At 40.6% G+C, this 60,095-nt stretch overlaps 4 protein-coding genes and 2 long non-coding RNA genes across 9 annotated transcripts; 3 read left to right on the top strand and 3 right to left on the bottom strand.

Moving 5' to 3' along the window:
• Positions 1-4,706: 4,706 nt before the first annotated feature.
• On the bottom strand, positions 4,707-5,851 carry LOC6032753 (transcription initiation factor TFIID subunit 9). The gene is made up of 3 exons (XM_001843244.2): positions 5,698-5,851; positions 5,469-5,634; positions 4,707-5,406 (listed from the first exon to the last, which is right to left on the bottom strand). Exons 1-3 carry the CDS (start codon positions 5,710-5,712, stop codon positions 4,775-4,777), a joined length of 813 nt encoding a protein of 270 aa, XP_001843296.2. The 5' UTR covers positions 5,713-5,851; the 3' UTR covers positions 4,707-4,774.
• A 1,317-nt stretch (positions 5,852-7,168) lies between these two features.
• On the top strand, positions 7,169-7,852 carry LOC119770594. The gene is made up of 5 exons (XR_005278904.1): positions 7,169-7,317; positions 7,385-7,450; positions 7,506-7,570; positions 7,631-7,715; positions 7,773-7,852. It is a non-coding gene; the product is annotated as an uncharacterized LOC119770594 (long non-coding RNA).
• A 23-nt stretch (positions 7,853-7,875) lies between these two features.
• On the top strand, positions 7,876-13,074 carry LOC119768999. The gene has a single exon (XM_038260870.1). The coding sequence runs from the start codon at positions 7,876-7,878 to the stop codon at positions 13,072-13,074; it is 5,199 nt and encodes a 1,732-aa protein (XP_038116798.1).
• Positions 13,075-13,757: 683 nt separating this feature from the next.
• On the top strand, positions 13,758-14,377 carry LOC119770543. 2 transcript variants are annotated; one of them, XR_005278884.1, is made up of 5 exons: positions 13,758-13,887; positions 13,955-14,020; positions 14,076-14,140; positions 14,201-14,285; positions 14,343-14,361. It is a non-coding gene; the product is annotated as an uncharacterized LOC119770543 (long non-coding RNA). The 2 variants fall into 2 exon arrangements; XR_005278883.1 differs by having other exon boundaries at positions 14,201-14,377.
• A 1,507-nt stretch (positions 14,378-15,884) lies between these two features.
• LOC6032755 (replication factor C subunit 4) lies at positions 15,885-17,280 on the bottom strand. The gene is made up of 3 exons (XM_001843245.2): positions 17,041-17,280; positions 16,109-16,976; positions 15,885-16,043 (listed from the first exon to the last, which is right to left on the bottom strand). The coding sequence occupies exons 1-3, from the start codon at positions 17,145-17,147 to the stop codon at positions 15,951-15,953; spliced, it is 1,068 nt and encodes a 355-aa protein (XP_001843297.2). The 5' UTR covers positions 17,148-17,280; the 3' UTR covers positions 15,885-15,950.
• A 6,374-nt stretch (positions 17,281-23,654) lies between these two features.
• LOC6032756 (ras-like GTP-binding protein RhoL) lies at positions 23,655-55,767 on the bottom strand. 3 transcript variants are annotated; one of them, XM_038262762.1, is made up of 4 exons: positions 55,609-55,767; positions 24,739-24,989; positions 24,481-24,598; positions 23,655-24,395 (listed from the first exon to the last, which is right to left on the bottom strand). In XM_038262762.1, the coding sequence occupies exons 2-4, from the start codon at positions 24,973-24,975 to the stop codon at positions 24,190-24,192; spliced, it is 561 nt and encodes a 186-aa protein (XP_038118690.1). In that variant the 5' UTR covers positions 24,976-24,989; positions 55,609-55,767; the 3' UTR covers positions 23,655-24,189. The 3 variants fall into 3 exon arrangements, with proteins under 3 accessions (XP_038118690.1, XP_038118689.1, XP_001843298.1); XM_038262761.1 differs by having other exon boundaries at positions 54,886-55,766; XM_001843246.2 differs by lacking the exon at positions 55,609-55,767 and adding an exon at positions 49,367-50,026.
• Positions 55,768-60,095: the final 4,328 nt, after the last annotated feature.

The following is a 60,095-nucleotide window of genomic DNA, read 5'->3' on the forward strand; positions in this document are numbered from 1 at the left end:
TGCTAAATAAAAAAATATTCAAAACTAATGTTATGTGCCCTTTCAGACAACTAGAAACGCTTTGATTTTTTCAGTTTTTAAATTTATCTTCATTGGATTCTTCTGTGAGCAAAAATTTCTTTTTAAATATCTATTGCATTAAAAACTAATTCTAATTATTTTTTTTGAATCATTTTTGTGCTGCCATTTTTTAAGGAAATTTGTAATAGTCGTTCTGAAATTTAGAGTTATAATTATTTTAATGAATCCAATTAAATAAAAAAATAGGCGTGGAAAAGAAGTATGCAACTAAGCAGTGTTGCAAATGAGTGATAAAAAAGCTATCAATAGATTATCTCTGCACCAAAAATATCCGAGAGTATAGCGGCCGTCACTGTAGCTTGTGAGATCTCTTCTTGTGTCTCGTGTTTCCCAGCGATGTCATTCTCTCTCTATCACTCCTCCCCTTTTCCTCGACTATGCGCTCTCACCGCTGAGTCTCTCAATCTCTCCGAAAACTGCAATGAGAGAACGCGAGATGGCGATTAGGAGCCGACCACGCATGACGTCCTGTTAAACTGCGTTTGCGAAATTGGTATTGTGGCGGCTTTTGTGGTTAAACGTTGTTGCGGTATCATGATCGTGGAAGCGGGAATGAGAGAGAAAAGGAAAATGTCAATCGCGAGTGGGTAAACACGAAAACGTGTTCGGCTATGTTCGGCGCTGAGAGTTTCAATGAAGAGAGAAGAGCTGTTGTATCTGAGGCATGAATATTCAGGCGAGATAATTGTAGTTGCTGAGAGCTGATATTTTGATATTTTAACAACCCTGCAACTAAGGTTTTTTTTTTAATTTACAAAAAATATTTGAAATATTTTGAAATGATTCGAAACACAAACCCAAAATTAAAAACAAGGCAAACAATATGTGTTGAAATAATTTTATTTTGATCACTTAAAAAAAACTAAACTTTTCATTTTTTATATGTGAACGTCTTAAGTTATCTATACATTAGACAAAATCATACATGATTTTTTTCTTTTACATCTAGTGTTTTTCTTTAAAAAGGTTCTATAAGCTATTGTCTTTCATATGTTTATAGGGCCTTTTCGAAAAAAAAATCTAGGTATGTATTGTAATACAAACAGTAATGAAGAAAGTGCTACAAATTCATTAGTAAAAGTGACCTTTTTATCTGTGTATACATAATCGCTATAGTTTAGCCTGTCTGACTTTTTCGCATTTGATGAATTGGTTAAAATTTGAGTTTTTGGGTGACTGAAGAAAAAAAAAACTCGTGAAGTGTTTTAGTCAATATTTTAAGCGACTTAAATAAAAAACTTATGAAAATCATATTTCAATCATTGAATTTAATTAAAATTAAATGTCTTATTTAGGAATTTCCATGGAAATTTTTTATTTTATAATAACAATATACCAGGAGAACAACTCCTACGGAATGACTCAACGGCCTAACAACAACTAAGACCGAGACCAAAGTTTTACTACTGAGAACCACATTAAAAATCTTATATAACTTCGCACATATTTTTTGTTTTTATTTTTTTTTAATATAAACAGAGGTAGACTTAATACTTAATTAATACATAATTATTTCAAAACATGAAGAAAATAATATGAAAAATGGCAGAACTCAAATAAAATTTATTTATGTTTCCTAGGGTAATTCAAATTCGAGCTTCTTCGGAACTACTCCCTGAAATCAAAGATTGACACATGGATATATTCCAAATTTGAGCTCAGGAAGTAAAATTAATGAAAGTTCTACATCTGAGAAATGGTTAGAATCGGATAACTATTGCGCCCTTCACGGGTAAAAAGTGAAACAGTTGCCATTCTCTATACATTTTGACGATTTCTCCCATACAAACTTCATACGATTAGATGGAGGGGTTCCGGTGGTCAGAATGAGCTTATATTTGGAATAAGGGACAGCGTTTTTAACAATAGCCAAAATCTTGGTAAACAAGCACCTTCAACCTTTTGAACACCTATTTGTAATTTTTTTGCGACAATTCTTAAGTGATTAAAAAGAATAGTTGGTAAAATACTTGCATATTTTGACAGTAATCAAACTTGATGTAGGTCTAAGAAGATTAATTCTGAATTTGTAAAATGCTATGTACAGTTGGGTTACTCATATTATTCACAGAAGGATTAATTATTTTTTTTTTTTGCAAACCTCACCGGTAAAATATCTGCAAAAATCTGCAACAAAAAAGTTGTCTGCAAAAAATTTCGGAAATCTTCAAATTTGCAGAGAAATCTGCAAATCTGGCATCCCTGCTCTCTTCCGCCGGCCGCGCGCATCTCGTTGTTTTCTCGCTCGTTGTTCTCTCTGCTGCGGCTAGCGCGCTCTCGCACTCAATCCACAATCAGCTAACAAGGCAATATTCATGAAGGTGCGCACTTTTTGTTGCGCTCTTAACTCTTATTTATAAATTATATTAATCTTATAATAAATACTCATTTAATAATTTATTACATATTCAATCCTGCAACCCATAATCCCTACAAGAAGGAAAGAAAAATATTGAGAAATTTTTCATTCGCCGTCATAACAATTTTACTATTATTTAATTTGAATTTTGAAAGATATAATTTAAACAGAAGTTGAATGAACTTGGTTTATTCAAGTTTAAAAAAATAGTTTTTTATCTTTAAAGTCACATTCTAAGAACATTTCACATTTTTTCTTAGCTTGTTTAATTTTCACGATATTTGATTATTTGGGTGGATGTTTTCCGTGGAAGTTATTTTATGTTTTCTGATTTTGAACTTAACGAAAAAAAAAAAATTTAAGATTTCGTTACAGATTAAATTATTTTTGCCTATTGATTATTAATTTAGTTTCTGAAAAGCGAGATGGAAACCTTAAAACTAATTTTACTGGGCAAAATGTAGCAAAAAGTTATTTTAATTGTTAGATTGTTTTGTTACATTTGGCTTTTTTCCTAAAAGAGCACTCAGCTTGCAAAATCTAAACGTAGAAATATGTACCTTCCATGCAAAGGTTTATGAATTGATCTCAGTTGAAAGGTTCTCCAAATCTCTGAAATGCAAATGTAACATCCTGGAACAGAACTGCTAAATTCTAATAAAAATTCAAAATGAATTGAATTAAATTTGGCTTTTATAGGAAATTCAGTAAAATGTAAAATGTTAAATTAGCAGCAAATCAGCAAAAACTGTTTAGCTTTATTAGACTAACATTAAAAAAGCAGCTCAATAAAAGACAATACGCATGCCCAACATGCCCAATATATTACATATTAAGCATGAAAATTACTTTCTGTAAGTCTAACATAAAATTTTCATAGTGATTTTAATATTTTTCACGTTCCGTGAAATTTCCGTGAAATTTGATGTTTTTAAATTAAGGTCCCAGTGAAAATTGCAATTTTTGAGCGTGAAAAATCACTAAGCCTACTTATAACTTTTGATAGGGTTGCCAGATCTTCAATGTTTTGGACGCGTTGGAAAGGTCTTTTGAATACATATTCAACGATAGGTCGCATGAGAGATCCGGACAAGGTTTTTATCAACATATCTGAGACCCGGCCTCCAAAAAGCGTAAAAATAACACTTAAAGGCTTATAACTTTTAACTGGGCTACAACCCAGTTATCGAGCGCCCAGTTAAAAAGCATCCTAGTTAAACAACGCCCAGTTACCGAACAACTACTGTAGTACACAAATTTTCAAATTTATTGCTTTAAAAAATCCTGTACCTTTTCAGACTGCAGTCCCGATTTCCCCCAGTTGGCGATAGTGACTTAAAAATAGTTTGTTAAATATGTTTTATATAACACATGAAATTCTAAACTTTTCTAAAATTTTACATTGGATGGATTCATTTTATTTGTCGTCGTTTCTTGTTTTTTTTACAGTTTCAATGAAATTTGTTAGCTTTTGTAGTCATTTCATATAAATAATTAAAGAAATATATTTATAAGTATTTTGTGATTATTAATATGAAATAATTTTAATCACATTGGATTAAAAATTATGATTCATTAAAAATCCAAAGCATAACAACAAAGAACAAAAAACAAACATTTTAAATACATAGAAAACTGCTGTTCTTGTTCAGATTGAAGTAAAGATTATCACCAATTAACAGTATAGAGCTAATTCTATGATTGCAAGCTTCAAAAACTTAACAAATTTAATGAAAACATAGATTTTATGACTGTTCAAAGAATTTCCCGGGATCCCGTGATTTCCCGGGATTTGAAAAATATTTTTCCCGTTTCCCGGGAAATTCAAAACCCGGGAAATTTGAACGCCCTAGTTTTTTAGCTATATTATAACTCGTATACCCAACCCCGCTGTAGTAAATAGTCCTTTTTTTATTTCATTCAGCCATCTTGACAGGCTACGAATAATCGCAAAAATACATTTTTCTACCAAATTTTGATCTTTAAAAGCATGAAAAGAAGAACTCTAAAAATTTAAAAAATTTATGGGTTGAAAATTTTACTTGTTTTATGTGATTTTGCCAATGTTTTAAAAAATGTCATCTTTTTAGGGTCAACTTTGGCTGTATTTTTTACCTCTCAGTATGAGCTAAATATCAATCAATTTCAGTTGAAAACTCCTTGCAGGAGCTGTTTTTGAAAATCAAATTGTTGATATGTCAACACTGGTTGCACGACGGAATTACATGCTGTTCCCCCTGACATCGATATGGTCAAATCAAAGTCATTTTTTACCTCGAATCAGATGTTTATTCTTGTTTTGCTTAAAAATTACCAAAGGTAGAACCAATTTATCTACTGCACTATTTCAAAATCATCCTCTTCGCGTTTCCGCTTCATGCTTCCACTCTCGTTGTCGCTTGCGCCGAAACCCAGCGGATCCTCAACCTCGGTCTTGATCTCGATCGATCCCGCACCACCGTCTCCGACCGACGAAATTGGCGCGTTTTTAATCGGCTTCACGGCCGTCGTCTTCGGCGTGGTAGTAAACTTGAACACCGGCTTGGGAATCGACACGACCTGCGTTTTGGGCGTGGACTGCACCGCCGGACGTTTGACTCCGCCTCCTCCGGAAGCTCCTCCTGCGCCACTCGACTTGCCAACGCTGGTCTTGATGCTGGACCGTCCGTCCAGGGCCGATTTGGTCATCTTCTTCGCCTGCTGGGCCGCGCGCAGCTTGTAGTTGCACGCCGACAGGCAGTAACGATCGGGCGGAAGTCGCAGGCCGCAGTGCGTTTTGATGAGCGGAAGTGGCGTGTTGTTCCGGTTACGGGCAATCTCCAGCAGCACGTCCCGCGGCGGTGGACTCGTGAACGCCTTGTCCAGGATCATCTGCGTGGCCAGCTTGACGTCGTCCAGCTCGATGACTTTTTTGCGGGCGTGGTTCGCAAACACTTTTGCATCGTCCAGAATGCACGTTACGTATCCTGGAATGGGAAAGTTCATTGAAGCGTTTTTTGTATCAAGAATCAAGAATTGTATGACTTACTGTAAGTAAACTCCAACAACTGGTTGATGACCCGCGGTTCATAGTCCGCCACGCCCAGCTCCTTCAGGATCGACATGATAACTTGGGCATCCTTCGGGATATGTTTGACCTGGCTTGAGATCTTTAACTTTTCCGATTTCTCCCGGTCGCCCTGGGATTGCGATGGCTGTGTGGAAGAGGACGTATTTTAATTTCATGAACTGCAGAACTATGTATTGTAGTTACTTACATTGTCCATCATCATCAGGGCCGTTTAATTGATCCGGTAAATGGATTTGAAACTAATTTCTGCGAAGATGCAACTTTTGCTTACTCAAGCTGAGTTTGTTGAATAAACAAATTCGTAAACACAAATGACAGCTCGTAAAAATGATTGGTAGCAAAATTAGACTTTAATTTTGCTACCACTCTAGTGTTGCCTAAGGGCATTTCCACCGCAGGGACCTAATTGCGTTGCAAAGCTAATTTGGCACCCGCGTCAAGCCCACCGCGGTACTTGTGCGAGAGCTAATTTAGGTTCGAGTTCATCCGTGTTCATCCGAATCTAAACAAAACTCAGGTTAGCTCCGGGATCTACCGGCAGCAAATCGTCTGACGGATGGTTTTTTCAAGCAAAACAATGTAATTGGGCCAATGTGAGTTTGTAAACATAGAGTTTATCCTGCTCACGTCAGTAAATGTTTACATTAGGAGTGATGATTGATTTTTCGATTTCAATTATTCGAGTTTGGAGATATTTTCCCTTCCGTGCCTGCAAGTTTACGCATGAAAAATGACTTTTGGTAATCTGGGGTGATGCAGTTTAGTTTTTTAGGTCAGATTGGGGCTGTGTTTGTTTAATTTTGGTCAACGCATTGTCGATCTACTGCCGGACATGGAAGAGACAAGTCATTTGTATTGAGTTAAAAGCAAAATTCAAGCATAATATTTTAAATAAGCCAATACGGATTTGAAAACAAGCAATCCTAGCAATCCTGATCTTAATTTCGTGAATTCTTAAATTCTTAATTTCTTAAATTCTTAAATTTTTAAATTCTCAAATTCTTAAATTCTTAAATTCTTAAATTCTTAAATTCTTAAATTTTTAAATTCTTAAATTCTTAAATTCTTAAATTCTTAAATTCTTAAATTCTTAAATTCTTAAATTCTTAAATTCTTAAATTCTTAAATTCTTAAATTCTTAAATTCTTAAATTCTTAAATTCTTAAATTCTTAAATTCTTAAATTCTTAAATTCTTAAATTCTTAAATTCTTAAATTCTTAAATTCTTAAATTCTTAAATTCTTAAATTCTTAAATTCTTAAATTCTTAAATTCTTAAATTCTTAAATTCTTAAATTCTTAAATTCTTAAATTCTTAAATTCTTAAATTCTTAAATTCTTAAATTCTTAAATTCTTAAATTCTTAAATTCTTAAATTCTTAAATTCTTAAATTCTTAAATTCTTAAATTCTTAAATTCTTAAATTATTAAATTCTTAAATTCTTAAATTCTCAAATTCTAAAATTCTTAAATTCACAAATTCTTAAAATCATAATTTTTTAAATTCCTGATTTTGAATACTGTTGCGACCGCCAAGATGGGAACACTGCCACGCGGTGCATTGGCGACGGTGTAATTGGCCGATACCGCACCGACTGTCAACGCGCGAGAAAAGGGAGACGAAAAGTGCGTGTGTGACGCCCAGTCAAAACGAACCACGCTGGGCAAGTCACCATTGCAAAAGTTCGTTCGAGTAGGAAAAGTAGTTTGAGTGCGGGAAATTAAAGTTTCGGATAGTTTTGCGAAAAAAGGAAGTGTTTTGGTGTAGGAGAAAGTTGGATTTATTGAAAGGTCAGCTCTGCACACCTGTAAGTAGGAAAAAGGAAGAATAATTAGTTATTTGGGATGAAATGTTGACGATAATTACTTACCCAGGATTCCAAGCGAACCTCCGACGAATCTACCGTGCCTAGATGCTAGTTTGTTCCTTGCTGCAAACCTGTAAGTAAAGAAGAAATCTATAAAAATGTAAAACTAAGATTAAAATACTTACCAGAAGTTGCAAGCAACCAACAATCCGCCACCGGTACCAGGAACCGTCACTGAGGGTGATTTGTACCTGTAAGTAAACCTAAAACAAAAAGGAAAAAAATGTTAATAAAAACTTATACACTAATGTAGGACGAGTGGAAAGGAGAAGATAAGGAAGAGAGGAAGGAAGGGGTGAAGGAAGGAGTTTGGAAAGCGTAGAAGGAAGACCAATTAAGTGAGTAAACTTAAACCTAGAATGTAAACAAAAAACTTAAAATATACTTACTTCTAGTTTTGAAGCTGCTACGTAAAGCTGCTGATCAAAAATTTGGTTGTTTTAATTACCACCCGAACAATCTTCAAAATTAATTGCGGGTTCGGTAATCCTCTCCACGATGGCCGACGAAAATCCGGACTACACCGAGACTCCCTGCTCAACCTGTAAAGAGGTGTCGACCGAGGATGAGCTGATGGTTGGCTGCGATTGCTGCAAACTGTGGTTCCACGCTCGGTGCGTCAACCTCAATCCGGCTGACAAGAAGTCGGGGAAGAAGTGGTATTGTCCGGACAAGGACTGCCAAAAGAAGAAGAAGACTAAGAAGTCTGTGGAGGTACCGCTTCCATTGCCGCCCGAGTTGCAAGAAAAGTTGAAAGCTTTGGAAGAAACTCGGAAGCGCATGGAAGCGGAACAAGAGATGGAGCGAATCCTGAAGGAGAAGGAGCTCGAAATGGCTGTCTACCTTCAGGAGCGCCGGATGAAGATCGACATGGAACTCCGAGAGAGGGAGTTCAAGCAGCGAGAGGCGAACCTAGAGGCGGAGATGCAGAAGAAGGAGGAACACCTGAAGCGGATCCAGAAGCTGGAGACCACATTTCGGGACAAAAGCGCCTCCATCGACAAGCTGTTGCAAAACAGCAGCACTCCGCTGCGAAACCCAGAAGTCAAACCATTGACAACGGAAAACCTGGGAAAACACGACAATGGCTCTGGGGGCACACCGAGCAAACCGGCTTCCAAGAAGACGTCCAGCCGCTCTTCGTCGGGGTCCAGCACTACCAGTTCCGTCAGTGGCAAAGGCGAGGCCGATACGAAAGGTGATGGAAACGACGAGAAGTCGGTCAAGCCGGGAAAAGCTGAGGATTCTGGAGAGAAGCCAGACGGGCTGGGGCAGCACGGTTCGGGTCCAACGAAGGCCCAGCGAGCTGCAAGACAAGGGCTGACAAGGAAGCTGCCAGACTTCCACGGCAAACCAGAAGAGTGGCCATTGTTCTTCGCGGCCTACCAAGCGTCGAACGAAGCCTGCGGGTACACGGACGTGGAAAATCTCGTGCGCCTACAGGACTGCCTGAAGGGCAGAGCGCTCGAGGAGGTGCGTGGACAGCTCATTCTGCCCAAGTCGGTTCCGCGTGTGATCGCCAAGCTTCGCCAGATCTACGGCCGCCCAGAAGTGCTGCTGCAAAGCCACCTGCAACGAGTGCGCAAGCTGGAGCCGCCGAGAGCGGACAAGTTGGGATCGTTCATCCCGTTCGGCAATGCAGTGGAACAATTGTGCGAACACATCGAGGCCGCAGAACTAACGGCGCATCTGGTCAATCCGATCTTGATCCAGGAACTCGTCGACAAGCTTCCGGACGGGGAGAAGAGGAGTTGGGTGCACTACAAGCGCAAGAAGCGCGAGGTGAATCTGCGTACACTCACCAACTTTCTCTCGAAGATCGTCGAGGACGCGTGCGAGGCGACGGTCAACCTGGACTACAAACCGGACGTCAGAGCAGCGTCGGGATCGAGCGGCCGAAGCCGAAACAAAGAGAAAGCCGCACTGTTCAACCATAGCGTTGCAGAGGAATCTACAGAGCGGCGAGAGCAGAAACAGCAAAGGCCGTGCAAGGCGTGCCAGTGCACGGACCATCGGCTGTGGAACTGCGAGGACTTCAAGAAGCTGCCCTACGAAGATCGATCGAAGATGGCGACGAAGTGGAAGCTTTGCCAACGCTGCCTGAATGACCACGGCGGCCAATGCAAGCTCAAACTTCGCTGCAACGTCGGAGAGTGTCGCGAGCCGCACAATGCTCTGCTTCATCCGGAGACGAGGGCAGTCGGCATGAACGCACACATTACGTCCACGAGTCCCGTGCTGTTCCGGATGCTCCCGGTAAAAGTCTACTGCGGTGAGAGATCAATGATCGTGCTCGCTTTCCTCGACGAGGGTTCGTCCCTCACCCTGATCGAAAGTGGTCTAGCCGACCGTTTGGGGCTGTTGGGGACGAAGGAGAAGCTCACCATCAAGTGGACGGCCAACATCACGCGAGTGGAACAACATTCGAGGCGGACAAATATTTGGGCGTCGGCGATCAACGGGACGAATGGCGAGAAGCTGCTGCTGCAATCTGTCCGCACGGTGGACAAGCTGATGTTGCCACGCCAAACACTTAATGCTGCTGAAGTATCGTCACACTACGATCACTTGCGCGGGCTTCCGATGGATTCGTACGACGGTCGGCCAGGAATGCTGATCGGGTTGAATAACATTCATTCGTTCGCACCGCTGGAAACGAAGGTCGGCACGATTGTCGATCCGGTGGCAGTCCGGTGCAAGCTCGGCTGGACGGTCTACGGACCGCGGGATGCAGAGTCGGCGGGCGCGAGCTGTTTCCTCGGATGCCACCAAGAAGTGACGAACGAGGAGCTGCACGATCTTCTCAAAAGCCACTATTCGCTGGAAGAAGCGGTGGTGACTGTGCAGCGGGAGTCGGTCGAGGATCAGCGGGCGAGGAAGATAATGGAGGAAACTACACGTCGCGTGGGTGACCGCTTCGAGACCGGACTGCTGTGGAAGACCGACGACGTCAAGTTCCCGAACAGCTACCCGATGGCTGTGAAGCGGATGAAGCAGCTGGAGAAGAAACTTGAGCGTTCGCCGGAATTATACAACAACGTCAAGAAGCAGATTCTGGACTACCAGGCCAAGGGATACGCGCACGAAGCCACCGCGGAGGAACTGAACGAAAGGGATAACAACAAAGCGTTCTACCTGCCGCTCAACGTGGTGGTGAACCCGAAGAAGCCGGGGAAAGTTCGGCTGGTCTGGGATGCGGCCGCGACGGTAGATGGAGTCTCTCTCAATTCGATGCTGATGAAGGGACCAGATCTGCTCGTGCCACTGGTGTCGGTGATCTATGGGTTCCGCGAACGACGGGTTGCTTTCGGCGGGGACATCCGTGAGATGTACCACCAGCTGAAGATTATCTCCGGGGACAAGCAAGCTCAACGCTTCCTCTTCCGGGACAACATCAAAGAAGAGCCGAAAGTGTACGTGATGGCCGTCGCTACATTCGGGTCGAAGAGTTCACCGGCGTCGGCGCAGTACGTGAAGAATCGCAATGCGGAAGAGCATGCTGGTCAGTATCCGGACGCTGTGGCAGCGATCATCAATCGGCTTTACGTCGATGACTACTTTGACAGCGTCGACACCGTTGAGGAAGCTGTCAAGCGAGCGAAGCAGGTAAGCCACGTCCACAAAAAAGGTGGCTTCGAGATTCGCAACTGGGTGTCCAACTCGCCGGAAGTGCTGACTGCTCTGGGCGAAGAGAAACCGATGAGTCCGGTGCTGCTGAACCAGGACAAGCAAACACCCAGCGAGCGCGTACTCGGCGTGCGGTGGGACCCGGAGATGGACGAATTCGCCTTCACCGTGATGCACCGCGAAGAACTGATGAAGTACCTGAAAGAGGGGAAAAGGCCAACCAAACGGATCGTTCTGAGCTGCGTGATGGGATTTTTTGATCCACTCGGCCTGCTGTCGCCGTTCACAATCCACGGGAAGATCATCATCCAACATTTGTGGCGGACCGGTTGCAGATGGGACCAAGACATTGACGATGAAGTCTGGGTTCTGTGGAAGCGGTGGACGGCACTGCTGCCGGAAGTCGAAGCGCTTCGGTTCCCACGGAGCTACTTCGGCGATGCGATGTCCACGTCGGTCGAGAGTCTCGAGCTGCACATCTTCAGCGACGCGAGCGAGCTGGCCTACGGTTGTGCGGCGTATCTACGCGCGGTCATCGACGGCCAAGTTCACTGCAGTCTCGTCATGGCGCGATCGAAGGTGGCACCGCTGAAACGACAATCAATTCCACGACTGGAGTTGATGGCGGCGTGCATGGGAGCGCGCATGAGCCAGCAGATCCTCGGAACTCACACGCTGCAGATCGACCATACCGTTTTCTGGACCGACTCGAGAACCGTCCTTGCGTGGCTGCACGCAGATCCCTACAAGTACAAGCAGTTCGTCGCCTTTCGGGTCGGAGAGATTCTGGAACTGACGAGACTGGACGATTGGAGATGGGTGCCTTCCAAGAAGAACATCGCGGACGTTCTCACGAAGTGGGGACCTGGACCGCCACTGCAGAACGATTCGGAATGGCGGGTGGGTCCGGCGATACTGTTCGAGCAGGATGACCACGACTCACGACCTGAGCAGATCGAGGAGACGAACGAAGACGCACGAGGCTTGGTACTGTTCCACGGGACAGTCAACGTAGAAGCGGTCTCGACGTGGACAAAGCTGGTGAGGGTGACTGCAACGGCGGTACGCTTCATCGAAAATTGTCGTCGCAGAAAAGACGGCCGTCCGGTACTGACTGCAAAGGCCACGAGTCGCCTAGCCAAGCTGGTTAAAGCGCAGCACGAGACGGAGGTCCAACCGCTGCAACAAGACGCGCTGCAGAAGGCCGAGAGGATTCTGTGGAAGCAAGCGCAGTTCGAGAGCTTCCCCGACGAGATGAGCGTGCTGACGAAGAACCTACAACTGAAGCAGGGTGAGTTGCCAGAGAAGATCGAGCGGTCAAGTCCACTCTACAAGCTGCTGCCGGTGCTCGACGAGGATGGGGTTCTGCGCGTTCGTGGGAGGCTGGAGAAGAACGAATCGATCCCGTTCGACAAGCGATTCCCGATCATCCTGGGTCGAAAACACGCCGTCACCAAGAAGATCATCCAGCACTACCACGAGAAGTACGGTCACGCGAATCGGGAGACCGTGTTCAACGAGCTGCGCCAGAAGTTCTGGATTCCAAACGCACGGGCTGCGATCCTGGAGGTCGTAAAGGAGTGTGTGTGGTGCAAGGTGAACCGTTGCGTGCCGTTCGTCCCAACAATGGCGCCGCTTCCGGTCGAACGCACTGCAGCAACCATGCGACCGTTCAGCGCGGTAGGCGTCGATTACTTGGGACCGGTCGAAGTCACGGTGGGGCGCCGCAGAGAGAAACGCTGGATCGCAGTCTTCACGTGCTTAGCGGTCAGGGCGGTGCATCTCGAAGTGGTCCATAGCCTCACCACGCAATCGTGCCTGATGGCCCTCCGGAGGTTCGCGTGCAAACGCGGCGTTCCCGAGAAAGTGTTCTCCGACAACGCTACGTGCTTTCGGGGAGCGGACGCGGCGATGACGAAGGAGATCAACAAGGAGTGCGCGGAGCAGATGACGTCGCCGACCATTTCATGGTCCTTTATTCCACCTGGGACGCCCCACATGGGCGGGGCCTGGGAACGGATGGTGCGATCGGTGAAGGAGACGTTGCACTTGACGACGGACGAAAGCTGACCGACGAAATTCTCTCGACATCTTTGGCCGAGGCCGAAGACATGATCAACACTCGGCCGTTGACGTACGTCCCTCAAGATTCCGCTGAAGAAGAAGCCATCACGCCAAACCACTTCCTGCGCGGGACGGTAACGAGCGCGGACCTCAAAGTGGACGAGACGGTGGACACCGCTGCTGCACTGCGAGATGTCTACAAGCGGAGTCAGCAGCTGGCGGGCAAGATGTGGGAGCGGTGGTCGAAGGAATACCTGCCATCGCTTAACCGGCGCCCGAAGTGGTTCGAGGATCGGAAGCCGCTCGAAGCTGGAGACCTGGTGTTCGTGGTTGACGGCAAGAACCGGAAGAGCTGGGTACGAGGTCGAGTGGAGGAGGTCTTCAAGGGGTCGGACGGACGAGTTCGGCAAGCGGACGTGAGGAGTGCGGACGGGAAGGTCAACAGGAGAGCCGTGGCGAACTTAGCGGTGTTGGAGATAATGGACGGTAAATCCGACGTGCTGGAATGCCCGACGGATGTTACGGGCTGGGGTGTTGCGACCGCCAAGATGGGAACACTGCCACGCGGTGCATCGGCGACGGTGTAATTGGCCGATACCGCACCGACTGTCAACGCGCGAGAAAAGGGAGACGAAAAGTGCGTGTGTGACGCCCAGTCAAAACGAACCACGCTGGGCAAGTCTCCATTGCAAAAGTTCGTTCGAGTAGGAAAAGTAGTTTGAGTGCGGGAAATTAAAGTTTCGGATAGTTTTGCGAAAAAAGGAAGTGTTTTGGTGTAGGAGAAAGTTGGATTTATTGAAAGGTCAGCTCTGCACACCTGTAAGTAGGAAAAAGGAAGAATAATTAGTTATTTGGGATGAAATGTTGACGATAATTACTTACCCAGGATTCCAAGCGAACCTCCGACGAATCTACCGTGCCTAGATGCTAGTTTGTTCCTTGCTGCAAACCTGTAAGTAAAGAAGAAATCTATAAAAATGTAAAACTAAGATTAAAATACTTACCAGAAGTTGCAAGCAACCAACAATCCGCCACCGGTACCAGGAACCGTCACTGAGGGTGATTTGTACCTGTAAGTAAACCTAAAACAAAAAGGAAAAAAATGTTAATAAAAACTTATACACTAATGTAGGACGAGTGGAAAGGAGAAGATAAGGAAGAGAGGAAGGAAGGGGTGAAGGAAGGAGTTTGGAAAGCGTAGAAGGAAGACCAATTAAGTGAGTAAACTTAAACCTAGAATGTAAACAAAAAACTTAAAATATACTTACTTCTAGTTTTGAAGCTGCTACGTAAAGCTGCTGATCAAAAATTTAGTTGTTTTAATTACCACCCGAACAAATACAATTTTTGACAAAAATAATGTTTTTGAATGTTAGAATTTTGAGTTTTTCGTAAATTTATATTTTCAAATTTCTTAATTTAAAAAAAAATTCTGGAGTTTTTTTTGAAAAGGTCCAATAAACCAAATTTACAGTTTTTGCTTTTTTAATGTTTTTTAATACCCCTGACTCAAGGCGGTTTCAAAAACACCCAAAAAGCAAAAACTGGAAATTTGGTTTATTGGACCTTTTTTTTAAAAAAAAAACTCCAGATCTGTTTTTCAAAATTCTGCAAGAGATTTGGCGGGTATTTTCAATATCATTATATCCAATACAATATTATTAAAACGTTTGTCGCATACAAAAAGGAAAATTCTTGATATATATTTGAATTTTAATACATAATTCAAAAATGTTTTATTTTTCTGTGATGATTTGCTTATATCAAAAATCGGTGGATGATTATTTTTTATTTAAAAAATACTTAATAATGATAAAATACACAATTTTTCAATTTAATTAAGTCGTTTTGAACCAAATTACTAATTTCTTCAATATTCATTCAAATTTGATAATCAAAATTAATGCAACTTCAACCAAACAAAGACAAATGATTCTAAAAATCGCTGAAAACATTAGCCACCGGCAGCTCGGGGACTTCTCGAGCACCTATCTTGGCTACTCGACGGATCCCCGATGAACTTTTTCTTCGCTGAATGAACTCGAAGGCTAATTTAGCTTTAGCTTTGCTACCCGCGGTGCGAAAGTTGGGGTGCAAACATGTCGGGAGCAAATCGGATGAACTTTTTTAAAAATTTGAAAATGATATTTTATTGATGTAAGTAAACATTTAGGACATATGATGCAATTGGAAGCATGTTCTATCATGCTAGAATGTAGTTTTATTGATTTCGATCAACAAAACGGCTAGAATTTGAAAATAAATAAATTAGATCCTTGAAAATAAATAAATTAGATCCCCGCGGTGGGCTTGATTCGGTAGCCAAATTAGCTCCCAGCGGTGCGGAAACGTGCATTAGGTACGGAGCAAAGCTAAAACTGGGGATCCAACCGATAGGTTTGCCACGCAATTAGATCTCTGCGGTGGAGATGCCCTAATGGCTACCAATTGAGAGCGTTACGTTACATTACGTTGTGTTACGTTACTTACGTTATTACCCACTGAGAAATTTAACGCCCCGTTCGGCTCTAATCAGCCCGATTTTATTTTACCATCAGACTGATCAGGGCGTTACATTTCTCGGTGGGTATTTGTCTCATTATAATGACGAGGAATTCAAAAGGGCGCATCCACAGGCGAATCTTAATCGCTCCCATTTTTAAATTAAATAATTTTTTACTTATTTGTCAACGCATTGATTGAGCAACTTTAGTAAGCAGTCTTCTTGCGTTGATACGTGGTAGCTATGTTCAAGAAATGTTTTGACTTTACAAACACGGTGAATTGTACAGGCGATTTCGAATGTAAAAATTAGCTAATTTTACGAATGTATGAGTATATTTTAGAAAGAAAAATGAAACATAAATAAACCCAGACTCAAATCACTTTGCTTGCAATGCCTGAATCGTGACGCAACCTAGATCCATAATTTGAATGTATTCCGAGCCTCCACCCTGAAGACGGAAGCAGCAGTCCTACAAAGACAAAAAATAATAAAAGTTAAACGGTTATTTAAACTAAGCAAATCTTTAAACCTTACCCCAATCTTGTCGCAAATTGTACTCTTCTGCTTATCAGTGAGTCCATCGTGCATAATAATAAAATCCGTGAGCTGCTCAAACAGCTGGCCCACGCTGTACGCGTCATGGGTCAAACCTTTCACGTAGTCCTCAAGCTTGCTGTAATTGGACGTCTTGCACACCGACACAAAGTCTTCCAGGTACTTCCGCGGGACCACACCCGACATCTCCAGGATATCCGAGTGTTCAATTTTAGCCTCCTTTCCCTTCAACCGGTGGCACGATTGCAGCGTGGTAATCGCCCTTCGCAAATCTCCGCCGGATATATCCACAATGTCCTGGTACGCCTGATCCTCCACCTCGACCGTCTCCTGGTCACAGATGAACCGCAACCGTTCGATGATTTTTTCCTGCCTCAACGGCTTAAACCGGAACTTGGTGCAACGCGACGTGATCGGTTCGATAATCCGAGACACGTAATTACAAACTAAGCAGAACCGTGTCGTCTTGGTTTCTTTCTCCATTGTCCGGCGGAGCGCGGCCTGAGCCGCGTGGGTCATGGCATCGGCCTCGTCCAGGATAACGATCTTGAACGGTGGACACGGCTTTCCATCCGGCCGGGTTCCACTTGCAGCCAACTGGGCAAACGTTTTCACCTTGTTCCGGATGACGGCAATACCGCGATCGTCCGAGGCGTTTAGCTCCAGAATGCGCTCCTTGAACATGTCCCCAAACAGCTGTCGGGCCGCCGCCAAAATCGTACTGGTTTTACCCGTTCCAGGCGGTCCGTACAGCAGCAGATTCGGCAGATCGGCCGTCGACAGAGATTCGCGCAAAACGGCCACTACCTCGCCCTGCTCCACCACGTCGTCCACATTCTTTGGTCGACTAAAATAAGAAACACAAAATGTTAGAAGCATCTTCTGGACCGGATTCCCAAACCACAACTTACTATTTTTCAACCCAAGGGACGGAATGTGTCTTGCTGCGTTTTTCCACGGGTTGTCCGTCGCCAGTTGTGGTATCGCCGGCTTTGCCAGTTTTGAAAAATGCGTGCATTTTTACTAATTTCACCAATCGAGCTCTAAATTTAACAGAAAACGAACAACTGATTTGAAACGGGTTAGATTTCCAAGATTTCGCGTGATGATGATTGAAAACAACACTTTTTTGATGACAGAAGCCGGCCGTGCGGAATGCGCGCGAATTTTGAAGGGTGACGTTACGGTGCGTTATGTTGTGAATAATTTTGTGGAAGCAAGGTTGCCAGATGAACAGCCAGAATATTGAGAATATCTGTAAAATAAAGAAAATGAATACAGTGAAACCTCTTTTTACGCGGTGCGTTACGTTTTCCTAATTAAATTAGAATTAAATTTGTAGGGGTTTTCAGTTCTACAATACGCTTTTTTCAGTTTTTAAGTCAGATTATTTTCCGAGTGGGTAACAGGTACCACACTGTACCTGCTGTACTTCGACCGCGGCACCGTCAAGATTCAAGAACTGCGGCAGACTAAGACCGACGACCTAAGACGTTGGACGGTTTTTGGGTAATCTGGTGGTTTTACACCAAGAACCCGACGGACGTAGCGCAATGCCATCGTTGCCAGAAATTTGGCTCGCGGAACTGCAACCTCCGGCCCCGCTGCGTGAAGTGCGGTGAGTCACACCTCTCGGAGGCGTGCGCACTGCCACGAAAGGCGGACTTGGGGGACAAGGCAGAGCAAACCAAGCCGCGCGTAAAGTGCGCGAATTGTGACGGCAACCATACCGGCAAATATCGGGGATGCGTTGTGCGCAAGGTCTACCTCGAGGAGCAGGAAAAGAGGAAGAAGAAAGCAGTACCGTAAACTGGGGTCAATCGGGACACATGGGGCGAATTGGGACAGCAGTTTTAACCATGTTGTAGCACAATATTTTGATTTTTTTTATTAGTTTCGGTTAGAACAGACTCAGGCCAACAAAATGTGTACATCCATTTCCAAATTTAAAAGCTTTAAGTGCTCTAAAAACTGCTGTCCCTATTCAGACTGTAGTCCCGATTCACCCCAGATTACGGTAGCGTCCCACCCTCCTCAGCGAAGTACGAGCGCAGCCGTTCCTATAGCTGGACAGCTTACGGTTCCAGCGAAAAACTCAGCGTTCCCTCCTGGTTGGGGGCGTTCGTTCGCCAGCGTGGTCGCTGCCGGTAGCGGCAGTACGGTCCAGCAAGAAGTCACCGGGGAAGTTCTCTTCACCCTGCCGGAGTTCTTTGCTCTCGCGGGGGACGCGGTTTCGGAGCTGCTGGAACAAGGCGGAACAATTCCTGGCCCTTGGGGAACTGATGATCAAACACATCTACAATGGATAAATAACCTGTGATCTAGATATAAGCTTTCTCTTCCTCTATCCTCTTTCCTTTGCAATTTCTGTAAGTTTTTTTTCTTACTCTTGCTAGTGCCTTAGTTAAAGAAATAATTGTTCCAAAATGGATTATGATGCAACACACAGCTGAAAGGAACTCCAAAACTCGGTTATGCACTTCAAAATAACTCATTGAATCTTGATTATTCACCAATAAAACCGAATTGAAATTGAAAATTTAAAAACGCCTTTTGAAGCTTGTAAAAATATTCTACGGTTTAAGAGAAATCGACGAAATAAAAGCATAACGCCACCGCGTAAAAAGAGGTTTCACTGTACAAAGTGGATTCGCTAATTCGAATGGAATGTTCGGAAATTGTCGAACAATGGTGTTGAAACGTCAAAATCAGTTTGGCAACTGGTTTTGAAACTTGGGTGCTTTTTAATTCAAATACGTTCGAATTAGCGTGCATTCCAATAAGCGGACATTCGAATTAACAAATCCGCTCCAGGTTTTATTTACTCAAACCCCGACGGTTTGACACGAACTGTTGTCAAACGAATGGGGTCACTTTTTAGTTTGACACCCCTTTTACAAGGAGTTCACACACACTACCAATCGTTTGTTTCGAAAGTGTGCGTGAGCGCCGTGTAAAAAGTGACAGTTGGCAAGACAGTTAGTCACGTACAAACTAAAGAATGTCAAACGAAAAGTGACTAACCACCGGGGGTTGAGTGCAGGCCTGCAAAATGTTTCCAACCCAGCGTACACATGAAGCAAACCAAAATGTCAGTTCACTGCTAGCATGTGACTGTAAGCCTACTGTGTCCGTTCAACCACTGCCGCCTGACTCGTGCCGGTCAGCTGCTGGAGAATGAGAGACGTGAAAAAATGAGCTACACTCACTCAATTCGTGTCGTATGACTGACTCGTAAAATCCTCTCTAAACACTATTTTGACTATTTTTAAACAATTGAATGGTTCTAGACTGTGCAAAACACTTAAAACAACCATAACTTATATTCAAAATTACATGCGTGGAAATGTAATTACAAACTTTTTGTGTAAAAACTTGATTCTTTATGTGTGTGCGTGCAACGTCGAATGAGCGTTGGTCGACTACTGCCTCGCATTGCAGCTGCTCAGTGAGCTAGGACACTCACGACTGAGTCGGGTTTGTTTATGTCACGGTTTTGGGGTTCAGTGAAAGGATCTGAAAAAATCGTGTTTGCGTCGCCGATTTTCGCGTCAGGACCCCTGACATTTTCAGCTCTGGTTGAGTGTATATTAGGGTGATCCAAGTTCGGGCTTTCCCCTGAAATCAAAAATTGACCCATCACTACACAGTGGTCTGAAAAGTGAAATTAGCAGGAAAAAAATATTGCTGCTTCGGGGGAGCATTTCAGAGCTTTGGTGTCAAAGGAACATTTGATCAGTACAAAATTCTACGACGTTTGGTCATGACGATAGTAGGTTGGTCCTAAATTTTCTTAGTTTTTCAAAATCTTTCGCTGCACCCTGATGAGATAGGGACATACTTTATTCGGCAGTTTTGTAGCGCTAACCATTCTGAACAACTTTGCTGAAGACTCCAAAATTCTATCTCTTAATCTGTTCAGTCTTTTTTTTTTTGCTCGTGTTGTCATCTCGCGTGCTTGGAAGTTTTTGACGGATGGAGGTGGAGGAATCCTCCGAGGAGGAAGATTTTCGTCCCGTCCGCGGGAATCGGAATCGGAAGCGAAAGAAGTCCAGCGAGGTCACTGAAATCGGCATCGAAGAAGAAAAGTTGAGAAAACCCTGCTCAATAGCAACAAATTCAGCGCGCTTTCGGGCGACAAAAACAACAACAATGCCAGCCCAGCAGGAGGAGGAGACGCGGTTCCAGCACCCAGCCAGTCGGCAAGTAAACAAAAGCAACCACCTTTGGTGGTGAAGAACACCACGGATTTTTACAAGCTCATGGCGATAGTGGAAAGTTGGAAATTTGGTTTCAATCCGATTTACAAACTAACCCGAGGAGGAAGGCGGAGAAGCAGAGTCCAGCAGTTCCGGTGTTCACGCCGGCGGAGTTCCCTCCGTTGCCGGGTGCAGTTCCGGACGGAACATCGAAGGATCGCCCTCGCCCCGCAGGAAAAAGCCAAGGAAACAGTGGCTTTTCGAGACGGTGGAGCCACGAAGGAGGAAGCCGGGGAGGTGCTCTACAGTTCGGCTGAGCTGTGGGGCATTTTCTCCGAGTACATCGGCAGGTTCAAGACCTGTAAGACCCGCTTGGATCAAGTAACCCTGGTCAGTTACATGATCTCCAAGTATGGAGTTTAAGGAGTTGTTTTTTTTTTGTTATGTATTAGTTATTTAACGATCCTCGGTCCCAACCTGGTCACAGCACCTAAAAGGACCTAATTAAAATAAGTTATGAATAAAAAAATCTGTTCATTCTACAACATATTATAAAAAAATGCTTGGGCTACCCTACAAAAATGGTTTTTATTCTATAACTTTCTTGCATTATTTTTGGTAATTTTGGTGTCTTTGGAACATATTTGGAGGACTAAAAACGCGTCCTTTGACGAAGGAACGAAGTCGCTAGCTTGTTTTGTTTAAAAGTTAGAGCAAATTTACATTTTCAAATGAGCCTTTTTCAAATGTTTGTTTTTTTTTTTTGGTGGAAACCAAATGACATTTTGTTTGTTGCATTTGAAAGCTTAAGACTTCTTCTTTACGATGATGTAAAAATCTCAAGAGGGTATTTTCGATAACTCAAATAAAAATTGTTTAAAGATTTTTATTTTTAGATATATTTAATAAGTGAAATGGCAATTTTATATAAAAATCGAAGTTTCAAACGTTTTTGGTGCCTTTATTTAGCTTATATATGATTAGGAAAACTCCCAGACATTAAAGTATTAAGATAATAAAGCCGAAATTAAACAAAGTGACGTATACGCCCAATTGGGTACTAAAGCCCTGTGTAAATTTTTATGTACATTGGTAAAAAACTCGATTAAAAACCATTTCTGATTACTTTTTTTCATTTTAATGCAATTTTTTTCGACTAGACAACATTTTTTCAATGCATCAACTATGGTCCCCTTGGAACGAGCTGTAGGAGTAGGAGCTTTTCTTTCAAGAAGGACCGTGAGGTTAATTTTTCAAAATTGGTTTAAAAATCCATTTTAAACTCTTTGTGGTCGTACAAAGGGTCATTGTACTCAGAAAAATAAGCTTTATCGCTGTAAACAATAATATCAGCAATCTAAGCTTCATTTTAGGACCCAACTGAAAAAAAAAATTATTACACTTTTGACACCAAAGCTCTAAATTGCTTCCCCGAAGCAGCAATATTTTTTTCCTGATAAATTTCACTTCTCATACCACTGGCAGTGCAAGACACCCGAGGAACAGATTGACGTGATGGCACACTTGTTGACACAAGGCACGAGAAAATGATCATCTAAGTCGGTTTTTATTTATACTTTTATTATTTTTGTCGATTTTTGTACTTTTGATCCTCGTTCGAAGCACCTAAAAGGACCTAATAAAATAAGTTATGAAGAAAAAAAAATAAATAACTGATGGAACAAATAATCAAAATTGTTCAAAAGACTTCAGATTTCATAGTTTTGTACAACGGTTTATGAAAAAGTGCCTAAAATATTGAAAAATTGTAAAAAATACGCTTCAGCTCTACTAGGGGGTCCACTAATGTTAAAAATACCCTAAAATGGAGATTTCCCAATGGGTGACAATAAAAAAAAATCGACATCGGGGATACCCCCCTGATGTTCCTTAGCCAAAAATAAGTAACTGTGAAAATTTTGCGCGAAATCGGTTAAGGGTTAAGGGTCGCTTTTTATCGTTGAAGATAGTGAACAGAATTTTTTTCATATTAAATCGTCAGGGTAAACTCGGATCATTTTGTGGTCTTCGACAAAGTTGTTTGTCAAACTAAAATTTCACATAGGAATCTCACACTTGACAATTATCCGACACATTTAACGCCACCGCTTTGGCGAACTTTTATTTTTTTTGCTTTTCCCAATAGGGGAAAGTGGGGCAAGTGTAACAAGCTAAGGAAATGCTCGTTATAACCCATTAAAAAAATAAAAAATCTGTCAGATTTTATTCTAATCATTTTTTTCTAGGTCTTGACTAAGACTTTGTTAGAAAAAGTTTTTTAAAAATCCAGTTTTTTAATGTAAAAAATTGATTTTAAAATTTTTGATTTTCCGTACGCTCTACTCAACTAGTGGGGCAAGACGAACAACCCGTTGGGGCAAGAGGAACAATGCATGAAAAAAGCATGTTAATTTGCTAACAATTGAACTGTTATCACTTAGATACATCAGATTAGAATGTATTTGAAATGTTTCTTCCATTTTTAGATCAAATAATAATATTTTACTAAAAATTTTATTGTTTTTACAAAAAAAATATTACTTAGATGATAAATAGTAAATTTTCTTAATATCACTTTATTTTGTATGGACATTTTTTTTAACAATTGTTTATCATTTTTTAAGTACTATCATGTATTTATTTCTCAATAAAATATGTTGTTGCAACAATTAGTATTTTTTTCCATACTAAAAATCCATATGGTACACTTGCCCCACCTGAACAAGATTTTTTAAAAGCTCTCAACAAAAATAACCAAAAGTTAAATCATACTTCGTTATAGGTGCATGTCATTGGTAGGGACACTACTGATCTAGGAAAAATAGCATTTTGATAAAATGAGCCTTAAAACGAACCCTAAGCCTTATTTTGTACTTTCCAAATATTATAAGAAAACAAAGGTTTTGAAAAAAATCACTAAATCTTATACCCCGTGGCGTTTACGTCGTTTTGGCGAATATGTGGTAGTAGAATCAGCTAATTGCATTGCTAGCAACAATTCCTCATACTGGAAATAATCAAAATTGTAAAAATTACTGCCGTACGAGCAATTGTTCCTCTTGCCCCATATGGTCGTCTTGCCCCACCTTCCCATACGTTTTTTTTAGTTTTCCCATCCAAACTTTAACGATAAAGAGCGATTCGGCTCAAAATTGGCACAGTTTCCCATTTTTAGCTAAATAATCAAGCACGGGGTATCTCTTACGATTTTCCAAATTTTTCATTTTTTTTTGCTTGTTACCCTATTGCCCAGTCTCAATTCTCAAGTTCTTGCAGTGTGGATTTGCGAGTTGGATTTCTTTTGAGTGAACATTGAATAGTTTATCTTTCGTGAGTTATATTTAACATACATATATTTCTATTATATTACATTTTCTGTATTTTGAAAAAAAATCAATATGACTAGTGAACGAATATGACATATTCCATTTTGGGATGATGTTGAAAACAAAAAATGAATGCAATAATTTCTGTTGATATCGTACAAATCTGAACTCTTCCAATGGCTAATTTAGAGCTTCTTTCCTTTTTTATCAAATATAATAATTTCAATCAATATTCACAATACTAGCTCGGTAAGAAATCTTTCTAGAATACTTTCTTTCCTGTGGTGTAGGGGTAGAATGATATTTCCGGATAAGGCAACGAGGAGAAACGGTCGTTTGCGGTGATCGCACGAGTACAGATAAATAGGAGTTTGCTGTTTAAGTAGAACATCTACCATAATTGTTTTGTTTTGTTTTGATCATCACTGGCCTTGGCGCCAACTACTGCCAGTGCGTAGTGTTGTTGTAAGTGCGTTAGAAAATCTACAGTCTATAAAGCTTCCGTAAAGGTCCGGTCCCAACAACGCCACCGGAACTAGAGTATCGTGCAGACACGTGGCTTGTGGTGGGGTTTCTTCTCCACGGCCCGGACGGCTTCGTCGAACACGTCACCCAGGTTGAGTTTCTTCTTCGCGGAACACTCCACCAGTGAGTAAGCTTTGATTTTGTGCTTGAGCTTTTTGCCCTCGACCGTCGTGACAAACTTCTCGGAGCCGTGCACTCGGAGATCACTTTTGGTGCCTGGGGAGGGGGAAAAGGGAGAAGAAAAGGGTTATTTAAACTTCTTGAATTTCATGGTCATGGAGACACAAAAAAAATAACTCACCTACGAGTACAACGGGCACGTTAGGGGCAAAGTGCCTTATCTCTGGGTACCATTTTGAAATAACGTTATCGAAAGATGTCTTGCTCGATATTGAGTAGCATATGAGAAAACAATCGGTCTGCAATGATAATTGAAAAACGGCGTCAGATAAGAGGGTCAAATTGGCCAACCGAAAAAATGAAGCACGTCTTGAATAAGGACAAAATTCGATCCACAAATGAAAATTTTGATTTCGTAATTTTCTAAAGTAAGCCTCACATTTGGGTAGCTGAGGGGCCGTAGTCGCTCGTAGTCCTCCTGGCCGGCCGTGTCCCACAGCGTGAGGGCGTACTCCTTTTCGTCCACGGTGATGTTGCAGGCGTGGTTGTCAAACACCGTCGGGACGTACTCGCTGGGGAACTCGTTGCGGACGTAGGTGATTAGCAGGCACGTCTTGCCCACCATTCCGTCCCCGACGGTTGTGATCTTCAGCGGCCGCATGTTGCCCATCGTCATTGTGTGACGTCAGTCTGCGAAAATGAAAACGAGAACAAACGCAAACACAGCGAGTCAATTAAACAGTTCAAACGATCGATTATCATCGGATTTTGGAACACTTGATGTTTGTATATTGCGGGGCGTTGAAGACAATCTTGTGGCGCATACACAATAATAATAATTTGATGAACTCACGCACCGGCCAAGTGGTTACATGTGGTTTCGTTTTGATTTTGAATGATGCTGCGCCCATTAGGGGCAGGGAGCAGAATGGCCCGCCTAAGTAAAATGCGCCAAAAACCATAGAAAAACATACAAATTTATGAATTCAGTGTAGTAGGATTATGCTTTGCGATGTTCTCTTCACGCAACCTAGACTTCGGTCAAATTCGCCGAAATTCTCGGTAAATTTATCAGAAATTCTCTGATAGAGCGGCTCTATCAGAGAATTCTCCGTCAAATCTTTATCAGAGATCTCAGTCAAAATCGGTCAAATTCATTCGCCTCGGTTTTGACGTTTCTCTCTATGTATTGTGCACTCGCATTCACCGTATTTTTTTCAATTTGACATTTTGACATTTCGACATTTTGACATTTTGATATTTTGACATTTTGATATTTTGACATTTTGACATTTTGATATTTTGACAATTAAACAATAGAGGAGAAAATCGTGACGTCAGAAATGAACTCAAATCACTCAAAGTTCATTTTGTGAGTGACTTTAACATTTTGGCCTAGTTTGACAGCTACCTCGTTCCCAGGTTTTCTGTGGGAGAGAAAAGGAGGCGAATACTTTATGAAAATCATGCCTGTCAAAATTCCTAGCCTCAAAATTTTGTCGCGAGTTGCTTTTCTCCTCCATTGAACAATTGAACAAAAAATATCAAATAATTAATTGGGTAACGTAATATTTTTATGCCTCATTTCACATAATCGCTGAATGCTCCCCGTCTGAGATGACGGCTTATGCCGATAACCGCCACTTGGGGAGCAACGATCTTTGCATGAATTAGGAGTGAATTCTCGTGTACGATACAATGTTGTGCTCATGTGTGCGTCAAATTTGTTTACTTGGATGAACTTAAACCAAAAAGTTTATCAGAGAATCTCTGATAGACGATTATCAGAGATCGGTCTGATAAGCGCCAGGTTTGTGTGTTCAATGTTGTATTCTTAGTTGATGATTTTTTTTAGTTTAAAACTATTGTTTATGCAATTTAAAAAAAAGTGCTTTTCAACTACTTTTACAGGGTGCGAGGCAGAATGGGCCACCTTAGAAAACAAGCCATTTCGTCTAATAAAACGTTGAAGAGAGATAATAAATGACTTAAGGGACCTTTCTAACATAGTTTCCATGAAGCTAGGCCGCTTTTATAAAAAATAGTCACTTAACAAAACAAACAGTTTTGAAAATTCACCACCAAGTCTCTAAATGATTTGAAGGTTCCGTTGTTCAATGTGAAGTTCAATTGCCAAAGTGAATTTTATTGAAAATTTTCTGAACTATTCGGAAATTTTCCAGTTAAAATTAAACTTAAAGTTCCTATATCTAGGCTATTTTAAAAGGTCCTATAAGCTATTGTGTTTCATATGTTTATAGGATCTTTTCAAATAAAACTCTAGATATCTTGAAAACGGTGCACTTTAAAAAAAAATCTCTCGGCAGCAAATTTTTTCATTATATTTCTCTATGCCTCAAAAGTTGCGGTTTTTTGTCCTCCAAAACACATAAAATAAATAAAAAAAAAAGGCGGATTATGGTAAATTGAACGAAAAACGAAGTTGACTTTATAGCTGTCGGCCACCATTGCTAGTACCAACCACCAGGGTTGCCACAAATACAGATTTATCTGTATTTTACAGATTTTTGAGGTGATGGGGTCATACAGAATCTGTATATAAAGAAATACAGATTTTAAGAAAAACATACAGATATACAGATTTTCCCGATTTTTTATTAAAATTAAACAATTTTAATTCTTTAAATATTTTTTTTCAATTGCTGGATGAGCCCAAACATTAAATTTTAGATTGTATAGCATTTTGATGCATTAAAAACAATTAAGAATATTTTGTTTTTTTGAAAAGTTGTTTAAAAATGTCAATATAGATTCCAAATACAGATTTTCGTCCCCCTGATACAGATATACAGATTTTTGACCCTCAAAAATACAGAATCAAATGTGGCAACCCTGCCAACCACTAGTGTCTTCCTTTTTATCTACAAGGACTTCGCCGCCCTGGGCTCCTAAGTGTATGAAAGTATGGCACGGAGCGACGGCGCCGAATACCCATATTTACACAAAGAATTTTAGAGCGCCCGCCGCGGGATTCGAACCGGCGACCTCTGGATTGTGAGTCCAGTGCGCGGTCCGATTGATCCACACGGGCGGGGGCTGGACTTTTGTGAAAAAAAGATAATTTATAAATCGGCATTTTTTCCGCGCACACGTATTTCTTTCTGAATAGTCCTCATTAGGGTTAGTGAATTTTCACAATTTCGCGGACAGCGCAAAAGTCGTGAAATTTGAAGATTTCCGCGAAATCCCGTGAAATTTATCAATTATCTCAAATCCATTAACTAAAACAACAACATAATAAATGTTTCATTAAGACCTTTAACGTGAAGACTTCCATCATTGTCATGATTTTTCGTTCAAAGATATAAATTTTGCGTCGCTTTCAATATTTTGACAAAATTCCTTCAACAAGTTGTTTAGAATAGTGCCCTACACATGCTGATTCCTTTTGGTAACGATTATCCCATTCCTTGTAAAGTTATGGAAATCGTCATTAATCAATGATTGCCAACTAGGACGTCAATGGCTGTGCCACAAAATTATATAAATTTTGAAGTACATTTGATTTAGATCAAAAATTCTTTCAAGGGCTTCAAGAAGGCAACAACCGGCACATGCTGATTCCTTTTGGTGCTGAAATTCGTTCAATTGGATTTAATACAGAATATTTTATAGTGATGATCAATTTTCTTTGAAAATGATCAACGGCTTCATCTTAAATTTTTTTTTATTAGATTTCAATTCAAAAAACGTATGAACCATTCGAAGAATTGTTAGGAAAACAAACATTAACATGAAATTTATACAACTTTTACTGAGAAGTGAATGCTACTTATACTCAAATGATGTTAACAAAAATCAGTCAAAGAAGAAAAAATATACTCGGAATTTATTTTTTAATAAATTTTTTCCCATTCAACCAAAACTTGTTAAAATTGACTAAACAAGTATATTGTGATTTTTTTAAAGATTGCACAGATTTTTGAAGTTGTATTGATTTATTTTTTGAAATCAAAAGAACACATTCATTCGAAAGTAACATTCAGTGATAAAAGTCGTCTTTGATATGATATAAAAAAATAGATTGAAAAATTTAATTCCATCAGAGACGGAAAGAAAAATATTGAGAAAATAGATTACTATTTTCTTGATACTATAAACAATAGTTGTTCAGCTTTTCTTAGGAAACTAACTGAATTTAACATTATTTTCATTCGCCGTCATAACAATTTTACTATTATTTAATTTTAATTTTAACAGAAGTTGAATGATTCAAACTTAGTTTATTCAAGTTTAAAAAATAGTTTATTTTTTATTTTTAAAGTCACATTCTAAGAACATTTCAGATTTTTTCTTAGCTTGTTTAATTTTCACAATATTTGATTATTTGGGTGGATGCATTCCGTGGAAGTTATTTTTTTGTTTTTTGATTTTGAATAAAATTTTGAAGATTTCGTCACAGATTAAATTATTTTTGCTATTGATTTTTACTTTAGTTTTTGAAAAGTGAGATGAAAACCTTAAATCTAATTTTACTGGGCAACATGTCGCAAAATAGTTATTTTAATTGTTAGATTGTTTTGTTAAATTTGACGTTTTTTTCCTAAAAGAGCACTCAGCTAGCAAAATCTAAACGTAGTAATATGTACCTTCCATGCAAAGGTTTATGAATTGACCTAAGTTGAAAGGTTCTCCAAATCTTTGAAATGCAAATGTAACATCCTGGAACAGAACTGCTAAATTCTAATAAAAACACAAAATGAATTGAATTAAATCTGGCTTTTATAGGAAATTCAGTAAAATGTCAAATGTTAAATTAGTAGCAAATCAGCAAAAACTGTTTAGCTTTATTAGACGAAAATTAAAAAAGCAGCTCAATAAAAGACAATACGCATGCCCAACTTTTTTTTTCTTCAAAATATTTATAGAGCCCATCCTAAACCAAGTGGATTTTTTTAATTGATCATTTTTTCACGTTGAAATTAAGGTATGATTTTTTTAGTTTATTGAAAAATATATTACATATTAAGCATGAAAAGTACTTTCTGTAAGTCTAACATAAAATTTTCATAGTGATTTTAATATTTTTCATGTTCCGTGAAATTTTGTGTTTCTTAATTAAGGTTCCCGTGAAATTTGCAATTTTTGAGCGTGAAAAATCACTAAGCCTAGTCCTCATCACTACCTACAGCTTTGCCTTGTATAGATGAACCAATGACATAAAGTGGCTTCTTTGGTCATAGGGAAGTCCCCCACAAAGTTTGAACCAAACATAAATCTTTAAAAAAAAATCCATTTCCGGTTTTGGTGGAAATTTGCTGTAATGGAATTTTCAACGAAATCGGTATAGATTTGGCGCTTTTGTAAAACAATTTATTAATTTTACTCAAAAATAGGCTATTTTGTTCTACAAAATCGATACGATGCGATATCTCAGTTTGACATCTCCAAAGTGAGATTTAAAGTGGTACTTTCCATACAATTTTGATCACTCAATCTAAATCAACATTGTGATGTTTTTCTTTATGTATAGCCCAACAGTAGGTTTCGATTCGAAAAATCTCCAAGAAAATATTATCAATTTGCATGACGCAGGTGTGAACCAATAAAAAAATAATAATTGATTTCCAACTCAATTTTCAAACGCAATCATTGTGAAATGCATCAGATTATATTTTAAATTACCGTCAATTTCAGCATTTTTGTATAACCCAATCTCATCCCACAGATTCAATGTCACCCCTGATGACGGTACTTTTAAATCTTAAAAAGCATAACAATAAAGCAGGATTGTTTGTCACTTTTAATATTAAATGAAAATCTGTTCAAAATTATTGTTTTCTATTTACTGTATTCGAGCCTTATAAAAACAACTGTTAGGGAAAAGTTAAGGATAGTCTTAAAAATTGATGTAATTGTGGAACAATCTCAAAATTTTGTATGAATATATAATTTCATACAAAATTCTCCACGGCTCAAAATTTGTCTTGGGGTTCCTTGGCCAAAATAATTAGATCCGTATTTATTTGTTTCGCCATTAGGGTGACCTACGCCGTGTTAGGGTGACCCGAAAAATTGCCATTTTCGTCATCTTTCGCAAAAACCACAAAAATGATTTAAAAAAATAAAAAACTGGGGTTTTCGACGCGCCACGCGCAAAAATAAGAAACTGACGAAAGCGGCAAAAATCGACTTTTTACACTAATACTGAGATAACTTGAAAATTTCAGCGATACATGTTAGGGTACCAAAATTTTCGTAATTGAAATACGCAACTTTTGGCAAAACGTAGTGAGAATTCCGGATCATCCGGACCTAATAAATCTAAACATAGAATCCTCGGGAGACATAGAATATAACGTTAAACCACAAAGTAGTCAATTTAATAATCTTTCATGCTTAGGATAAAGATCAGAGGTTTGGAGGATTGTGCGAAAAGATCAATGAAATATTTTGTTGGCCAAATTTATACTTCTGACCAGTACTGTACTAGCCCAAACAAAGCTTTATCTAATCTAATCCTGTAAATGAAATAAGGTGCTCTGTTTGGCACCTTTATGACTGCTTGTGATGAATCACACAAATGCCGGTCCGGTATGTTTGGGAATCTTGCCATGGCTCACACCAAGAATGTGGTCAGTCAACCATCTTCACCAACTTGCTCGCCTGCGAGCAAATCATGCCAATGGCAGGGTGGTGGAGGTGCGGTTAATGCAACCATTCACGTACATTTGCTGGAACTGGGCACCGTCTTGGCGGGTGACTAATATGGTGAGTTGAGGTGACGACGAGCCACAATTACCAGTTTCCTGGCCGTTTATGTCACACCACGGAAAATCATCGTAAAACGATCGCCAAACTGGTTGACCAAGGGGTAGAAAGTTTTAGTTGGAGTGGCTAACATCCAAACAATAACCGTACAGTCGTCAATGCCAACGGGCCATTTGAGGAAGCTATTGGCACAACTTGAAAAGGCCATTTTCGTCGATAAGTCCTATAAATAGAATTTGTATCCATTTTATGGTCCAGTGGAAGCCCATTTCACCTCACACGCTCTTGGCTCAAATCCCCAGCAACAGTTCATAATTTGTCCAGCGACACCAGTGTGTTGGGACCGGCTCTTATTCAATTCTCGGCCATTAATCTTTGACCATACGTTACGATTAATTAAAATTAATCTACATCAATTAATTCCCGTCCACACGCTTCTTCACGCGCCCTGTACTATCTCCTGCCGACTTCAAAAACATCATTCTAGAGTGTTCATTTTCTGTACCGTCGACTGGTGCTGAATTGATACTACTACATCTCAACGCGGACAGTTTGTTTTCTTTAGTATTACGGTAAACACTTGTTGTTGAGGTAGGTGTTTTTGAGCGCATCAAAACAGCAGCTGTTGTGGAACGGCGAACTGAACTAAAAGTGATAGTGGAAGAATCCGGCAGCTTTTGTTTAGCGCTGCTGCCGCCGGGTGTGAATGAAATCTGTTTCCGGAACGAGATAGCACCGAAGAATGTGCTCAATCCAGATTGTTTGTATTGAAAGACGTGCATTAGTGAACGAAAGAAATGAACTACATTCGTGTTTTTACGTTGGTCATTTTTAGGAATTTTCAGAAAATGCACAATATCTTAAAAATTTCAAAAAGTTATTCCCCAACAAAACTCAGACTAGTAATTACCCCTAAATCGACGTCGTCGTGCTATCTTGTCGCACCCGCCATTTTGACGTTTCGAGAAAACGCGTTTTAATGTTTGACCTTGAATATTCAAAAACGAGAGCACGCAATGTAAACAATAATAATCACGTTTTGTTTGGCTCACCATTCTGTGCATTGTCCCAAAGTTTGGTTGAAGTTGATTGCTGGATTCCCGAGTTATAATTACAAATGTTTACGTTAGTCTAGCTTGTACGTGCGACAAACGCATCCTGACTTTCCTGGCCTGAAATCCCTTTGGCCTTTTGTCGCACTTACATCAATTTTCATGGAGTGACAAGATAGCACGACAAGATTGAAACTACTTTCATATGTAAAGTGACAAAAATGCACGGAGTTTTTTCGGTTTTTGTTGAATATCTCAGGATTGAAATCGAATTTTGGGGATCTGCGAAGGTCAAAAGGTGAGGCATTGTGAGCTGCACAAAATGGCGTTCTTAACTCAATTTGGCCCAAAATGCACGTACGACAAGTTAGCACGATGGCGACGAAATGAGCGGGTTTTCATCAGTAACTCTCGACAACGTTGTTCACACTTTGCCCGAGTGATACTTTAATTGCACTGAATTTGAACCGGCCAGTGTGTAGATCAATTCGGTCAATTGAGGCAAATTGAGATTTTCTTTTCACCCTGCAGTGCATCTTCTCTGTTACTCAAAGAGTTTAAGGAATGCATACTAGAAGGGGCAGAGAACGTTGCTAGTGAAAGTATATTGGTATGTTTCGTGCACACTTTGGCATTCACACTGTAAGGTATAGCAGTAGCTCGAGTTATTCCTTTCATAGTCGTGAGTAATACTCGTTGTTCTTCGTTTAGGCGTCTTCCAGTCGCGTTATCACATCATTCATACTAGTACTAACTACTGAGCTTGATGGCGATGAAACAACTCTTTTTTGTACCCTCTCTCTTAGTTAGTTGTAAATGTGCCAAACTTTGTATCACTTATTTATATTGATCTGCAGTTTACTATGGAGACCAGTAACCATGGAAATTGAACTTTTGTGACCAAGATTTACTTTGAATCTGATTCATGGCTTCGGCTGCCGATCTCTAAGTTGCTATGGGTCGCGGGTTCGATTCCCGCCTCATCCTCCTGGCCTTCTATCGGATGGGGAAGTAAAACGCCGGTTCATTTGCGTAAAAAGAGGTTTTGGGTGACACATAACCTTCGGACGCCTAGAAATGAGCAGAAATTTGCAACAGAGACCACAAAATCCCCGGGGGTCGTTAAAGTGGATTGCTTTGCATTTTTTTGCTGATTCATAAACTTTTGGAATAAACTTGAAATTAACTACACAGCAAAAATAAACAAAATAATAATAGTCAACACTTCTACTCTCCGTGAAAAAGGCATCATTCAATATACAAAATATGCCTGAAAATCATAGTTTATGTAATTTTTTTTTCGAAAATTTTCATTTTTCCCTTGTTCATTTTGAGCAACTTTAGTTCTACGAAAAACATTACTTCTCTTGTTTTATGTTTTTCTTGTTTCATTTTTAGTATTTCAATTTGCATTTATCTTGTTTAGTTAATGTTTGTTTTTGGTAGTACTTGGCCTATTTTACCACCTCCTATCATTACATTTTGCCTATCTAATTTTTTCATGTTTTTACAGTTACTTTTTCAAATTTTTGCTTGTTTTTCACATTTTCTGCTATAAAATGGCACCATTATCATTTACATTGTAAAAAAAAATGCGTAGTGGCAAAGTCTGGTACATTACTGCATACTTCTTTTTACTTAAAATATAGGAAATGTTTGTCAAAAACACTGCCAAAGTTGTCTCTTAAAAAAATTTAAAAAGTTTTTTCCAGCGGTTTTAAGGTGAAATTGGGCCAAAACCTATTTGAGCTTCTTCTTCTTATTCTTCTTCTTCTTATCTATCATCAAAATCATTGCTCATTTTCGATATGCTTGTGTTGGTGAAACTACCAGACACACACACACACACACACACACACACACACACACACACACACACACACACACACACACACACACACACACACACACACCCGTGAACCGTGGGGACAGGTGAGGGTCCCTGCGGAGCTTAGCTGCCAGCTACCGGGCGGGTTGCAGTTGGCGGATAGCTGTCGGCGATTGCATACATTCATTGCATCGCCCCCGGACCACCAGCGGGAGGATGTCTAGGACGTGGCGGAATTGAACAAGGGCTCTGTTTAATTTCTTCGAAAAAAAAAAACCACATGGGTCCGTAAACACCTCTGTCAAGCGATCGAACGCCGCTATAAGTGTTTTAGCCCAAAACCTCACCAAACCCCGAATCCAAGATGTGACGCGACCCGTGTCGAGGGATGCATGGCTGGGGGGGTTCAACAAATTCCCAGTCGATAACGGAGCCTGTGGGGCACAGGGCGCACCCCACACGTAATTTGCCCTTACTGCGTCACGGCAGGGCACTGGCGCAGCGGACCGTATTTCCCTAGCGACTCGTGGGATTCAAAATGAAGACAAGTGAAAAAACCAACAAAGGGTCCCGATGCGCCCCAAGCATCGGAAAACACGGAGGTAGAAGAGGACGCAAACGTCGAAATGGCAGGAGGCGAGTCAAACGGCGGCGACACAGCAGGCGGAGTGGCGAGCGCGTTTCGTGGAAGCGGGAAGGTGTTGAGATCCCCAGTGTTGAACCAGGCGGCTGCTTCGAGTCAGCAGATAGGAGTAATTGGAGAGGAGACACCCAAGTCATCCTTGTTGAACTTCGCCGGCAGTACCCCTCAGGACGGAGTCCTGCTCGGAAGGACCGCGTTGCAGGAGGTCAGAAGGAGGGTTAACGAACTCTTTGATTTCATCAAGGACAAAAACAACGTCCACACCAGAATCAAGCAGATGGTGAATGGAGTCAAGGCAGCCATGAATGCCGCAGAGCGCGAAAATAGCTCGCTGGTGGTGACGCGGAATTCACTGAAGCTCAGAGCTGAAAGAGCCGAAGAAACGCTGAACGCAAAACTGGAGGAGGAAGCGCTACGGGAGAAAAACCGAAAACGCCGCCCGGCCCAGGCTCTAAAAGGGACAGGGAAACGCCTGGAGAGGAGGAGGACGCAAAGAAGCAGAAGCAGGGGAATGGAGACAGTCCGGACCCAGCGAAGGAGCCAGAACCAGACCCAGGGAAGGAGGAATGGGAGAAGGTCAAGAAAAAGAAGCGGAAGAAAAAAAGGGAAGCAGAACGAGGACACCCAAAAACCCAAGTTTCGCAGGGAGCGTAACAAAGGCGAGGCTTTGGTGGTCGAGGTGAAGGAAGGTGTTTCGTACGCAGACCTCCTCCGGAAAGTACGAACCGATCCGGAACTCAAGGAGCTTGGCGAGAACGTGGTTAAAACCAGGCGCACACAGACCGGAGCGATGCTTTTTTGAGCTGAAGAATGACCCCGCGGTCAAGAGCTCAGCTTTTAAGTCCCTCGTCGAGAAAGCCGTAGGCTACGAGTCGAAGGTAAGGGCGCTATCGCCGGAGACAACGATTGAGTGCAGGAACCTGGACGAGATCACGACGGAGGAAGAGCTGGAAGATGCGCTGATCGTTCTTCTGGATGACCGCACGACACCGATGGCAATCCGGTTGAGGAAAGCCTACGGCGGCACGCAAATTGCGTCGGTCCGACTATCGACGCCTTCGGCGTCTAAGCTGCTGGAAGCCGGCAAGGTCAAAGTAGGGTGGTCGGTGTGCCCGCTGAGGCCTGTTCCTCGAGTGACCCAGCAGATGACGAGGTGTTTCCGCTGTATGGGTTTCGGCCACCAGGCGAGAAATTGCGACGGCCCCGATCGAACCAACAGTTGCAGAAGATGTGGTAGAGAAGGCCACATGGCAAGAGACTGCAAAAATAAGCCGAAGTGCATGCTCTGTAAAGAAGGAGATGGCAATAGTCACGCGACGGGTGGCTTTAATTGCCCGGTCTATCAGAAGCTGGCCTCGGGCAAAAAGTAATGGAGGTGTCCCAGGTGAACCTCAACCACTGCGACACTGCACAGCAACTGCTGTGGCAGTCGACCGCGGAGACGGGTTGCGACGTGGCAATTATTGCAGAACCGTACCGAGTTCCACACGACAACGGAAGCTGGGCCGCGGATACAGCAAGAATGGCGGCGATACACGTGATGGGGCGGTACCCCATACAGGAAGTGGTCTCGAGGGCGTTTGAAGGATTCGTGATCGCCAAAGTAAACGGAACCTTCTTCTGTAGCTGCTATGCTCCCCCAAGATGGACCTTGGAGCAGTTTCAGCAGATGCTGGATAGTCTGACCGACGAACTGATCGGACGAAGCCCGATCGTCATCGGAGGTGACTTCAACGCGTGGGCAGTCGAGTGGGGTAGCAGATGCACCAATGCTAGGGGCATAGCCTAATGGAAGCTCTGGCAAAGCTGGACGTTAGGCTGGCGAATCGCGGAACCAGCAGTACCTTCCGCAAAGACGGTCGTGAGTCCATTATCGACGTTACGTTCTGTAGCCCGCGGCTGGCGGCCGACATGAACTGGAGGGTAAGTGAAGACTATACCCATAGTGATCACCAAGCGATCCGGTACAGCATCGGGAGACGAGCCCCTGTACCAGATAGGAGCAGCCGGTCCTACGGAAGGAAATGGAAGCTGCAGTACTTCGACGAGGGTCTCTTCGTGGAAGCGCTCCATTGGTGTGATGGTCCCCAAGACTTGAGTGCCGACGTGCTAACAGCACAACTAGTGACAGCATGCGACACAACCATGCCGCGGAGACTGGAGCCAAGGAACTGTCGTCGTCCAGCCTACTGGTGGAATGAAGAACTCGGTACCCTTCGGGCAAATTGCCTCAGCGCCAGAAGACGAGTCCAGAGAGCAAGATCCGAAGCAAATAGAGAGGAGTGCAGAGAGGAGTACCGGGCAGCAAAGGCCGCACTCAAGAAAGCGATCAAATGCAGCAAGACAAACTGCTTCAAGGAGTTATGCCAAGACGCTGATGCAAACCCTTGGGGAGCGCATATCGTGTCGCGATGGCGAAGATCAGAGGCCCATCGATGGTGGCTGAAACGTGTCCCGACAAGCTGAAGGTCATTGTGGAAGGGCTCTTCCCAAGACATGATCCAACGACCTGGCCTCCTACACCGTACAACGACGAAGGGGTAGCAACGCCGAAGGTCATCTGATCACCAACGAAGAACTTGTGGCAGTAGCGAAGAGATTGAAGGTGAAGAAAGCTCCCGGCCCGGATGGAATCCCGAATTTCGCCCTGAAATCGGCGGTTCTAGCATTCCCGGACAGGTTTCGAACAGTCCTGCAGAAATGCCTGGACGAAGGACACTTCCCGACCCGTGGAAGGTTCAAAAGCTCGTGTTGCTGCCGAAGCCAGGCAAACCACCGGGGACCCATCATCGTATAGGCCTATATGTTTGCTGGACACCCTCGGAAAGCTTCTGGAACGGATCATCCTTAACCGGCTGACCAAGTACACGGAGAGCGAGCATGGCTTAGCAGCGAGGCAGTTCGGCTTCCGTAAAGGGAGATCCACGGTGGACGCCATCCGGAAAGTGGTCGAGAAAGCCGACGAAGCGCGAAGGAAAAACGCAGGGGGAACCGTTGCTGCGCAATAGTCACGATTGACGTCAAGAACGCGTTCAACAGTGCGAGCTGGGCGGCCATAGCAGCAGCGCTGCACAAAATGAAGGTGCCTGACTATTTGTGCATGATCTTGAAGAGCTACTTCGAGAACCGCGTGCTGGTCTACGACACTGCCGATGGACAAAAACCGTTGTTGTTACCGCGGGAGTTCCGCAGGGATCCATTCTGGGTTCAGCACTGTGGAACGGAATGTATGACGGAGTGTTGACACTGGGGCTACCCAACGGCGTAGAGATTGTTGGCTTTGCAGACGACATAGTGCTGACGGTAACCGGCGAAAATGTCGAGGAGGTCGAAGTGCTGGCTATGGAGGCAATCGCAATGATCGAGAACTGGATGCTCGAGGTGAAGCTGCGGATCGCTCACCACAAGACGGAGATGATACTGGTTAGTAACCACAAAAAGGTGCAGCAGGCCCAGATACACGTTGGGGAACACGTAGTGCACTCGAAGAGAGCGCTCAAGTACCTCGGGGTGATGGTGGATGACCGGTTGAACTTCAACAGTCACATCGATTACGCCTGCGAGAAGGCGGCTAAGGCGATCATGGCACTGTCAAGGATTATGCCGAACAACGCTGGACCCAGGAGCAGTAGGCGCCGCCTCTTGGCAAGTGTCGCGACGTCCATACTTAGGTACGGCGGACCGGTATGGTGGACGGCGCTGGGGACGAAGCGAAATCGAGCGCTGCTCGACAGAACGCAGAGACTGATGGCCATGCGGGTTGCAAGCGCATACAGGACCATCTCGTCGGAAGCAGTTGGCGTCATAGCCGGAATGATCCCCATCGGCATCACACTGGAGGAGGACACCGTGCGCTACACCCGAAGAGGCACGAGAGGTATCCGGGAAGCTGCGAGAGCCGAATCGCTGGCAAGATGGCAACGTGAGTGGGACACCACGGAGAAAGGCAGATGGACGCATCGGCTTATCCCGTCCGTATCCACGTGGGTGAGCAGAAGGCACGGAGAGGTCACCTTCCACCTCACACAGTTCCTGTCGGGCCATGGCTGCTTCAGGAAGTACCTGCACAGGTTCGGACATTCAGAGTCTCCTCTCTGTCCGGATTGCGACGAGTGCGAAGAAACACCGGAGCACGTGGTGTTCGCCTGCCCTCGCTTCGAGACAGCGCGAAGCGAAATGCTGGCAATTATCGGAGCAGACACCAGCCCGGATAATGTGGTGCAAAGAATGTGCGGCGACATTGCCAAGTGGAATGCGGTCGTCGGAGCAGTGACGCAGATCACTTCGGCTCTCCAGCGGAAATGGAGAGACGATCAGAGGAGGAACGACTAGAAGCCTAGTCGAAAACCCACGAGTGTGGCTGTGAAGGAGAGCACGTTATGATGGTCGGCTCTACCAAATCGGTACACGTCTCGATGGTCACAGGAGTCGAGAACCCACGAGTGTGGCTGTGAAGGAGAGCACGTTATGACGGTTGGCTCTACCAAATCGGTACACGTCTCGATCTGTTCCGGCTTGGTTTCTTATAACTTAACTTGGTCACAATGCATACCTGCTGTCTTTTTCGTAACCTTCCTGCTGAACAAAGCCACGATCGGGTCGATTTGCAGTTGAGAAAATCCGTTCGGGACACCTGGTGCCGCGTTTGGCCCTGTTCCACCCGATCCAGGAAGTTCCCGGGAAAGTCTATGAACTTCCTCATTTCGTCGAAAAGCTGCCGTAATTCCCGGAGCTGGCTTTAGGAATGAGCCAGTAGTTCTCTCGTATGGTTTTGATCATCAGAGCGCGGAACTCGGTCATGACGGGGGGAACATTTGTGAGCAGGTTTGGCCACCGATGAGACGAAGTGGGACGGAAAATCCACCGAGGGCTTGCTGCACTGTGGTTGCGGATCCCTTGCCCGTGCTGGGGTTGTTTACGGAAGCAAATCGAACTGGCGGTTGCGGATGATGTCTCCTCAGCGGACATCCTTGGAATAATGCCGCGGTTTTGAAGCAACTCAAAAATTGGTTGAAAAATCGTTTTTTGCGTGTAAGGCGGGGTTAGGTTGTAGAGGGTTAAAAATGAGCTTAAAGTGTAAACGGAAATCAATATCCCCTCATTTTTCAACATTATTATTAAATGAATTTTAAAACTGAATATATTTTTAAATCCTCTTGTCAATCTTCTTGTAACTGAAAAATTATGATTTTCAATTCAGGAGCTACTGAAAAATTACTAAGCATTATATTCAAACTTTTTAATTTTTGCAGAACATAAAATCTCATAGTAAGGCTGGTACAAATTTTATATAAATTTTTTGTCACTCTCCTCCCCCTCAAAATTGGCCCGAAAAATCAAGGGGCAAACAAAATATTTTTTCAAAAAAAAAATCAAAATTTCAATGTAATATTAAGTGCAATCAGCTGAAATTGATTTCAAATGCATTCCTCTGCGTTTAATAGTAGTTTATGCAACAAGTTGCAAAAAGAGGATTTTTTCAGCACGAGTCGTACATTTATCCAACGAGATTCACCGAGTTGGATAAATATGAAGAGTGCTGAAATAATCAAGTTTTGCAACGAGTTCCATACAACATTTTTTGCAATTCCAAATAACACACACTGAGTGAAATTTTATGTCAAATTTTCATGTATTTTGTCAATAAATCGTTTAAATCAAAAAAATGTTGAAAAGTGTTACTTTTCGAAACAAGTGCTGAAAAGTTCAACTTTTCAGCACCCATTTGAGTGCTGAAAAGTAGAACTTTTCAGCATTTATTTTGAGAAGTGTTGCTATTCGATTCTGTTATTTTTGGCACAGAAAAGTAGGCTATTTCGTCGTTAAGAATGACAGGAAAAGTAAGTAGTTTCACGACGGAATTGCAAAAAATCATTTTAAGCATGTTTGGGTTGATTTGAACATCTTTTGAATTTTCGAAAATTTTCGATGCTTAGTATTGCAAACATTTTTCGTCAAATCTTACTTTTTTGAAAACTAATGACTGCAAAACAACTAAACTAGTGTAAAATGCAATTTAAAACACTCTTTGCATTCAAATGTTGAGACTATGGCTTGTTATTTCATTTTTTATATTTTTTTATTATTTTTTTGCCCCCTTCGACCCCGGCTAGAGCCGAGGTACAACAACTTTGAAAAATATTTGCATCGGCAGGAAAAAAAAAATGGTTTCAAACGATAAGTCAACCCGTTATTATGTCTACAATTATCTATTGAAATTTTTAACCGATCTTCAAGCATTTTTTTTAACATTCCAACGCCCAAGGCTCCAAAAAAGTTGGAACGGTAACTTCAACTCAATGGTTCTCGGGCATAACTCAACCAATCAAGATGATTCTTCTTTCCAGTGATTTGTTAGGATGTCTAGATGATTCTAGACCTTTGCAGAACTTAATTTGGTCAAATCTGTAATTTTTGCGATCAAAAACATCGTTCCAACTTTTTTTTTCGCGTGTAAAAAAAAAATCGCCGAAAATTCCGCGGAGGCAGTCGTTTAAAAAAAGTTGGAACGATGTTTTCGGTTGCAGAAATTGCAGATTTGTTCAAATCAAGTTCTGCAAAATTTTAGGATCATCTAGACATTCTTACAAATCACTGGGAACAAGAATCGTCCAGATTGGTTGAGTTATGCCCGAGAACGGGCGTGTTGAAGTTACCGTTCCAACTTTTTTGGGAGGCTTGGTCGTCCGTGTAAGTTGGACATGCGTTGGGCGTTCCAGTGTTAATTTCATCAAGTAAAATTAACTTTCAACGTCTTTTTACAAATAAAGCAAATGAGACAATAAGAAAGCTTTCAATGACAACCCGAAATTGGAAACTTGTTTTTTGACGAAACTATCGACGACTTATCGCAATTTTACAAAAAAAAAGTTTTGAAAAAGTTACATTTTGCGTTTCTTTTTGTTTCGTCGTCCGTGTCTGTCGCGGGTGACCAACTTTTTCAAAACTTTTAATGGTAAAATCGCGATAACTCGTGAAGTTTATGAGCAAACCCCTTATGTCTATATATCATTTTTTTTGTAATTGTCTGCACTACAACTTTGTAGAATTATTACACTCTAAAAAATAACCCTGCAAAGTTAGAAAAAACACGAAATTTTAGAATGAAAAATTTTGTTCTAAATGAAAAATTTACTCTTCTGGGTCAATGTAGATTCGTAAAGTACATTAAATTTCCCTTAAAATGACATGTTCCAAAAAAAAATATAGTCAAGTAACGGAAAATGGCAGAGTTTTTAAAACTTTTTTTTAGTGTTTTTTGACGAAAAATAGGTTTTTTCGGAATTTTGAGTATGCCATCATATCGGGCGTCTAATTTAACATAAAAGTCCCTTTGACACCAAATTTCTATCTCATTACCGTCTTAGGCTGCAAATTATTGAAAAAACACCTCTTTTTCGCATGCTCATAAATGAAAGGGGTCGTACAGCCCCTCCGTCACGAGATATCACAAAACGGACCTCGGATTCGACAACTTTTCCCATTTTCGTGTGAGTTTGTAAAGTATTACCCAAAGAAGTATGAACTAAAGTTATTCTTTTTTTATGTGCAAAGCTAAACTATTTTGCCAGTAGAACTCATTTTGAAATCAATAGATGTTTGATCTCGTTTTGCTTTAAAAACATAGTTTGCTTTTGTTGAATTAAATCCAATTTAAATCCAGTGTATACCAGGTTTCAGCACAGAAAAGAGAAACGAAAAATAAGCTTAACGGTACACACCAACCACAGCATTTTACAGACATTTTAGTATCTTCAAAACTACGGGACCTATCGATATATTTTTTTATTCATCCCCTAAATTACTGTCCTCATAGTTATTTACAACAAAGTTTGATTATTTTGGCAATCAGATTCTTGCAGGATTGGCTCCGTAAGTTTGACAATTTTGGAATAAGAAGACAACAACTTCCTTGGTTGCTGTGCACCCTTAAAACTAGAAACATCGACAGTTTTAAAAAACAGCAAAAAGACAAAAGATCATAAAATGATTGAAATTTGTAGAATAGGCCTGAAACTATCAACAAAAAAAAAACAAAATGTAAACAAAATAAATGCATATAAAAACATTAGTAAATAATTAGGAAAACGAACAACAAGTGAAGCTCATTTTCCGACAGCAAAACAAATAGAGAATTGTAAGCATTTAGTATTTATATTTTACGTATCGTGATTTTCGAATATCAAAACAACAATTACTTTAGTTGTTATTGACATTGAATCATCCACAACTCATTCAGTTATGACACGTTCGATGTATTACACTCTATAATAAGTCAAGTCTAATGATCTCTCTTCCGTGAAACTTTCCTCTTCCTCTGATGAGTAACAGCATTATTCATACACGCAAAATGGCACGAATGGCACAACCGTATCAAAATCCTCCCAAAAACATTCTTGCTCCGATGTGTGACAACAAGGTAAATTCTCTCGGGACGCTATTATGTCACGCAGAGAAACCTGCTGCAAACAGGTACTAGACTGGGGGGTTTGGGACCCCACTCTTCCCCTTCACCTCTTTTCAATATGAACCAGGGTTGCTAAATGGGTCGTTTATTTGCGAGCTCTGACAAAGTGTACGTGAAATACGTAAATATACAGCATATGGGAGTAGAGCGACGAAATACAAGAACCCGGCACCACACCTAGTCTGAGGGCGACGATGAAGACGAGTTTAGTCACCCTTGGTTGAAGGTTGGTTAAAGTGGATTGTTGGAAAGTTAAGTTTGGCACCCAGTGCATTAATATCAGCACAGTTATTAGTATTTGATATGTAAATTTAAATGACCTAAAAAAAATTATAGCAAAAAACATAATTAACAGTACTTCCAGTGAATCTTAAATCCCCGTCTTAAGGGTAAGCAAAATGTCAAACCCAAATTAACCCCCAGCAGAGGAAGCAGGACGGTGTATTCAGCGTGGACAACATCAAAGTGGCTGGGCAATTAGATTTCCTGTGGGAGAAAGCCCTCGCAGTGGGCGGCTAGTCCGTAGCTGATTAGGCGATTCTTCCGGTGTGGCGAAAGAAATCTCAGGACATATTAAGGCGTTCTGCAGAAAGAACCTCATTACTCAGAGCGTCCAATTTCCCGGGATTTTCCGTAAGAAAATATTTCCCGTTGTAATGTAAACATTTTCTTAACCATGATCAAATGTTATGAAAATTGAATTAGTATCATTAAAAAGGCCAAATAGGTTTGTGCAAGAAGAATTATTTTTATTTCTTTAAAAAGAATAATGGAGCCCTGGTGCAACCAGGGTTAAAATGGCAAGTTTTAATGAAATTTTATTAGTGTGGAATATTGATTTATTTTACTTACTGTCCAAACACTTAGATGAAAAAATGCTTCTGAACCAAACATTTATTGTACTGTACGATTTGAGCTTATAAAATAAGAAAAATTATACATTTTCTTTTAGTTATATGAATTTTTACATGCAGTTTAGCTATTAGTTGATCTTTACTCTTATTTTCACCATTAAAGTCGCTGTCCTGTTCCTTTTTTTTACAAAATATAATCAGAACCAAGATCAGAACAACTTTCAACAAATTTAAAAATTTTCGAGAAATTGGTTGAAATTTCCCGTTTCCCGGGCCTAACTTTTTATTGTTATTATCATTCTTTGCAAGCTCCTTATTCAAATATGGCTTTTAAAAGACTGAAAATTATGAAGAACGAGTTGAAGTAGGTATCACCTGTTTAGCTCTTTATTTTCAATCGACAATAAATATCTTGAAAACTATTAATTTCGTTTCAATGCCAAAAACTTTTAAATGTCAAAATTTCAAAATTTCAATCAAAATTTTGCAAAATATCAATAAATCTATGAAAAAATATCCTCAAGTTTAACGTCTTTTTCCGATCTGCAGTCCCAAAATTCAAAATAATTTTTTTTTATTAAGAACGATTCTACGAACAGGGAAAATACATTTGCTAAAGGCGTCATTAAGACCTCATCAATCTGCCTAAAATATTCTGGGGTTATTTGGACATAGATAAATAGCATCTGCCTTAAAATGAGAACCCTACACAGTAGAAAAAATCATGGTAATATTACGTCTGGGAAGAGGTACATCTTTTATGTCAAAAAAAATTCATTTTTCCAGTCTAAATTGATAGTTAAATTACATCATAAATGTGGTAATATTCAACCTTCAAAAATAACACCTTCCAAAGTTACCGATTTTTTTACTGTGTAGTTCAATGGAAGGTTGGGTAAATCGAGACACAAAGTTTAAAGGCTTAAATACCTCAAAAATCTTAAAATGTTTGTAACTAAGTCAACAATCAATTAAATTTCATACTCGAAAAGTATTTGAAAGGACAAAAACTGGTGCAAAATGAAGGATGGAGTTATTATAATTTTAGTGAAAAAATGCAAAATTTTGAATTTAAAATAAATGAGTGTTTCATTAAGAAAGACAAAACCTTGAAATAAAATTTGCATTAGCCTTAAAAGTTTTTGGCCTTCCTCACTGAGGCAAGGCTATAATCCTGCTCTAAAAATGAACTTTGTATAAAAACGTCGTAGACCCACCTTCATGTATACATATCAACTCAGAATCGAAAACTGAACAAATGTCTGTGTGTATGTGTGTGTGTATGTGTGTGTATGTATGTATGTTACCAACAAACTAGCTCATGTTTCTCGGCATTGGCTGAACTGATTTGACCCGAACCTGTTGCATTCGACTTGGTTTAGGGTCCCATCGATCGAGTTTTATACAGATTGAAGTTTCGATAAGTAGTTCAAAAGTTATGTATAAAAATGTGTTTTCACATATATCCGGATCTCACATAAATGTATGTAAACTATGTCCGGATCCACCATCCGACCCATCGTTATTTAGGTAATCAAAAGACCTTTCCAACGAGCCTAAAATATTGAGGATCTGGCAACCCTGTCTCGAGATATGTACACTTAAGTGATATTTATGTACTTTTTTATTCCGGATCTAAAAAATAGATGAAATTTTTGTACAATTCCATCATATCAGCCATTGTTGGTAATAAGTGAGGAAGGCTCTCACCACATAGGTGGATTAAGTTAGTTTTTTTAAGTTAATTTAGAAATGAAAACAGTCGCATTTATATTTATATTGTAGAGATCGGAAGGGATTATTCAGATTATAGAATAAAATGGTAGCCGGGACCCGTGGTGCGTGGTTGCCTCTCACCCAGTCGGCCTGGGTTCGATCCCAGAAGGTACCGGTGGCATTTTTCGAGAGAAAATTTGTCTGATCACGCCTTCCGTCGGATGGGGAAGTAAATGTTGGCCCCGGTCTAACCCAGAGGTTAGGTCGTTTGCTCAGTCCTGCTGTTAGGAGTCGTCTCCCTGGGTCCTACCTCGGTGGAGTCGCTGCTAGGCAGTTGGACTAACAATCCAAAGGTCGTAAATTCGAATCCCGAGGTGGATGGAAACTTAGGTGAAAAAAAAGGTTTGCAATTGCCACAACAATCAAGCCTTCGGACACCTAGTTTCGAGTAGGAATTTCGCAATCGAGAACGCCAAGGCAATGCTGTAGAGCGAATAATTTGATTTTGATTTTTTTTTTTAATTAAAAGGTAAAAGGAAGGAAAATGGTGTACAATTGCCACCCTAAGGGATTTTTTAAAGACGAGATAAAAACATATCATACCAACTACAAGTCTATAGACTATTTCTTCAAAATGTGGGAAAAGATGGCCAGTGCAATTTCCCATGGCGCATAGGACCTTTTTTAAAAAAAAATAAAAAAAACTGTAGCATTATGTATTGTTAGAATTTAAAGGATGATTTAGTACAAAGAGGCTCAAAATGAGTTGAAACATTTCTTTCCGTTACCGTTACTTTTGCTTTTCGAAGGGACAGTAGAAATCATCGAACTATGAAGAAATATGGAGATATATATCTCAAGTAACAATACAAATGCTGTATATTCCTATATGGTTTTAAAACAGTTTTATTGAATGCAACAATGTTTTATAAAAACTTTTATCAAAGCCAACAGGTTTTCATCTAGCGTAACCTTCAACATACTTTCAAAGTCTCTTCCAGACTTGATTAAGAATTCTACTTATAAGTTTTAACTCAGGTTTTTAGTTACACTTCGAGATTTCCTGAAGAATACATGGCGAAGCTTGAATATCTTGACGAAGCCTGCAATAAACCTTTTTCGTCTTCATAAGGAATTTGCCCAATCTTTTTGGATTTGAACTGTCACTTCAATTTATTCAGTTGTAGAACGAGAAACACAATGCAAGGAGACGAATTGTTTTGATCCAGCTTTTAAGTGCAGTTACAAGTGATCTCTTAATGAAAAGTTTAAAAAAGTGTGCTGAGAATAATAAAAAGAAAACATTGGTGGTTTTGGCTGAGTTTTTTTTTACGAAATGATTACCGATTTTCCGAATTGCCGATTTATTTCCAGAATTGTTTATAGTGAAAAATTCGTTTATTGCAGAAATGGCACCTGTGCAGTTGTTGCTTATTATTATTTTTATGAAATTAATAGTTATAGTAATTTTATTTGGCATCGATATCCTGTTAGTTACATTATTATGTTTTTTTTCGCAATTTATGATATCGTAACATGGCGTTTTACACATTTTGTTTTGTAGAGTGTTTCTCGCAGACTTTTTAATGAAAACCATCAAGGCTTGATCAGAACAGTTTAAAGTGCTAATGGTTTTCAAAAAGAAATTGATAAAACTTTGAATTCTGCAAGTTTTCTTGTACAAAACCATCCAGATTTTATGCCGTGTATTGCTACGCGCTGTCATTTGCAATTTGCTGGTGCTGTTTGAGTGAGTTAAGCTGAGTTTTTTAATCTCAGTTAAGACTTTTGTTTCACAGATAATTTAAACGTTTAAAAAGTAATATTTTTGTCCAGTGTATATTGTACAGGTGGGGTTAAAGGTATAATCAAATACAAGATGAAAAGGTGAAAATATGCTTTTCTTCAGGACAATGCAGCGCTTATCAACCTGTGAATAGTGTTTACAATGAATTGTGTATAAAGTGGCTTGGTTAGTGTATATTATATAATAAAAACACCATTATAACTAACAGACGCTGTTGTTTTTTTATTGAATTCTTGTGAAATTTTGGCGATTTCTCTAGTCGGATCTTTTTGCAGTAATCAATGACAGGCAAGCGCTACGGTCTCAGCCTAGGCGATTGAATCTTGAATAAAACCATCAAAAAGCTACACTATCCTGACTGAAACCGTAATAAATCACTCTTAAAACAAGTTATTCCTAGTCAGTTTTGAGAAAGAGCATTTAAAGAAGAAATGAATTTAAAACAGTTTCAAACAAGAATAAGTACATTTAATAAATTTCGCCATATTGCCTAGAGAATAATGTTACTGAAAAGCGTAGCCATGTTGAATTCTTGAGCAATGACCTTGCTCAAATTATTTTTTTAAGTAAAATTACAAACTTTTTCTAATGATTTGAGAAGGCGCGTACCATTTTTTCGAACTATCTCAAAAAAATGTTCGATGATTTTTTTCGGCATTACCGTTACAGTGCATTACTTGAGAGATTTAATCACTGATATTAATGACTTTAATATTATTGACTTGTGAATTATTGTCGACCAAAAGTATTTTCTGATTCCATTTAGAAGAAGAATCATTGCCTTCAATAAAATAATGATGCATGCTTTTCAGTCTACGATACAGGCTTTAGGTTTCCTTGCAGAGTAATTGAAAATGCATTTTGTTCTGTTATAAGATTTTAAGAATTCTTTCAGGCTACAACAAAACTTATTCCCCAGCTCGACAGCATTATTCGTATCTTGTAGAGCTCTTTAAAGCATCAATAAAGCATACAATAAAATTATTCTGTCTTATGAAACTCTTCATTTTTGCTCTGGCTAACCTCCTAAAATGGTCCATTTTGGCTTTATTGCTTATTTAACTCGTATTTAACTCAGCATGTGGGACTTAAAAGCATCTCTCATACATTTTCCGAAGTATTCTGTACAACCTCTTCAAAACTACAACACAACTAAAATTGTTACTTGGGATCCCAGATCGACAACCGAAGAGTTCACTGTTATTTTCCTATTACAGCGTTAAAATAACTCTAACAAGCAATTGCCAAACCACTGCCAGAAATACTAACGATTCTATGTTCGTTTTACCAACATTGTCGTACGAACTCATGCCCCATATCTCAATTCCACAAAACTAACAGTTTGCCTGAATCGTTCAAACCTGGTTATTACTTCAAGATTCCGTACTATCGCTTGAACATTTTAGAAGAAAAAGAAAACTAACTCTGTTTTACAACCTGCGGTTGACTAATTGATACTTTCTCCCGAATCACTAAACCATAGCATTTGAAATGGTAAAAAAGGAGTCTAACAACTGAATGCAACAAACAAAAAAAAACAGTCTTGAAACTGGTTTGGACCATTTTTGAGCCAACATTATCAAATCGAATCCCAGTGGGGATTCCAAATTTACTCATAAATCAAACCATTTCAGTTGTTATTTAAGACCGCCTGCTGAAAACTGCACTAATCAAGAATGTTTTTCCCCAGCTCACACAGCATACTTTTAGCATCACTCGTCGATTCCGCTAAATGCTGGCTGGCTGCGCTGCTGTTTTGCGTACACACATTCGCCACTTTAGGTCTAGATTTCACACTTTTACCCCACAACAATTCCCAACTCCCGCGGGTGCGACTTCCTCCCCTGTGTTACGCTACCGTGAATCACCCCCACCTAGGTTGAGGAGGGCCTCACGAGCGTGATAAAATTCCCTGGAAAAATCATGGCTTTTTCGAGAGACCTCTTCGCCAGCACTGCTGGTGCGTACCTTTTCGAGTTGATTTTGGTTTCTTCTCGTGCGCTTTTTGAAGGTTCAACCCGGTGGCGGCTTTCGTGGCTTTTTCTGATGTAACCGCCAGGTATTTTTTTTTTGGTTTCGGCTTTTGCCTCTGCTCCCTCTTTCTTGGCTAATTATCACACAGCAAACTTTCTCCAAAACTCGGGTTTGTCCCCTCCTCGTCTGCTTTGAAGTTGCTCACTGAATCGGATTGCGCTTTGCAGGTTGTTTTTTTTTTTTTTGTTTCGAAGATCGGTGGACAGATGGTTTCGGTTTTCGCGCGGCTCACTGACTTTGGCTCTTTATGTAATCACGCGGAGCGATTTTTCGAACGATTTTTAATGTTTATGTTGCACGCATTCAGCAGCCAGAAGAATCCATTACCTCAGCAAAAATATGTGTGCTTTTTTTTGGCTTAAGATATTGAGATATTGAACTGGCTTCGCTCGTTAAATGCGAAAGTGAGTGCGGCCAGAGGGGCGGTTCCTCAGATTCAAACGAATCAACGCCGATTTGCGCGGATTCCAAATTTAGCACAAACACACACACAAACACGCGCACACACACACACACGTCGTTCAACCTATATATCGATGGCAGCGACCGACGTCGAACGTCTTCCACGCCTTGGACCGGGTTGGTAACTACTGCCTGCCCAGTTAAAACTCACTTGCTGTGGACGACGAGTTTGGTCGAGGCTGCAGCTCTGTGTGTATGTCCACAAGTTGTATTTGGTTTGTATTTTTCCACTGATAACAAACTTTGCCACTTTTTTATCACTTGATGTGTGATATTTCTTGTTTCTTTGCCGGAGCACTTGAGCGTTTGCAGTTTCGGGGACTAGTCGTGGGTCATCAGCGGAACGGGCGGGTACCGCTCCATTCTGCGGAAGATAAGGACAGTCCATCGCGTACGTACACACTGAAGAGTTGGGAGAGACCATTTGAACGATTGAGGCGATGGTCAGGCACGTGGCTAGGATGGCCCACCAAGATCATACTGTTGCTTAGTGCAGATTCTTGAAATTTCAGAAAAGCAAATTCGAATAATTATCGATCTCGTTATTATGAGTCACACTGTTCTCTTCATTTTCCATTTGCTTTTCCATAAAAAATCTATTCCATAAAAAAATATTGTACTTGTCTCATGCAAATTACCATTAAAGTTAATCTTGCAAATTCATGCAAGCGTATCTACACCCAAATAGAACACAGAGCGTACACGGAGAATAAGAGTTCCCAAAATCGTGAACAAGCGTTCATGAAAATGGGAACCACAAACAAAGTGTTCAAATCCCATGGTACGATTTTGAAAAACGTACCATGGTATTTGAACATTTTGTTCGTACACTATAGTTCGGATTTTCATGAACGCTTGTTCACGATTTTGGGAACTCTTTTTTCTCCGCGTATCAAATCAAAAAAAAAAATCAAACCATCCACATTAACGACCCCCAGGTCTTTTGTGGTCTCTATTGCAAGTTTCTGCTCGAACCTAGGAGTCCGAAGGCTTGAATGGGGAGAGCACCCAAACCTCTTTTTACTCCAAGGAACCTTCCACTCCAGTGTTTGAACTGACGACCTTTGGATTGCGAGTCCAACCGCCGCCAGCGATTCCACCGGAGTAGGCTTGGTTTGGTGTGTTGTTTGTACTTATGGCATGGAGACAACTCCTACACCTGGAATGACTTAACGGCCTAACAACCAAGGCCGGGACCGACATTTTACTTCCTCATCCGATGGAAGGTTGCAGCAGATGGGAATCGAACCCAGAATCATCCGCTTACAAAGCGGACAGCGTAACCATTCGGCTACGCACCGCGTATATTCCTACCAAATTGAAAAGAGAGGAATGTACTACAGTCCAGACTCGATTATCCGAAGCCTCGATTATCCGAAGTTTCGATTATCCGAAGTTCGATTATCCGAAGGTTTGTATTGGACATCGAATAATTGAATCACGAAGAAAAAACAACGTTTTTCGTATTTTTTTCATTTTCTCCTTTTTAACATAAAATTTGAGTTCTACGACCCCATTTTAGTCAAATTTGAGTTGTTGATTGCCTTTAAAAAATCAAATGCCTTTTTTCAATATTGCATCACCGCCATTTTGGGCGCCATCTTGGATTTAAAAATTCTAAATAATTTTAGCGTAGTTTATGCTCAACAATCAAAAATTAGACAACGAAAAAAAAAAATTTCGTGATTCGATTATCCGAAGTGAAATTTTTCCGAGGCCTTCGGATAATCGAGTCTGGACTGTATTTTGCGAGCGTAAAGTAGGGACCCTTTATAGAGAGACTGGTCAAAGTGAATTTGACGTACCCGAACAGACACGAGTTTGACGTATCCAAACGAGCATTTGCCTTTACGCCCAGCAAAACTTGGTAGTGTTGGCATACGTTGCCAGATCGATTTGGCAAAGTTCGACCAGTCTCCCTATTTAGGGTCTCTAGCGTAAAGACCTCTCGCGCTTACAACAACTACAAATTGCGTTCATTCGTTCATTAAAAACAGTTCATCGCATTGAGTGGCTTATATATCGAGGTTTTTAAGCGAAGATGGTGTTCGAATGGTGAACGCCCGAAATGTCAAAATCACGCAGTGGTACCAACATTACGGAACAAGTGTGCCATGGCATGACAGCCACATTTTTTTCTAATGTTGGTGCTACTGCGCGATTTTGACATTTCGGGCGTTCACCATTCAAACGCCATCTTTGCTTAAAAACCTGGATAGACAATTTGACCGTCACTTAGTTACAACCCGTGGGTCGTGAGTTCGATATATATATTTCTTTTTTTTTTTTTTTTGAGGCTGAACTTTTTGGGACATGAACCCATGAGTAAATAACTCTCAGTCATTTCAGGATTTATCCTCTTCGTCCGTTCACAGTAACTACCAAACCCTGCGCTTTATCACGCAGAAAAATATTTTGTAGAATCAGCCTGTACGAGGTTTGATTCAACAAAATTTTTGTTGAATGTAATCAACGCCGATTTTGCGTTGAAACAAACCTTGATTTTCTCAAATCCACAAAAATCTTTTGTTGTTTTGAAAAAGTTGCTTTGACGTTTAGCGTTGATTCAACAAAAATCTTGATTTTCAAATCAACAAAACGTTTTGTTGATTCAAATATGCCTTATTTTTCTGCGTGATCCTTTCGTAAGCCGAGGCCCAATTTTGGGTGTATGTTGCAGAATTGGTATAATTTGAGTTGGTTGGAAAACCACTTGCAATTTTCCCGATTTACAAGCAAATGTTTTCAAAATTGACATTATAGAGGAGAAAAGCAACTCGCGGCAAAATTTTGTGGCTAGGAATTTTTGTGTTTTATTGCTAATAATTTAACCACGTGGTAGCTACCTGACATATGGCATCGCGATGTGCATCAAGCTTGCATAGCATGCTAAGGAAAATGTGATGCTTTTTCAGGGAAAACCGTTGATTCCGGAGACATCGGATCGTTTGCCGATGCGCCAGCTCTAGGTACAACGAATCCGTGTGCTCTCTTCGGGAAAAGTGCTCTCCAGACCATTACCCTTAGGCCTGACCATACCAAAAGTTGGCGCGTGATTTTTCCAGACCTGTAGGAGCGTTTGAACAAAAAGTTCCAATTTCCCGTAGTAATTTCCATGTAAACTTTAACCCTGATGCGCGCAGCCAGTTAACAACCAAATGAGCTGATATTTGGCATGAAAGTCCCTATGTACATGCCCTACAAGGGGAACTATACTAAAACATAATCGGAGAACTTTTTGAAAAACGTACCCACCCTAATACTTGCACATTTTGAAAACATAGCTGAAAAAACAGATGCGGATGACATTTTAAAAATTGTGGTTTTGCGATACGCCACAAAAAAACGCACACTTAGAACACTAAAGATCTCAAAAATATTTTTTTATTATTTTCTGAGAAGGGGCCCTCCACAAACTACGTAGACATTGTGTTCAAAATGTCAGACCTCTTCCCCTCCTTTCTCTCCCTCTTTGTGCACAATGGTTGTAAATGAAAACATTTTCGATTTTGCAGAACAAAATGGCCACTTTTGCATAAAAATAGTTAGTTAGCATTCAATCTCTACCCAAAGCATACATCTGGAGTTTTTTTTTTTTTTGAAAGGGTCCAATAAACCAAACTTTCCGTTTTTTTCTTTTTGGGTGTTTTTTAATATCCCTGCTCAAGGCGATTTCAAAAACAACCAAAAAACAAAAACTGGAAATTTGGTTTATAGGACCTTTAAAAAAAAAAAAAAAACTCCAGTCATATCATCTACCAAGATGAATCCTGACCTTCCCTTTCCTTCCCCTACTAACACAATTCCCCCACTTCCCGTGATGCTTGAAGGAGATGCTGTGGATTCAACGGTCTCATGCGGTGTCAACAGGTATAGAGCGACAAACTCTGTGTCTGATGAGTCTGCAACTTCAACTATCGGACTAACATTCCTACCTTTGTTGAACTGCATCTCCTTGGGGGGGCGCCGGTATTGACTCAAAGCAGAGATCTTCAGGGGTTATACAGTGAGGATGATTAGCTCCCACTACTCATCTGTTGGTTCATTGTGTAACTTCAGCTGATCCGTCAATAACGGAGTAGCAGCTCATTGGCAGTCAACCATGCTCATGCCTTTAAAAAAAAAACTCCAGACATTTTCCTAACACCGACGTAAACTATCAATTTTCCGCCAATGATGCGCTATTCAGTACTTCAATAACCATCTTACGCCATAACTACCAGTTATATATCGTCATTTTATATCAACTGAGTAATTTTTTTACCTTGACCTTCACGATTAGGATCAAATTTGGAAAGAAATTCATCTTTTTTTGGCAACGCCCTCATTTGACGATTTTCTAAAAAAAATGTTTTTCTTTTGCTCGTAATTTTTACAACTATTTGATCAAAATACTCTCTTGTGGTAACATTTCATAGAAGATTGGCCAGGAATTTATGTTAACTATCGATAGATGAATGATCCCTTCAAGTTTGGTCTAAATCGGTGAAGGTGATATGGAATAGCCCATGTTAACTACATTGATTAATTGTACAAAATCGTCGAATTTGACTGGCCTCCGAAGATCCAGCTTACTTTGATTGATTTTTGTTTATCAATTTTCATACAAGTCCAAAAACATGAAAAATTCACTGCATGTTCATTATTATATTTGCAAGGGAATAATGCTTTTTTCAACTTTAAATGTGTTAGAATACCAGACAAATGTTATTTTTTAAATATCATCGGATAGTGGTGCTTTCTGTCGCTCGATGTCGATATTGGAGGGACCGTCGAGAGCGGGAGCTATCAAAATATCGAAAAATCAAAACAATCTATTTGAAAGGACTGAAAAAATCATTAACAGCTGGATCAATATTGATATCGAGAAGATCGACAGCCAGAGAATCCACTGTATATAAATTTGCTCGATTGTTGGACATGAATAAAACATGTTTTCAGGTATTTTTTTTCATACTTAATTAACTTGGATGCTTCTAGAAGATATTTACCTTTTATATTTCTCGTAGAAACGCTCCCCCGGACTAAAACTCCCGCGCAACGTGCCTGATTCCGACGACAACGTCCCTAAGACGGATGATTAAGTCACTTCGCACACATTGGTTGAGTGTGCCTTCGAGGAGCGAGAGTGTGAGAGGGAGTGTGTGCAGAAAAATATTGCTAATGTCAGCAATAAAGCGCACTCCCGCACACAAATGTTGGTGCGAAAACACAATACAGTGTCGCGAAGTAGTGTGTATCGGGCGGAGGAGCAGAAGAGCATCAATTATTCATAGCAGCACACTAGAACTAGCACTCGTACGTTAATCAGCACATCGAAAACGGAAACTCCGTCCGCAACAAACTACACCCAACTAACTATACTCCGCGTCTGGTTGATGAGTTTAGATAAACAATTAAACGCTTCGTCACATGCCTTCTTCCTTTCGCTGTATGGCTATTCATACAACACACCCACTAAGCACAAAACACATATCAGAGACACACAAAAACACATATACACAGGATACGGATGAATAGAAGGAGATGTTGATAACAGCGATAAAGCACACACAAGCCCCGGAACCACTTCTTCTGTCTTGACCCGAACCGGAAGCGAACTTGACTTGACTTGCACCACTTGTTTGAATGTGTCGTCAAACCACTCAAAAGTTTAACCTTTTAGGCCCTTTTAGGAAGCACAACAACAACAGCACGCGCGCGCACGAACCCACCGGGCAAGTTCAGCAGGCCGATCTTCGCGAAGACCGGACGGGCGAACAGGTCTCGATCGAAGCAACACACGACAACGGAATCAACGACGCGACCGACTTCGACAACAACAACCGCCCGCAGCACATCGCAGTTGGCGAATGAATGATACGCCGGACGAGAGTGGGTGAGCGAGCGAGCGAGTCTTGTTCGGGTCAACAACGTGGTCTTGAGGGAGGTTTGCGCGTGATTGTGAATGAACCTTTTGTGTTCTTTTCGGGTTCCATTTAGAGAGAGTGAACCTGCCTCTGTGAGTGCCGAATGTGTGTTTGTTGGTGTCGACGTTTTTGCTGAGATGCCTTCGTTTGTACCTACTGCTTTAGCAAAGATAGCAATAACGGATGTGTGTGAAAAATGAGGCGTAAAAGCAAAACGAGACTTGATGAGTGTTGGAATTTGTCGTTTGTTGTTAATTGACTGTCTGGAAGTGATGTTCAATTACTCAAATTACTTCAACGTTTTAGAATTGGTAAATTCGGCGATACTAGGTGAAACAGTCTTTTAATAAGCAATTCTTTCAATTCCGATTTTACCTGGATACGTTACAATTCTGAAATCATAAAATAAAAGTAACAAGATGTTGAGCGATGATTTGTGAACTCAGTTCGAATTATGTATGTGCTTTTTACAAGCTAAACATCATGCGTCTCCATGAAAGTTGTATCTATCCTGTATTATGGAAACACGTGGTGCTTCAGGTGCGTTTGAACCACAGGTAGTAAAGCTACAAACATCTTGAAACCATACTTTTACTATGGAAGATGTCAAAGTCTAACAGTTGAAAGACTCCAAAGACTTCTGGTAATGGATAAGACCTTTCCAATACATCACAAACATCAGACATCCACACCCAAAGTTAAAGAACGAGGGGATAGTCCTCACGAAAAGAAACGTGAGGAAAGTGCTATATTGCGAGAGTATAGTCCTCTCGCGTGTTCATTCGTTCATTGGAACAGTTCATCCTATGAGTGGCTTATATGGACAAACGACCGCCACTTAGTCACCGAACCATGGTGGCCCATACGGCAAAGGCACGGTTCAATATGCCATTGGTCTTGGGTTCGAGTCTCGGTACCGGTACTTTTTTTTTTTTTTTTGATAGATGAACTTTTTTGGAAAATGAACCATGAGTAAAGTACTCTCGGTAATTTCGGGATTTATCCTCTCCGTCCGCACACAGTACCATTTTACTACCGAATCGTGCTCGTTATCCTCTCGTATGCCGATGCCCAGTTCTGGGTGCATTAACCCTAACGAAAGTTAAGTCCACAAATATGATATTTATTTTGATTTTGGACCCTAAATTACAGTTATTGTGATGAAGAAGTTTCTTTTCTTTCAATAAGAAGAACAAATATATAATGATCCAAAACAAATAATAAACTGTAATTTCCGTCACTTATTATAAGAAATAACATTGTTGTATTTCTTATAATAAGTGACTTATAATAGCGTGAATAGAACTTTATAATGACGGAAAAACAAGTGGCCAACTTGTCTCACCCAACATGATAAATCACCACCAAGCTAGTCTGTACGTTCACTACTTTAGTAACTAACTTGCGAACACTCAAGACTCAGGCCTTCGTTTCTTTCCGGATTCATTTTCGCGTAATGAGGACGACGAAGAAAGTCTGCTCGAGAGAAAAAACAAAACAAATGTTTCGCCTCTAGTAAAAAGGTTAAAGATGCAACCCGCTGACGATGCATCATTATGCAAACGGGTTAGTAGTGCTGTCCCCCGAGTCCTTGTGAAGCCGGATGAAGACGGCAGACGCCATGTGTGCAGATTTGCACGCTATTTTTTGCTCGATTGAGAACTGGTGGCTGCTACTTTCTGTTGCTATGCTTTGTCAAACTTTTAGAGATTTAGTTTTGTTGAAATAGGATTAAATCAATTGTTTTATAATGCAATATCCTTCTGATCCATCCCTAGTTGGCCTGGGTCAATCCTTGTTGACCCTTGGTCCCCTGACCTGAGTGTAGTTGTTAGGTCGATAGGTAGTTTATTTCAGAGTAAAAGTTGTCTCGCTTGGATGTTGAAACAAATAAAAAAGTGCCAAACTGAGCCTTACCCTCGGATCCAAAAAGTCTTCAGTTTGAATCCCATGACGTATAAAAAGAGGATTGGGCGCTACCTCAATTCTAGTCTTCGGATAGCTAGGGATGGGTAGAAATCTTGCATTAGAGACCCCCAAGATCTGGAATTCCAACAAGCTAAGCCAAACAGAGCACATGGCCATAATTCGGTGGGTTGTAGTCTGAATGGTTCTTTTTTCCTATTTTTGTTTTCAATTAAACCAATCCACTCCTTGCACATGAATATACAAGACATAAAAGCTTAGGCTAACGAGCTTTTTGCTGCCACCTATTGGAAATTCGAAAGATCATCTCATCTTGAAGGCATTTTTTTGACTATGCCAATAGCGGCAATAATTTAAAAACTAACTTAATCCACCTATGTGGTTCGAGCCTTCCTCACTTATTACCAACAATGGCTGATATGATGGAATTCTACAGAAATGTCATCTATTTTTTAGATCCGGCTTCAAACAAGTACATAAATGTCACTTAAGTGGCCATACTACGAGACAGGGTTGCCAGATCGTCAATGTTTTGGACTTGTTGGAAAGGTCTCTCGATTACCTAACCAACGATGGGTAGGATGGTGGATCCGGACTTAATTTACATACATTTAAGTGAGATCCGGCTTCAAAAAAGTACATAAATGTCACTTCAGTGGCCATATCTCGAGACAAGGTTGCCAGATCATCAATAATTTGGACTCGTTGGAAAGGTCTTTTGATAACCTAACCAACGATGGGTGGGATGGAGGATCCGGACATAGTTTACATACATTTAAGTGAGATCCGGATATATGTGAAAACACATTTTTAAACATAACTTTTGAACTACTTATCGAAACTTCAATCTGTATAAAACTCGATCTATGGGATCCTAAATCAAGTCGAATGCATCAGGTTCGGGTCAAGTCGGTTCAGCCAGTGCTGAGAAACATGAGCTAGTTTGTTGGGCACATACATACATACACACACATACACACACACATTTGTTCAGTTTTCGATTCTGAGTCGATATGTATACATGAAGGTGGGTCTACGACGTTTTTATACAAAGTTCATTTTTAGAGCAGGATTAAAGCCTTACCTCAGTGAGGAAGGCAAAAGAAGGGTAATAATTTTTTTGGCTTTTCTCAATTATTATTATGGAAATTTAAAATTTACACATTCTGAATAAGATGATTAGAAAACAATTGGTCTTATCGAACTTAAACATCGATGGTTCTAAGTGATTTAGAATTTCCCAAAAAACAAATTTGATTAGTTTTTATAATTTTGCTTCGATTCGACCAAATCAGCTCAAAATGATGGTGAAGATTCGTTAAAACGGTCCCGTGAGCCCGATGAATGATGCAATTTCTAATTTACAGTCATTTTCAGAAGAACAAATTTTATATGAAATGTAAAACCTTTTAATTCGTTTTTCGTATTCAGTTTGAAATCGATATTTTTATAAATAAAACCAGTTTTAATAAGAGGTAAAATTCTAACTTTTGATTAATTTTACAAAAAATTTATATATTTTTTGCTGAAAATAAACTTAACATTTGTACTATTTATCATCTAAGAAATAATTTTCTTTCGTAAAAACGTCCAAATTATTAGTTCATATTATTATTTAATCTAAAAATGAAAGAAACGTTTCAAATACATTCTAATCTGATATATCTAAGTGATAACAGATCAATTGTTAGCAAATTAACATGTTGTTCCATGCATTGTTCCTCTTGCCCCACTTGTTGAGTAGAACGTACGTAAAATCAAAAAATTTAAAATCATTTTTTTTTAAACTTGTTCTATCAAAGACAGATGAACGGATCCCAAATTTCATAGAACAATATCATGATATGATAACATAAACTGTTATTAAACTCTTGTGCAAAAATTGATTTTTCAAGATGATTCCATAACACTTTCTGTTATTCTAACAGTATTTGTTATTGAAATGGCATGAATTTTGTTATCACCGTCTGCCCGTGTAATTAATTAATTAAATATATTTTATTGAATCTTACATAACAAGTGATAAGCTGTTGTTCTTCAGTTCTAGTTTGCTCTTAGTTCTCTTAGCTTTGTTAACACTGTTCATTTTTATATCTATAAAAGTATATGATTTAACATTTTTGTAGCATTACGAACACTTGATGATCTACTTTTTAAAGAAGATAAGGGAAATTCTCCACAGCATCCTCAAGTAAGTTTCGCTAGGCAACTCTCAATAATTTGATTTCAACATTGCAACATAACTCCTTGTACTAAACTCAACATACACCAACGGCCATATCATGCTGCTTGCTACTGCCGCCATCTTTGCGCTGAACAGCATAATTCAAACTTCTCTTTCTCTCTCTGTTTTCGGTATGTATCCA

Source organism: Culex quinquefasciatus, chromosome 3 (genome assembly GCF_015732765.1).
Source record: "Culex quinquefasciatus strain JHB chromosome 3, VPISU_Cqui_1.0_pri_paternal, whole genome shotgun sequence".
Classification (NCBI taxonomy): domain Eukaryota; kingdom Metazoa; phylum Arthropoda; class Insecta; order Diptera; family Culicidae; genus Culex; species Culex quinquefasciatus.

What these genes read in the sequence shown, in the direction of transcription:
- LOC6032755 (XM_001843245.2), bottom strand. Translation starts at nt 17,147, where the DNA reads ATGCACGCATTTTTCAAAACTGGCAAAGCCGGCGATACCACAACTGGC. An exon ending in GTCCCTTGGGTTGAAAAATA is followed by an intron (nt 16,977 to 17,040) that starts GTAAGTTGTGGT and finishes TTCTTATTTTAG; the next exon opens with TCGACCAAAGAATGTGGACG. An exon ending in CAATTTGCGACAAGATTGGG is followed by an intron (nt 16,044 to 16,108) that starts GTAAGGTTTAAA and finishes TTGTCTTTGTAG; the next exon opens with GACTGCTGCTTCCGTCTTCA.
- LOC6032753 (XM_001843244.2), bottom strand. An exon ending in GTTGTTGGAGTTTACTTACA is followed by an intron (nt 5,407 to 5,468) that starts GTAAGTCATACA and finishes TTCCCATTCCAG; the next exon opens with GATACGTAACGTGCATTCTG.
- LOC6032756 (XM_038262762.1), bottom strand. Translation starts at nt 24,975, where the DNA reads ATGACGATGGGCAACATGCGGCCGCTGAAGATCACAACCGTCGGGGAC. An exon ending in GGCCCCTCAGCTACCCAAAT is followed by an intron (nt 24,599 to 24,738) that starts GTGAGGCTTACT and finishes TTATCATTGCAG; the next exon opens with ACCGATTGTTTTCTCATATG. An exon ending in CGTGCCCGTTGTACTCGTAG is followed by an intron (nt 24,396 to 24,480) that starts GTGAGTTATTTT and finishes CCCCCTCCCCAG; the next exon opens with GCACCAAAAGTGATCTCCGA.
- LOC119768999 (XM_038260870.1), top strand. Translation starts at nt 7,876, where the DNA reads ATGGCCGACGAAAATCCGGACTACACCGAGACTCCCTGCTCAACCTGT.